Below are 72,089 nucleotides of genomic sequence, written 5' to 3'. Positions count from 1 at the left end.
ATAGGAAATATAGTCAATAATCCTATGTAATAAAAGCCTAATATGCAAATAGACCAAAAGGCAGAATGACCAGTAGATCGACCAGTTGCTATGATGCGCACTGTCCACAGGGGGCAGATGCTCAATGCAGGAGATGCCCCCAGCCCACAGTCTCCAGGCCAGCCAAAACAGGTGCCAAAGGGGGCCCCCTATTGCCCTGCCAGTTGCTCTGCAGAGGGAGGCAACTGGCAGAGGTAGCAGGGGGGGGGGGGGAGCTGACAAGCGGGCTAGTGCCACCCCTTGATCGCCCCACCAGTTGCCTTCAGAGGCAGGCAAGTGGTGGCAGCAGCAGTGGCAAGGTGATTGGGAACGGGGCAGGGTCAGTGAGCAGATGGTGCCATGGCGGCCAAGATGGGTGTCAGCAGGGGCCCCTGATCACTCTACTGGTGGCCCCACAGTTTGACCCTGATCACCAGCCAGGCCTAGGGACCCTACCCATGCACAAATTTTGTGCACCAGGCCCCCTAGTATTGTAATAAGAATGTGTGTTGCCAGGTGGGTACTAGGAATATCAAGGGGAACACTTTGTAAAGCATATGATTGTCTAACCACTGTGATGTACACTTGAAATTAGTACAAAATAATATTGAATGTAAACATTAATTCAAAAAAATTTAATTCACAATTTTAAAATTAAAATAAATAAATAAATAAATAAGCATGTTCAGAAGATAATAATAATTACTGTTGACAGAAATTTTCTTAAACATCTATTGACTCAATAATCTTCACAACAACTCTACAATAGAGATATTACTATCTCAATTTTCAACAAGAGAAAAATCCAGCTTACTCCTTTATAACTTTAGAGAAGAACAGTTACTAGTAAATGAAAGCAATCATCTCATTTGCTTCCTTAGTGATCTTGGTTTGTTTTGTTTAGTGCCTGAATCTGGAAGATGGAATTTAACAGGGTATCACAAATAAACATATATCTGCCCAACAAGCCAAGGTTGATATGAATAATCTAAATCAGCTCCTGTAATGAACAACTTCTGCACTGTTCTACACCCTCAGGATTTGTTGGTGGCCGTGACCGCCTCTATGTATATGATAGCTTAGGGTGGCTAACAACTCACATTGCCCTAATGCATTCTGATCTCTCCTTCTACTAGTAAAACCAGGTGGGGAAGTTTATCTGGCATTGCTTTCACAACATTATGGGGCATCCATCTTTTCTATGAAAGGGGCAGCCTCCAGAGACATAGAAATTCTGCCTGATCCAAACTGATCAGTGGAACTGAAGAGTGAAAGTGACCTGACCCCAAGAGCAACCTTCACTTAACAGCACACCACTGGCACTTAGCAAATACTTTCTTCACTCGCGTTTCAGACAGAAGTTAAGGGTTGGAAGGTTTTTCTTCTACTTCATATCTGATATAGCATTCTTTAATCAAATCTTGATGAAAAGATGCCGAGCATCAGAACATCAACAAGTGCTTTATGCGCAAGCACCAGCCCTCCTCCTTATTCCACTTGTTTACATACTTTCTCTTCCAAATCTTTCTGTATCACTGCTTAGTAAGGTCAAGATTTTAAATAGAGATTGTGGTCCAGATAAGGCTGCAAAAGTCACTAAAGAATTTATTGAAAGTAAATACGGCTGAGAAAACCCAGGGCGCTGGTCCACTCTTTCAAATCTGGATCCTAAATGAGATTTTGAATCCATTCAATGCAAAATGAAGGAAGTACTTTGGAGTCTTGCAACTCTGTCCAAGAGCCAAGATGTTAGATTGCGCATGTGTGTTTTTGCAGGCCCCTGGCTCTCCCTCCTCCCCCTTCCTTTGGCTGCCTCTCACACTATTTTTGGCAAGGTATACTCTGAAGAGGCCTGGAAAAGTCCCCATTCAGTCACTCCCTTTGGTTAATTATTAGCAGCTCTGGTAAAAATTGTTGGTGGGGCTTTTGGAAACAACTATCTGAAAAGTAGTTTTTAGTTTAACCACAGTGTTCATTGGTTTGGGGATTTCGGAAATCCTATCCTCCAAATGCTGAGGTTACATGGACAAAGGTGAAACACAGAACTAAGAAATGATGCCTGTTTCTTTCTCTGAGACTAATTAGCAGAGTGATTCTGGTCAAAGGAGAGAAGGTAACACACAAAGTGACACATTAGAAACTCAAACTGTGCTCTCTCATTTAACCCCCATAACAACCTATACCCTACATGTTATTATCTCCATTTTACAGTTAGAGTCTTGAACCCAAAGACCCTTGACTTGGCATTAAACCATACAGATTCATGCCATATAATTTGCCTAAATTTCAGCATCCTTACTTAAGAAAGCAAGAAGATTGAATGGTTGCTCTTTCTACCTCTGTAAGTCCATGAATTAGTTGGCCTAGCAGGCAATAAACAATTTATTTCTTATGATTTTTACATAGTTTTTCCCTTCTCAGCCTTGATTTACCAGTAAGCTTTGGGACTAAATAAACAACTTTGTATTCTTCCTATAAAGACACTAGAATAACAGTATTCTCATTAGTTGTCAATATAACGTGACTTTTCTGCTGAAGTTATTGCTTCACCCTTGTTTATGCTACTCAGTTCCGTTAGCTCAAAGCCCATTAAAAAGCAGAACTGAATTGTCTGTTTTACGTTGGTGGTGAACTTTGTGCCTCAATTGTATTGCAACTCCAAAGTTTACTCAATCCCACCTGGCAGTTCAGCTCCTTGAGATAAAGTAGGTTTTCTCTGAGGGAAACCAGTAGCAGTTTATCTTTTTGCTCTGCTTCTGACAGATAGCTGGTCAGGCATCAAATAGATACTCATCTGTCAGTGGAGGTAAAAATAAATAAGTAAAATAAGAGGAAAACAAAGGGAGTATTACTAGATAAGAGGAATTAAAATCAATATCTTGTTTAAATAGACTTGTTTAGGATTAAGGTGAGGACATCATTTGGGAGATTGCATTTTGTGTGTGTGTGTGTGTGTGTGTGTGTGTGTGTGTGTGTGTGTGTGTGTGTAGCTGTCTGCATATGCCTGCTTGTGTAGATGTATGCATGGAAAAGGGTTAGGAAACTTTGAGTGAAAAGATCCTGCAAAAATAACTACTGAGGAACCAAAAACAATTCTTATTTTCGACACTCTTAAGTACCATAAAGTGTGGATCAGTTTTTCAGCTTAAAATGAAGAATTTTATTTTGTTTAACTTCTTCAAAACTATATGTAGTCATACTCTTGAAGAAAATTATACAGATAACAAAAATGTAAAAAAAAAAAAAAAAGTATTTATTACAAGAAAACAATACAATATAAGATGTGGAAGACAAAGGCCCTACTATTGGCCGGAGCTGGAAAAGTCCATTGTCTTCCTCTGAATCAAACTGAAAAAATATGGAGGTTTCAGCTCCAGCCAATCATAGGGCTTTGAACTGAATTGTTTTCTTCCAAAATATATTGAAGTTCAAATCTCTAATACCTGTGAGTGTGGCGTTATTTGGAAATAGACTCTTTGCAGATAATCAAGTTAAGGTGAGTCATTAGGGTGGTTCCCAATCCAATATAACTGTGTCCTCATAAAAGGTGGGAAATGTGGCCAAAGAGGCAGACATAGACACAGGGAAAGGCCATGTAAACATGAAGACAGAAATCCAGGTGTTCATCTACAAGCCAAAGAATGCCAAGGATTGCCCATAAATCTTCAGAAACGAGAAAGCCAGAATGGAATACATTCCTCACAACCCTTGGAAGGAACCAGCCCTCCTGACACCTCCATCTTGGACTTCTAGTTTCCAGAACTGTGAGACAGGAAATTTCTGTTGTTTAAGCCAACCACTTTGTCATACTTTGTTATGGCATCCTTAGCTAATGAATACACTTGGGTTCTCCAGATCACTTCCTACAACCATACATCTTTCCTCTCACGACTTTATCTGCATAGCATTTCCAAAGGGCAGAGGAGAAATATGTGAGGAGAGTTAGGTTTTCTCTCCAATATCCTCTCCTTGAATTCTGTCTTTTGTAATTTCTAGAAAAGTACTCGTAAGAAGTTTCCAGCCCTAGCTGGTTTATCTCAGTGGATAGAGTGATGGCCTGTGGACCAAAAGGTCCTGGTTTTGATTTCTGTCAAGGACATGTACTGCAGTTTCAGGCTCCTCCAAGGCCCGGGCCCTGATCAGGGTGAGTGCAGGAGGCAAACAGTGAGTGTTCTTCTCACATCATATTCCTTTTTGTCTTCTCTCTCTCTTCCACTCTCTCTAAAAATCAATGGAAAAACATCCTCAGGTGAGGATTTTTTTTTTTTAAGAAGCTTCTAACATAATACTAAGTGGTTAATTCTACCCAAGGCCCAAATAGAAAGAAAGAAAAAAATGGCTATTGATCTGGAAACTTTTCTTTCAAAAAATCTTGTGCCTGGATAATCCAGTAGAAGGAGGCAAGAGCTGAATAAGGATTTTCTTCTAAATAGTCCTTCAATTTAAATCTGATTTAATAATCTAATTTAATCCAAATATTATGTTTGGGATATCTACTTGAGTACTGTTTTTGAGCAACAGACTTTGGTCATATGTTGGACGGTTTGGTTTTCTTACTTTGTTTTTGGAAGAATCCTAGAGAATAGTGGGTGGATCCTGATACTTGGAATTAAGTTGGAGTTAGTTGTTGCCAAAAGGCTCAGCCAGAGGACTGGCATTTGAAAGATACATTTTAACATTAATTTAGCAAGAAGGGTGAATTCAAGCAACCAAGAGGTGACGAGGAGGCCATGCATGCTGGGAGTTTCTGGCTATGAGTTAGTCACTAACAGGGGTGGTTGAATGAAATGCTTTTGTGTCCAGGTTGTAGGAGGAAAAGGAAGCTACAACTAGACTTGGCAGCATCTTATAGAAAACTTATTAAAAAGGCATGAATTTGATTATAAAAAAAATTACAGTTTATTTTTCATGTCCCCGCTCAATTTCCTCAGAGAATTTTCCTGTAAGAACTGAGCCTCTTAAGTCACAGTTCTAAGTGAATAGGAGGTTGGGATAGGACTATGGGGGTTTCAGCTTCTCCATTTCAATAAGCTTTGAAAAGATGGCAGAAATCTAAGAAAAAATTTGTTCCTTTCTAGCCATGACAAAAATGCCATGGGTTTTAATAAAAGGTTAAATATGATTTTAATAAAAGGTTAGCATCCTGCTCTGTCAGTAAGAAAACCAGAGCCCTTCAACTGTTCTAAAAAGAGGAAGCTGTTGCTCTTTGTGATGGATATTATTCCTTGACCAGTAATGGGCTATGCTTTCTTACTTAGTATGGAGGTCCTGTACCAACTTGGCTGGGTCAGTATGCCAAGATTTGCAATCAAACAATATCCTGGACATTTCTGTGAGGGTGTGTGTTTGCATGAGATGAGCTTTTAAATTGGTAGATTTTTAAGTAAAGCAGTTTGCACTTCATAATATTGATAGGCCTCATCCAATCAGTAAAAAGACTGACTAGAACAAATACATGCCTCCCCTAAGCACAAGGGAATTCTGCCAATGGACCTCCTTTGGACTTGATCTGAGATTTCTGCTATTCCTGGTCCCCAGCCTGCCCCACTCTGTAGATATTAGACTCGGTAACTGCATTAATACATAAGTCATTTCCTTAAAATAAATCTATTTCTATATGTACACACACCCTGTCTTTTCTGTTTTCTCTGGAGAAACCTAACTAACACACTCACTTAGAGACTTATTCCCAGGAGCTGTCTAATAAACCTTCTAGCAGATACTAAAGAGAGCTCAATTTCAGTTTGAATAATGCTAAAGGTCAGTTGCAGCGGACAGTGGAGTAATGACACATGCACATTTCAAATAGCCAAGATGCATTAATGAGGTCTTAACACATCAGTTCTATTTCCAAGAGAAAGATAAATATGTCTACTGATTTTCCCTAGGGCCATCGTGTTGCTGCACCCAAGGAGAAAACTTCCACAATGTCTACCCACTCCACATTTTTCATCCATCTCCATATCCCCAGCAGAATGCCAGGCATGTAGCAGCTAATCAATGAAGGGTATAACTGAATTGATGGACCTTCCTACTTTTCCAATATTTGCCAATCACATTCCCAAAAAAAACAGATCACTGCAGCAGGGGAAAAAAAAAACAAAAAAACACATTTGTTGAGGAATCATTATATGCCAGACCCTGTTAATAATAAAATGTGCAACTTCACTTTTTCCCTAACATAACATGATGTAGTAAGGATGTACTTGTGTTTTCTCCATTTTACAAGTAAGGACACAGAGATACTAATTTGCCCAATATCTTACATATTACAAATTTAGTCACATATCTAATAAAAGATGCAGAACTGGACTTTGAACTCCAACAATGGATCTAGAAAGTTAGCAATAGCCAGAAATTCCTCATCTACTCTGTACCCTGACAGCATTTGGGACTGCTAAGGAGGATTAGTTCCATGCTAGTAAGAAGAATTAGAGAAACCTGGACTCAGCACTTAATGCAGGATCAGGTAATCCTTTGTTGTGGAAGACTGTCCTGTACATTATCAAGTGTCTGGTCTTTACTCACTCACTATTCATTTGCTCCATTGCCCAAGTTGTAACAATCAAAATTGCCCCAGACATTGCCAAATGTCCTCTTTAGGCAAGGGAGGTCATACCAGTTGAGAATCAATGGCTTAATGTACTAAAACTCATCATCTAATCATGCAGCATTTTTACCCAAGCCCAAAGTGATTATGGTATCATTTCTCATAGTTATTTGCAGAAGTTCCTCAAACACTTTATTTAGAATTTCCCTGGGGACTGTGTGTGCAGCTGCTCCTAAGGGTGAAATTTTTCTAAAAGTGAGCAGAGGCTGAGAGGAAGAGTAAGATAGCAAAATGGCAAAAGACGACAGAAGGTGAATTACCATTCTGCTAATGACCCTCTTTGTTCTTAAGTTCAGGCCATGCTACCTCGGTGCCCTGTATTTCCCTAGATTTGAAACACCAAATGACTAGAGGGTCCTGCCCCCTGGTGATGTCAGAACTTCTGCCATGATTCCCAGAAAATCTTTGAGGTTGATGAAGAAAAGATGGAAGACATCTTTGTCTCCCATTGCATTTTTTCATGTTCTGTTTCCTATGCCTACAATGCTCCACCTCACCTCACCTTCATCACTTTCAATCCTAACTCCCACATCTGTTTCCTTGGTAAAACACTACCATTGGTAATCACCATGTTTTTTATTGTCCAAACTACTGAATATCTTTCTTCACTGTTCCCTACCCACAATTGGAATATAAGCTTTATGGAGCAGAAATCCATAACTCTATTACTAATTCCTAGGGGAAAAAATGACCAATGCATAATAGGTGTTTCATATGTAAATTTAAATTAACTAACTAACTTCAGAAGCTAACTTACACTCTTTCAGACTTGTTATTTGTCTTTTTCTGAACCACAAATAATTAATGAGATGATCTTTATCGGGAGTCAAAAGGAAGAGAACCTAAAATGTTGAGTTGATGAATGTCATATTATTATATGACCAGATGATTATATTATAAAAATCCCAGTGACCTCAAAGACTTGCAGATAATTCCTTGCCAGTCTGCTGCTGCTGCTGCTGCTGCTGCTGCTTCTTCTTCTTCTTCTTCTTCTTCTTCTTCTTCTTCTTCTTCTTCTTCTTCTTCTTCTTCTTCTTCTTCTTCTTCTCCTTCTTCTCCTCCTCCTCCTCCCCCTCCTCCTCCTCCTCCTCCTCTTCCTCCTCCTCCTCCTCCTCCTCCTCCTCCTCCTCCTCCTCTTCCTCCTCCTTCTTTTTCTTTTGCTGTTGTTTTTAGTTGTTAATCCTCCATCAAGGATATTTTCCCATTGATTTTTAGAGAGAGGGATAGACAGAGAGAAACATTGATATAAGAGAAACATATCAATTGGTTGCCTCCTAACTAGGGCCGGGGAGGAGCCTAAAACTGAGTGTGTGCCCTTGATCAGACTCAAACCCAGAACTCTTAAGTGGATGCTCTATCCACTGAGCAAAACCAGCCAGGGCTGCCATGCTCTTCTGATTCCAGGGTGGAACACTAACCCCTATGTGACTCAGCCACTATTTGCTCCTGCCATGTGTATGCCCCACCCTTGTTATTCTTCACGTGTGAAGAGTCTTGGGACTTGTTCCAACTGCCTCTGTGCTTAAGACTTTATTGCTTTGTCCTTTCTTCTTTCTCATGCATAAGTTCTCTTGGGCAATATAAATTTTTATGTGAGATGAAGAGAAACACATATGTAATAGAAAAACACAACTGTGAAATGAAAAAAAATGTTTTTAATGAAACTATGAAATGACTATAGGTTGATTCATCAGAGGAAACACATGGAAACTATTACCCACAAATTCAACAGTTATGAAACCTGAAACCTCTTCTATATTTTGTTCAGAATTATGTGTTTGGCCTTCAGGAATTCATGTTAATTGTCTGCTCAAAGACCAAGAAAAACATGTCATTGGTTGGTTAAGAAACATAAATAGATCTTCTGCTTTTTTTTTCTTCTAAATTAATATTGGAGAAACAAGAAACAGAGAATTGAAACAGAGTCTTCAATAGATGCCTCTGCAGCTGGGAAAATTCTAAATCAAGTGTGTTTTGTATACAAGGACTAAAATGAGGTTAACAGGGAAGTAGAAGCAGAGAACAGTTTGCTGTTTTGACTTTGGCCTTTTCAGACTATTCTAAGTATGGCTATCATGATTCAGAAGTTCAGGTCATATCAGGCAGTCAGAGACTAAATGTTACTTCATTGTTTTCTTTCCAGTTTTGATTTCTAGTATGCTAGTTCTCTCTTGGCATAATGACCCTAATAATATTATATGGATGGAGTTGACCTGGTTGACCAGTGATTCTACAAACTATCTTCAAAGGTCACACAATAACCATAACCAAAATCTTTTCACCTTAGTAATACATCAACCGAGCAACAAAATTGCAAGTCTCTTTTAAGCCTCCGTGCAGGAAGGATAAAGGAATACTTGAGTCCTGCAATTTCCTGGTCAGGCAACTAATATACTCATTGCATTCAGTTTCTCTCTGTCTCTCTGCCTCTCTGCCTTTCTGTCTCTCTCTCTCTCTCTCTCTCTCTCTCTCTCTCTCTCTCTCTCTCTCCCCCCACCCCTCTGTTTGGATACCTTTGCCATCATGAGTTCAGGCCTTGGGTTCTCTGCTTCAGTTATTCCACCTGGATATTAAAAAACAAGCCAAGTACCAACTGTCAGTTCATGTTTATAAAGTAAACTAGACTATCTGAAAAAAAGTGATAAAAGCTGTAAACTTAGACAGAACAGGATATACTTGGTAGTTCTGCTATTCCAAATATTTTTGATAATACACTTTAAATTTAGAGATTTTCAGTCAACCAAAAGCCAAAGGTCTTATTAGCTAAGTAAAAATAAGAAAGGATATTGTTAAATTTTAGTGTAATAAACATCATGATACAGGAATCTATCCCAGGGATGAGCTTCAGAGAATTAACTAGGAAAAAGGGATCTAGAAACAAGTTTCTTCAAAGAAGAAAATGGGAAAGACTTAGGGTGTTGAACACACAATATAATATATAGATGATGTATTATAGAATTGTATGACTGAAACCTATATAATTTTATTAACTGATGTCACCCCATTAGATGCATCCAATAAATAAATAAATAAATAAATAAATAAATAAATAAATAAATGAAAGGAAAGGAGAATGTATAGGTGATGGGCGGAAACAAGCATCAAGATACTCTGTTCCACCCTTTCCTACAGCCTTCTACTTCCCCTACCATGATAGTTATCACACTTCATGGTATGATTTGTTGAACTGTCTCCTTTCCATGTTATTCTGAGAGTAGTGAAAAGATCTCCTGTCCCATTCAACATTATAGTCCTGCTGTCCAGCACAACAGCATTGTGTTGTGAATCAGACCTCTTGGGTTCATATCTTGGCTCTACCAGTGACGTAATGTGTGCCTTTGGACAAGTTTCTTACTCTGTCTATGCCTCAGTGTCCTCATTTTTAAAATGGGAGAATGGATCTAGCTAGTGCCCAGCACATAGCAGATGCTTGATAAATGAATCTAACGATCACTACATCTCCCAGGAAAACTTAAATCTTCAGGGAGCACTTTCTTCCATGATTTCACATAGAAGACAATTTATTTAATAAAATGAGCATAAATTTTAGACTCAGATAAATCTGCATTCATTGGAATACTGAGTTCAATATGCTGTAATTACATAAATGGGGATAAGACTCTCTCTTTCAAAAGTTTGTTGAGAATTAAAAGATATAACATACACAAGAGGCCTGACATATAGTAGGTACTCTGCTTATGATTGTTTTTTCACCATCATTACTCACACATATCTATTCTCATATTTATTTGCACTTTATTGTATGACGTTTTAGAAATACTTCTTATATAGCCAGCCATTTAACTTTCCTTAAGGCCCAAACTCTGCCAATCCCAGTAGTGTCAGTTCTTTAGGGGTAAGACTCTTCACTTTATTTCTCAGTGGTTCTCATGATGCCTTGCCCAAGACTATTCCAAGATTAGATGTTCAATATGAATTGAATGAATATTAAATTGAAAAGAGAGAAACCCCTTAAGTCAAGGGTCCAGGATTATAAAGAATAGAGACCTAGGAATGGTTCGTGAAAATCAATATGAATGACTCATGCAAATGAACTGACTGAAATATATTTAGGACTCCCTTAGGGAGGAAAAATCCATTTCCATCCCTAGGAAAGGTATTTATCTGTTTGGAATCCCTTAGATACAGTCCTGCCTGAAGAAAAGGATGACCTCTCAAAATCCTTCCTTGACCTGTTATTCCCTCTCTCTGCTGTATTTTAATCAATTTATCAATAAATTTAGACAGAAAAAGGTGCACCATATTATCTGAATGAGGTTCATATTTTCCCACATGGCACAAATGGTATAAATAACATATTCCAAAATGAAACACAATTACAATTCAAAGTATTACTAAAATAAAACTAGTTATATTTTTATTAGATAAAAGACTCTCACTGAAGATAAACCAATTTGCTATTTTAATCTTAAAATAGAACAACTGTGAATTATGCTGCTTCTAGTGATGATAAAATGCATTGCTAAAATCTTATTACTAAAAAAATAAAAAATAAAATCTTATTACTAAAAGTTTTATTACTTATTACTAAAGAATTATTTGATACCATGATACATCATTTACAGGCTACTATTAGTAATGAGAGTGCTAAGAAATAAGAAATTTAAACAATATAAGGGACTATGGCTCAGCACATGGGGAAAGATGTCCATTTCACAAAATGTCCCCACTAAATTTGAAATCCACCAACAAAAGCACAGATGAAAAAAATCTATAGATCCACTCATCTACTCCTTCTTAAATATTTAAATACAGCAGTAATTCTCACTCTGGACCCAAGGACTTTTGGAGGATCCATAGGCATCTGTTCAGGTGTCATGAATTACATTAAATTTTTTTTTTGCATATTAATGTTAATTACATAGTTTTGATTTATTTATACTTTTAAGAACAGAACTAATACAGTTATATTTCTGCTGTTACAAATGATCACAAACTTACTGGGTTAAAACAACACAAATTTATCATCTTAGAGTTTTTGAGATCAGAAGTCTGGCATGAGCCTCACCTGAATAACATTGAGGTGTCAGCCAGGCTGTGCTTCTGAGGGCTTAATGTGGAAAATTCTTTTTCTTACCTTTTCACCTTTAGGAGGTCATCTGCATTCTTTGGCTTGTTGCCTCCTTCCATCTTCAGAGACGGCGATGTAGCATCTCTCTGATCCTGCTTTCATGATCACATCTTTCTTTGACTATAACCTGGGAAAAACATTTCTCCAAGTATAACAATTTAGGTATTAAATTCATCCCAGCTAGAAAATCTCCATTTTAAGGTTCTCAAACTTAATCACATCTGCGAAACCACTTTGGTCCTATAAGGTAACTAGGATGTAGATGTCTTTGGAGGGAGCAATATTCTGCCTAACATAAAAATGTACGTTTTGTTTGTTTGTTTTTATAATTGGAAATTTTAAAAAAGTTTCAAAATAATATTTTATCTTCATAAACCAGATTATTCAAATTAGGAAGGGTGAGCACACAATTGTGAATATCTCTAATATTTTAAAGATGGTTTCTAATTTTGAGAAACCCATGCATTTAGCTTTTCCATCTAGACCTGCTATCTAATCAGGTATAGATAATAGGGAATAGATTAACTTTGTTCAGTTTCACCAAAGACTCTATCTTATGGGGATGCTATCATGCGAATATGTACTTTAAATTTAAGAGGGTTCATGTTAAGGAGTACAGACAGCATTATATAAAATCTATTACCATTCTTAGGGGGGAAAAACCTGCCAATCATTCTCTACAATTGTGTATCAGTGTCATCATCACCAGGTAGAAGGAAGAGTCCATCAGACACCGCTTCCTGCATAATAAAGGAAAAGACCCTTACTAAGGGATTGTGGGGCAAAGGATCTTACACTGCCTGTGGTTGTCCCTCCACTACCTTCTGATACTAAAGAAACAGCATCTCATTGATCGATCCACATTAGAGCAATTAGCCAAGTTCAAGTGGATGGTGTTCTAAGAGGACAAGAAGCAGTGGGATGGCATTAGAGATGAATGGGAAAAAGCAGTCATAGAGAATGGTGCTTCTATATATATATATATATATATATATATATATAATTTATTTATTTATATTTTACAGAGAGGAAGGAAGAGGGATAGAAAGCTAGAAACATTAATGAGAGAGAAACATCAACCAGCTGCCTCCTGCACACCCTCTACCAGGGATGTGCCTACAACCAATGTACATACCCTTGACTGGAATCGAACCTGAGACCCTTCAATCCTCAGACCGATGCTCTATCCACTGAGCCAAACCAGCTTTGGCAAGAATGCTGCTTCTTAACAGAAGGTCTATCAATGATCTTCAGGGGACCTCAGAACCCCTAATATTCTATATTTGTGAATTTCTCTTAGGAGAAAAGATCCTAGCATACATAGAATTCTCAGAGGTATATGACTCCAGAAAGACTAAAACCACTGTTCTCCCAAAGAATAAAAAATAGTAACCTGAGAATTTTGAGAAATAAGACAACCAAACAGTCAAATAAAAAACTGGAATGAAGGACTGAGGGGAGGAGAGGCCAGGAGGTATTTGTACTTTCATATGAAGACACGAAAAGCTCAATGCACGAAATCTGTGCAAGGGGCTTAGCCCTTATAGCCCAGCTTTATCTGGAAGATCGTCTGGATGGTCATTCTGCTGTTTGGTCTAATTAACATATTAGATCTTTATTATATAGGATATTCATTAAAGGATTATTTCAGAAATGAATATGAGAAGAAATGGGAAGCACACAGAGTTCTTTAAATCACCAACTGTTTTTCTCTTCCTCCTACCACACTGCACAACCCCATCCCCTCCAGACCCCCTCAGTAACATGGCATTTGGCCTTTGCCCTTAGTTCTTGGCACTGTTTAGGATAGTGGTCTCCAATGCTAAGGTACTGCATTTATAAGACCCTAGGAGCTGATGTTCTAAAGTCACATTTACACACACCTACACACACACAAATATGCAAGCACGTGGCCTTTTGTAAATTACTACACAAGAAAGTAATATGAGGCTTACTCACAGCTCCCTCTCTCTCTTTTCTATCATATTAACCCAAAATGGAAAAACAAAGATAATACCACTCTAAGATGTATTTTTTTATAACACATTATTAATGGTGCAGCTTACCACCACCCGCAAAATGAGTAAAATGTATTACCAGTAAAATCTAGTGGGACTCTACCCCAGAAATAGAAGGGGTGTGAAATATTTACTCACATTTACCCATGTTTACAGTATTAAATGCCAAATTCTGCAACTGAGTCAATACACTCTGATCTCTCATTGTGTCTTTTTAATCACTTTCTCTCATATAAATAGTTTAGGTTTCCAAATCTCTGCCATTCCATTATAAATACAGCTCATTCACACATATTTTGTTAAAACACTGCATGTTACTTCTTGGATTCCAATTACCCAACAGAAGGTGCATTGAATTTGCCTGGGAAACAAGGACAATGTCTGTTTGTAAAAATTTATGCATTCCTTCCTCCCCTCAGAGTGTTTTTGACATCTAAGAAAGTCAAACCCTAGGGGAAAATATAAACAAGCTGCTTGGAATACACATACAATTACATATCCTATTTGTAAAAAATACTGCCACCATCTTGCCAAGCAGTGCAAAAAGGAAACATTTATTTCCATGTAGCTCACACAAACATTCTTTTCTTCAACCAAAGCCTAAATGGCTTAAATGATAAATACATAATTTAGCTTAAACAAGCCGTGATTTAAAAAATATATATTTTATTGATTTTTTTACAGAGAGGAGGAGAGAGGGATAGAGAGTTAAAAACATCGATGAGAGAGAATCATCGATCAGCTGCCTCCTGCACACCCCCTACTGGGATGTGCCCACAACCAAGGTACATGCCCTTGACCGGAATCAAACCTGGGACCTTTCAGTCCGCAGGCTGAAGCTCTATCCACTGAGCCAAACCAGTTTCAGTGACAAACCGTCATTGCAAGTGTTAAAATTCCAAGTGCAAAATGGGTGACATTGCATCCTGCTTTTATTGATATGTAAGGTGATAAATACTAGATAATCAATAAGATTCAAAGAACATAAGACCAAACTTCTAAGAATATCAGAGAAAGAGAATATGTATTTTTATTTTTATTATTTATTTATTTATTTATTTATTTTTTATTATTATTATTATTTTTTTTTGCAAGTCACTTACCTCCAAGAGAATATTTTTAAACAATCCTATCTGGTGGTTGGAAAAATGCATATAATACCCTAGAAAACAGGAGACTTTGTCATATATGTGCATATACCCACATACATATATCTCTCATGAGATCTTGCACCTATAAGCACCTTATAGTTAAATAAAATTGATTACATAGTGTGGCCAGAGGAAAGGATTCAGGATGTGGGATCAAACAGACATGGGTTAGAATCCTGTATTTGCTACTCATTAGCTGTTTGATTTGGGACAAATATGTTACCTCTTTGATCCTCCGTTGCTTTCAAGTATAAATGAGGACAATGCCATTCTTGTAAGAATGTTGAGAAGACTGGCTTGTACCTGGTACCTGATGGGTACTGGAGGAATGAAAGCTGTTAGCATTAGTCATTAATTGCTTATTAATTCACCTTCTCTCACCCCTGCATTGTGCCTTCATGGCACATATGTTGATCTTAGTGAACTAAGTACACTTTTCAACTCACATAGTTTCTTCTATTGTACTATTGCTTAATTAAATGTACTGTTTGAACTCTCATTCTCATTCTGCCTATTGCTGCATACTTACACTCAGGAAAATCAAGGTCTTTTCTCCAGCTTTTCTCTGGGATAATAGAAAGGAAAGGTATAGAATTACAGTTTAGTTCAGGACAAAAATAAGTGATTTATTTTAAAATAATGTAATGAATGCTATTATGGGGTGATGATATTTTGAAATATGAACACCATCTCTGCTTTAGAACTCCTTGCTCTTTCCCCATTTTAGCAAAATGGCTGTGTTGCCCAAAAACTATGATAGAAAACAGCAGAGTAAAAGTTTTTGACTTCCATAACCCTAGGCTTGAGGGAAGTCAGGACATGGAGAGGGGCATGATGGAATTAGAACTAGACTTCCCACACATCTCCTCCTAGCCTCCGCTATCTCACCCAGGACTGAAGGATACGTTCTGAGTTGGGAGGAAGGACAGTCAGGAGACCTTGCCGGCAGCTGGGCCTGCAAGAAGGGCCTCTGTGCTGAGGAGAGGGGATGACAGGACCTTCAGATGAAATCAAGAGCCCCGGTAATGGAGGAATTCAGTCTTCGCTCTCCCAGAGAGCACTGGAGAAGCTCTCAGAACCCAGAGAAGAAGCACCAGCACACGACATCAAGCAGGTGTGGGCCTCAGACAGCCGCACTGAGTTAACAGAATGGGTTCATGTTCCTGGGGATGATCGAGACAGGCAGGCTTTGGCTCCCTAAACTTTCTCATGGCCCAACACAGCTTGGGAACATACATTTCTGCCTTCCTAGGAATGGCACCAAAGCCGGGAATTTTGCTAAGTCATTTTGGAAATGAGGGTGATGTTAGAGCCACGTGTCAGGACTGACAACCAAAGGGACAATGAAGACAACGCGCATCAAGTGGTGGCCAGCAAGCATAGGTGATGGCCGAGGACACCTTCCCTAAACCAAATGCTTTCCTTCCATGTGAGCCATGTGCATCACACATGTTTAAACATAACCCAGAGAAAAGATGGGACAAATACCCTGCTTCCCACAAGACTATGTATCCCACAAGAGGCACCATGAAGGTCCCAAATGCAAACTAAATTGATTAATACAAAAAATCATGAGCAGAAGTGTGTGTGTAGTGTACTAAGATCAAGGTATGGCCAGGGTCCCAAGATTCCAAAGAAAAGAGGCCGGAATCAGAATAGGGCAGCTCGACGTTAGGACTGAGGGTGAAAAGGAGTTTCACCTGGATCCGGAGGACTCTGCACACAGGCAGACTAGGCGCGACTGTACAAAGGTGGGGTTGGTGAGCTTGAGGGCAGCAAGTAATTGGATGTGGCATGTCTTCCAGGACAGGCTGGGGAGTGGCCAGAGGCCCAGCTGAAAAGGAAAACCTGGGTCAGACCGTGAAGACTATTATCCTAAATGATCTAGCACTTTAAAAGGAACATTCCGGCAATTACGTATAATGTTACTTGGGAGGGAAGCGTGATGGCCTAAAATTAGAGATTACAAGTTCCAATGAGCTCAGACAGAAAATGAAAAGAAAACAAACTAAAGGAGAAAGCAAAGGGTGAAGCTAATGATGGCACCAAGCACACCTGGGAAGAATATGTATGAAAGACCAAGCAGAAATAGATTTAAATGATGCTTATTTAGTTCACTAGTGGGAATCCTAGCAGTGTTCCATTTAGGTTTTGTTTCTCAAAAAATGATAAAGTCCTAGGATCAGAAACCTTGTTAGAAGTGCTTCTACAAAAGACACCAAATTCCAGAAATGGAAGATCCTGGCCACCAGCATTGCCCTCTTACTCCAGCGTTAGGAGCTTAGGGGAAGAGAGTCCCCAGTGCCGTCTTTAAAGTGATCAGACCTTTAATTGCAGCTGTGTGGTGTAGCAAGGTTGAGCTACATCTGTGTTCCTGGGTAGAGAGCACACTAGCCTCTCTTTGGCATAATGAGGGCTGGGGCCTAAGCCTTGGGAGATCTGTCTTGGATGACAATCCCTTACCTCTCACCCCAACACACCTTCTCCACTTTGTCCATGCTGATGGGGACCCTGAGCTTGGACAGAGGATTTGGCTATGTAGGATACAGGCTGCATTTTCCAGAGTTCCCTGCAGGAGGCCGTAGTCATGAGATTAAATTCCAGACCATGTGTCATAAGCTAAAAGACCACGTGGCAGGTTCCAAGAGCTTGCCTTAGGAGAAGAATGCGTGTGTACTCTCTGCTGTTTCTCTAACTCATTCCCCGGCCTACTTCTGAAACACAAAATTCATTATCTCAGATGATGATGTGGGGTGAAGAAACAAAATATAAAGGGAACGTGTGTCTCTGACATAATGGGACATTATGCCAGCCTGTTCCCCACCATCAATCCAGACTTTTACATGAATTAAAAATACACAACTATCTTGTTTGTGGTTTTTTTTTTTCCATCACAGGCATCCAGATAATTCATATGGGTAAACTTTATCCAGGACAGAGTGTACACTGGCTAATTTTTTACTTAAGCCCAAAAATTCAAGCGAGGGGCTCCTCAGTGAGAGGTTTCTCCCTACAATGGAATCCATTGCATCCAGCTCTCACAACCTTGAGATATTTGCATCATAGACAACAACAAAAAAAAAATTCCCTTAGTCTAACCCCATACTTATCTGACAACTTAATTTTTAATTTGATTTTCTGTAGAACATGTCAGTAATGAGAGCATGTTCTGATGCAGAGAGGAGAGGCCCTGGTGCCCCTGACAGCATAATTGCATATTTGGCAAATTAGTATTCTGGTTTTTACTATAGTCTCCGGGAGCCCATCCCAGACAGGTTAAGCTTCCCATTGGGCTGGCCATATCAGGTTTCTGCAGATGTGAATGGATAGTTCCCATGTGAAGTAAAAGTGCCAAGATTTTGGCAACCTACACAATGTTTTTGGGTAGTCACCCCACCTCTCCTGACACCTCTCCAGACTTGCCTCATGCCTACTTTCCTAAACTTTAACAATTACAATCACAGTGGGACACAACCACCTAAACTGATAGGAGTGTGGGGCACAGTCTGTTATGCTGGCTCTCGTTAGCCAAAAACATATGGTACACTAAGAACATGGGTGGGAAAACATGTATTCACATTGTCCTATAATGGAATTTTATAAACATTTATTTTTAGAAAGTATTTTGAGATAAAATCAGGATGGTAAGCAACCATTAGTCAACTCTGCACAGCTATGACTAAAAGACTGCCCTGGAATCATGCTGTCCTTGAGTTTGATTACTGGCTACACCACCTCGTAGCTGTGCAATAGTGGACAGATGACTCAGTTTCTGTAAGCCTCAGTTTCCTCATCTGTAAAACAGGAGAGATAATGTACTATCTCATTAGGTCCTCATCAGGATATAGTTAGTATATATATATTTAGTCTGAGAATAATGCCTGGCATATACTAAGTGCTACTAACTATTATTCTTTTGAGGATTTAGATTTTTCATTTAAAATACTTAGTGTTCTGTCTGGTACAATCATTATATGTTGGTCATTGTCATAATTATTAGACAAAGTCACTCAATAAACCCTTCTCTAGACCTGTCAGCCAGGGGCAGCGATGGAAGCAGCAGGGGAGCGGACTCTTGCTGCTATAGCAGCTGCCCGGGTAAACACAGCCTCAGCGGCTATTGAGCTGTGTTCCCTGATAAGGCAGGCCTTGATAGTACCCACCTCTGATAAGGGAGGGGAATTATTTCCTATGCGGGCCTTTTGGAAACTCAGTGAGCTTTCCTCTCCACTTTCCATTCTTATTCCTGTTGGAGGAACAAACACAGGTTTGTTCCAGGGCAGACCCTAGAAAGCTTACCTGCTAACTGTAAGGCTCTAAACAAGCTGATACAGCACAGCCGTCATAGAGGCCTTGCATCTGGTTTCTCTCCTCTCTCCTCTATGGAGATGAGTGTTAGTCTCCCCATGATGAGATGATGATGGCCTTCATAACGTCAAAGAGCTTCCACAGGAAGACACCTCAAAAATCCAAACAACTTGCATTTTTAATGGACTTTATTTTTAGAGCACGTTTAGGATCACAACCAAATGAAGCACAAAGTACAGAGATTTCCCATATACCCCCTGTCACCACATAGATAGGCATAGCTTCCTCCACTATCAACACCCCCCATGGAGTGATACATTTGTAGCATCCATGGATCTACTTTGACACATTATTATCGCTCAAAGCCCATAGTTTACATTAGGGTCCACTCCTGGTGGTGTTCATTCTATGGGTTTGAACAAATGTGGAATGACATGTATTGACCATTCTAGTGTTACATGGAATAGTTTCACTGCCCTTAAAATCACTGATGCCCTGCCTAGTCATCTCTCCCTCCCCCCACCTATGATCTTTCTACTATGTTCATGGTTTTACCTTTTCCAGAATGTCAGATAGTTGAAATCATATAGCGTGTAGCCTTTTCAGTATAGCTTCTTTCACTCAATAATATTCATTTTAGATTCCTCCAGGTCTTTTTATGGCTTGATAGCTTATTTCTTTTTAATGATGAATAATATGTTATTGTCTGGACATACTGCAGTTTACTTACCCTTCACCTACTGAAGAACATCTTGGTTGTTTCTAAGCTTTGGCAATTATGAATAAACCTTCTATAAACATCCATGGACAAGTTTTTACGTGGACATAAGTTTTCAGCTCATTTAGGCAAATAAGAAAGAGTGTAATTGCTGTATCTGTAAGAATATGCTTAGTTTTGCAAGCAACTACCAAATTGTCTTCCAAAATAGTTGAACCACTTTGCATTCCCACCAGTAATGAATGAGTGAGTTCCTATTGCTCCTTATCCTCATCAGCATTTGATGCTGTCAGTGTTCCAGATTTTAGCAGTTATAATAGGTAGTGACATATAATGTTGAGCATCCTTTCATATGCTTATTTACCACCTATAAATCATCTTTGATGTAGTGTCTATTTGGCTTTTTCCCCCCTATTTTTTAAATCAGGTTATTTATTTTCTTACTGTTGAGTTTTAAGAGTTATTTGCATATTTTAAGTAATAGTCCTTTATTAAATATGTCTTTTGCAATTTTTTTTCTCCCAGGCTGTGGCTGATCTTCTCTTGTCTCCTCTTGATAAAACTTACATTTTAATATCTTGTAAAAATCTTCCTTTTCTTGCAGAAAGTCTATTGCTGTTGTTTTTGTTGTTGTTGTTGTTGTTGGCCATGACAACAACACAAAAAAATGGCAGAGAAATCACAGTGGGAAAAAATACAACACAAAACGAAATAAAACAAACACTTTGCAGACACACTCAACTCAGGAAGTATAGAATAGTTCTCACTGATCAAATATGTATATAGTATAGCTTGCTGGGTCAGCTTTTACTGGATGAGAGTACTCAGAGTATGGGGACAGTATGTAATCATAATGTACTATAATAGATTATTACATATATTTTATTTTAGGAACATATTTCAAAGACAAATGTCATTCTAATGCGTTGTACACAATAAGAAGAATATTTTGAGTAGGTGAGAAAGGAGTTTCAAGGTATTGCCCTTCCAACCTGAAATAAAGGCTGACTAGAGAAAAGCTAATGGTCTTCATGGGGCCTTGAAGACCCTCTGAGACTGGATAAGGATTTATTTGATTTGGTCAAGGAAGCCAAGGGTGCATAAATCCCTGAATCTGTCATAGAAGAAGGATATTCTGGGTCTGATATGGTCTTTGTGTACTATGCTGAAGAGCATGAAAATTTCCAACACAATAGTCACAAAGGCAGATCTTGGGTTACTGAAGTGCATTGTTTCTGACACATGGAAACTGCACATGAAGGTATTTCAGGTGTTGCCCAAATCACATAGGAAGCTTGATGTAGATACCTGTTTCTCCAATGCAAGGTCATGTACCAGACATACACATTCACTAATTTAATATAAAGTGTACTGTAAAATCCTAAGCTCTGATATTAAATGTAGGCAAAACACTTAAAGAGGTCCCTTGTTGTTGGAAGTATCAGCTATTAGAGTCTAAGGCTCAAGATGCTGCATTTGGAAGGGGCCATTTTCTTCAGCCATTAGGAAGGGCTGTGCAATCCTGAAAGTTCAGGAAATGAATCCCAAGGGTCTTCTATCCTTAGCAGATCCTATGCTCACAGCATCATCATGTCACAGAGACCAACACAGAAGGGTGCAGAGACTCTCTACTCTCAGTCTCACGTACGGAGAGTTGTGTATACTATGCTCCTAGAACTGGCCTTTCAGTGATTCCCCAAACTCCAGGCTGCAAAGGATCCTGATACACTCATGTTCTTTGTCCCTTTCTTCTTACAGCCAGTCAAGTAGAGAAAATAGTAAACTAGCATACAAAGGCATCTAGCATTGATCACAGCAACTCTTAAGAAACTTTCATTTTAGACCTGTTTTCAAGAATTCATGCTGGCCTTTATGCTAAATATCAACAGCCATAATAATGGCTAAATATATTTGTTTACATCCCTCTAATAGATTATATTTATATCATAATGTAATGTTTTTTAATTTAATACTTTAAAAATACTCTTAGTCACAGAGTACAAATTAGAATGTGACCTTAACGTTCATGAATTCAACTTCTTCATTGGCTTCAATAGAGATGACATGACTCTCCACAGCAAGTTTGTGACAGATAAAGCTCTATCAAAGATCTTACTTAAGCTAAAAGACATTTTATAATGGACTCACAGATTCTTCTATCCAAAATCCATTTACCCTTTTCTTGGTTCCCCAATTTTCCTGAGGAGAATGCTGGCCACCACCCCCTGCGCTTCCCCCCCTCCTGCCATCCCCCAAAAAAGAACACATATCTGCTTTCTCAGTCTGGCATTCCCTTAGAGCAAGTGACACAAGCATGAAACCATCTGCCCAAAGCATTTGTCCCAATCACAATAATTGATTCAGAAATAGGTAATGACCCAATCAGAGCAAAGGGACAAAAGTGAGATTTTTCTGATAATATGGAGACAAATGCCTTAATTCTTCCCATAGAATTTAAATACAAGGATATAAGAACCAATGGCATGCATTGAAAAAGGCCAATCTATGAAGAATAAATTCATCATGTAAAGGAGAACAGGAAAAAAGAATATGTTTTTCTAATCCATTTATCAAACCATAGCTGAAGCTAGCCCTGAGTTTTCAGATACACTGAGCCAATAACTTTCCCTTTTAACCTAGTTTCAGAAGTCACCATTAAACTTCATATTCCTCTGCCCAGCACACCCTTCCTCCAGATAACCAATGAGCTCTATCCTTTCCTTCAAATATTTACTTAAATGTCACTTCTTCAATTAAACATTTCTTGACTGCCATATTTAGCATTCAACATCTATAACCCACAGGACCAGCTCAAAACAGTCCCATTCATTTTAATGAGCTACTGAGTTGCTTTTCAAGAAACAACAGATCAAAATGGCAAGTCATGCAGGCAAAGCACGCACAGGGGAGAGAATTCTGACCTCCAGGTGCACCCAAAACCAAAGGACCATTATATACTAGTAATGGAACTTGAATACCAGAACCATTTTAAAAGCAAAGGGCCCATTGTCCAGGAAGAACCTGTGCTGACACCACTTAACAGAATGGCCAAGCTCCAAGTCCTTCAGTTAAAACCTGCCCCACCAACACTTTACCTACCTGTCCCTCCTAGACCCTTAAAAGCCTACCTTGAACGCTGGGTTGGGAAGTTTATGCTTTTGAGCATTAGCTTCCCGTACTTCTGGGTGGGGCCATTCATAATAAAATAGCCAATCTTCCCCCACTGCAGTCTTGGCTTTTAGTGTTTGCTTCTGCTAGCTCTCTCTGTTCCATAACAAATTTTCTATCCTCCTTACCTTTGTTCCCCTCTGTGGCACTTATTCTGCATCTGACACTTCATGGATTTTATTTACTTCCTTTATTGTCTGTCTTTCCGCTACAATGTTAGCTCATTGAGGGTACAGATCTTTGTTATATTTTCCGCCATGTCCTCAGGCTTTTGAGGAACCCCTGGCATAGAGTAAACATTAAATAAAAATTGGTTAAGTTAATTATTAGTTAATTAATTAATTAGTTAATCAAATCTAAGATATTGTCCATAAATTATTTTTACTTTAAGCATTTAGCTATAGTCATGATGGGAACAGGGAACAACCACAATAGCAAACATGACAGTTACAAAAGTCTCAGAACCTGCCAATGAGCTCATTGTCTTTCTTTCTGATTTATGGATTCTGCCTCCCCATGGAGCAGGTTACCTGAAACCCCAAAGACTCAACTTTTTCTTTTAGAGCACTGCAATTTAACTTCTTCTTCTGGCCCTTATCTATCTGGTCCTCTCTTTACTAAAATGAAATGAAATGAAATGGGAAATATACTAGGTACTAAGTTAGCAAAACTGAGTAATTTGTGTCTGTGAACACCCACAGAGATCAGAATAATACCTTTCTGACTCTCAGAAGACTATCTCTTAGGAGTTTTCTCACAATCTTCAAGAGCAACAAAGATAAATGAGTATATTTCTATTAGTAAAACCTACACCCCACTTTTCTAATGGCTAAAATGAGAAAATACCTCTTACGCAACCCTGCAAGATGCCATTAATATCTATCTCCTGCCCTTCCCATGTTCTTTCCTGTGATTTCAAATTAGCACGCAGGCTCCAGAAAATTCTCTAAACCCTCTGCAGTAGTCCAAAGCTAATTGTGCTATCTCACTTTCTGAACACTTTTTCGTGTGTGTGTGTGTGTGTGTGTGTGTTTTAAATATACCATTTTTTATTCCAAATGAAAGATGTGACAAAAACAGGCTGACGAATAACCCATTTTGTTGTGAGTAGAATTAAAAACAATAAACCTGCAGCCTCGTTAAAACTCAAGCACTATCTTCCCTGTATGACAGCTGATTTAAATAGACAAAGGCCACATTTTTCCATGAGGGTTTATGTCCTCAGCTAAGATGCAGTTGACAGGATAAACACAGACTAGTTAACCATTACTTCCTGATTATCATTATCCACCAGAATTTATTAACAGCATTATCAAGTTATGTGTGAAAAAGAAAACCAAATAAAACTGGAAGAAGATATCATTAACTTACCAGCACTGGAGCATGGATTCCTACTAGTGAGTGTGAATCCCCACTAAACTCATCACATATGCCATCCCAGTTTCCCTAATTAACACCTTCACACATTTGAGAATTGACTGGATAAGATTAAGGAATAAGCAAAGACAGTCATTCAGATGGGCTTCTGACCCAAACTTTGGTGTCATTAGAAGCATGATATAATACTCTGGCATTTCAAATTTAACAAATATTTCAACTTATGCAAACCTTTATTACAGTCAAGGAGGAACAAACTTTTTTCTATCCTCAAGGTCTTTCTGGCTTGTTAATAATCAAATAAACAGTAGAAAGGTGGGCAAGAAAAAAATAACCAAATTTAATGCATACATATGTGTGGAAGCCCCACATACATGAGGGTCAGAGACCCCACAAGCAGGAGAGACTCAGAGATAGAAAGGGAGATTGAGATATGTAACACCTGAGCTAGAGATGAGATAATGCACCTTGGGGGCTTTCAGAAGGTCATTGCATAAGAAAAGCAAACATCTAGTAAATAAAAATCTGTCCTTCCCTAAAGCTAGGTCAAAAGAGGTTATCTCTGATAATCTCCAATTATAAGTAAATACAAGTTCTTCTAGTTAGTCAAGGGAGAGGCGGAAGTTTCTGTTGAGTCTACAACTAACATTGCCTTTAGCTCAAAACAATTTGCAAACCCCAGAAGCACCTCTTGGGGTGACTAGTTCTGGAATCCCATACTACTTTTATTTTAAAAAAGCCTTGTGTTAGTGCTCATCCTTAAACACAAACCTGACCATTCTTCTGACCTCCTACATGGTGTATATCTATTGTGTACACCACCGGAGAAGAGGTCTATGTGTTGGGATTAGAGGAAAGAGAAAGATGAATTCAAAATGAGGGGTCTCGGGCAGTTCCTGAGAAGAGATGGGATAAGAATCGTGACCAAGACGTTTACAGATATTGGTGCACTCATTCATTTAGTATGTGTTCCTGGATTTAGTGTGTGTTCCTGGACTGGATACAGGGATACAATGGTGAGCAAGGTATCTCACTCATTCACAGAATTTAAAGTGGGGGAACCGTTCTTCCTCAAATATAATCCCATAAAAACAGTGCATCTTTAATACTGGAGCTATGTATAACAGTGTTGAACCTGACTAGAATAAGGGTGGGAAGCAGGGAAGGTTCTCTGGGAAGGACTTGTGGAAAGTCTCCTGTAAAGTGGTGTTGGAGATCTGGAAAATGAGCGACCAAGTGCAGCTGGCAGACAAGCTGGAGGGTACTGCTGGCAAGGACTGTAGTGGGAGGGGGCAGTCAACCGAAAAGAACTTGAACGGCTGGAGCACAGAGAGATGTGACAAAGATTTCAGCAACAAAAAGATTCTGGGGTTTGTCCAGGGAGTACAGTACACCACCCTGGCTAGAGAAAAATATGCATAATAGGATACAGATCAAACTGAAAATAATCATCGGGGCCCCTTACATCCTGGAAGAATATACAGCACAGGTTAGAGGGGTTGCACTGTATTCTATAGAGACAATGAGAAAGCATTATAGGCACAGAATGATGAGGGCACATGTTTAAGGATGATTGCTCTAGAAGCAGTATTAAAATGAGAGAGTGAGGAAAGTCCCTGGTGGAAGGCATAATAAATGGACAGAGATTGTAGTACCCAAGTGAGAGGGAGCAAAATCTCAAACTAAGGCAGTAGAGCTGAAATAATTGAATGGATGTAGGAACACTGTAAAGTAGCATCAACAAATTTGATGGGTAATTGTATATGGATATGAAGGGAGTTGGAGAGAGAGACAGAATAGAAGAAGCTCGAAATGACTGAAAAGGATTGAGCCTTAATATTATGAGGAGGACACCAATATCAGACAGAGTTTGGGAATAAGCAGAGTCAGAGGTTTGGGGGATGGTGGATTTGTTTCAGATGTGCTATAATGACATGTGGTGCAGACAAGTCACTGATTCTGATAACCTAGCGTTTTTCAAATGAAGGGACACATGTCAACCACTCAACAGTGTTTTCTGGGTGCCTGTATATATCAAACATTATTTTGTACACTGAAGACAGAATTAGAAATTAGACCTAATTTCTGTCTCCATGGCATGTAACTTGCATATAAACAATAGTTTGCAAAAAGAAAAAGAAAAAAAAAAACAACCCACATGAACCTCAAGGTCAGATGATTAACCCCCAAATTATATTATATATATATATATATATATATATATATATATATATATATATATAACCACAGCTCAAGACTTGTCTGTTGTCTGGTATAAAATTCACCAAGTGAGTGTTGAAGCTTTCTTCTTAGGAGAGACATTAGAATGCAAATTCACCAATTATCATTAAAGGAGAGGTAGACTTTAAAGGACCCTGGTGAATTCCATCCAAGAATGTGGAGGACAGAGCCAAGGACAGGATAAATAACAGGTTGTTTGAAAAAGAGAGAGAGAAAAAAAAAAGGATATTGGAAAATCCCACTTAGTAAGGACACTTAAACATCTTGGCTCGTTATCAATACTCAGAGTATATATTAAATTTCAGGAAAGAAACAAATCTTTCCCATGTTTACTCTCAAGGAGATGCCAGAATTATTTCATATTAGAACAGCAGGAGTGCTAAAACTCTCAGACCTTATCATTTTTATAAATAAGTAAATAATGGGCAAAACCTAATGCACTAACTAAAATTATATTCAAAAGAATAAACAGCAAAGACTCATTCAGGGTTCAAATTAAGAAAAAAATAATATAAAGTAAAACAAACTTGATTAATTAAAAAGCTAAAACCCAAGCTTATATCAACAGATATTGTTGTATATGTATATATATGCAGATATATAACTATATAAAGACAATATGAAAGATAGATAGATAAACAGATGATAGATATAGCTAGAGATAGAGATAAATATATAAAATTGAGCCAAGATATTTTTTAAAATTTAAGCAGGAAATTAAAACTAAAATATCTATATCATATAGCTAGTCAACAAGTTATTAAATCTATGTTTTATTTAACTAGTTGATGCTAAGGTTCCTTGGAAGAGCATATGTGAGAAAATGTTGAAAAATAATTCTAATAGGTGGCAGAAGAGGCTTACTCAATTAGTAAGCATTTCTTCACATTGTTATCTATTGCTTTAAGAAAGAGAGATTTACTGTTCCTCTACTTACACATTCACTGCTTGGTTAATTCTCCTATGTGCCCTGATGGGGGACTGAACAAGCAACTTTGACATATTGGGACATGCTCTAATAAAATGAGCTACCCAATCATTTAACTGCTTTAAATCTACAATAATTAAAAACAGTGCAGATTAGGTGAGCAGAACAATGAAATAAAACAGAGGCCAAACATAGGCCCACATATATGACTTCAGTAAACAGAAGGGTTCAATGCAAGTCAGTTATAAAGATTTACTGCTGCCTATATAAATGGCGTCAGAATAAAAAGCAGCTTATTTAGAAAAATAAGGTGTGATCTCCATAGAAAAGGGTCATCTTAATTCCACTGACTTGGCCTGAACAACCAAATCTGGTATTATTAATAAAAACAATTTTTAAAACTTGCTTAGAAACAAATTTTAACCAGCCTTTCTGTTTAACCCCCAAATTAGAAGTCAGACAGGGAGTTTGATTTCCTTACTCATCCTAGATGATCCATAACACCACATCTTTCACATGCTACACTAAGGTGATCTAGAGGCCTAAACATCAGGGTTTCTCACCGTGGAAGGAGGTGGGGAGAAGGTGAGGATTAGGGGCTGATTAATAACAGGTGTAGGTGGGAACGATAGCTAGTCAATGTTCTGTGGAAAACATGTGTGGAACTTGGGCTTTTAAGTCATTTTCAAATATTTTTATCATTACAAGTGTAATTCATCCTCAAAATTAAAAAATTAAAATAATACAACAAGTTTAGCACAAAGTAAAAGTACCCATTCTCTCTGAATCTACTGACAGAGATAATTACTGTTGATAATTCGATGACTATTCCAGGTCTCTTTTTCAGTTTGTTCATCTTTTTACTTAGATGCTGGCCCCAGAAATTACAAGTCCAGGGTTTATTTGAGTTATTTTTTTAATGCAAATAAATACATGCTCAGATACTCTCCATCACTCTCTCAAACATATCATTTTAAAATTTTAAATGAAATCATATTATATAGAGTTGATTTACCTAGTTTTGTGGATTTAAATATTATCTGTATATATCTGGACATACTTCGAGAAGATATAGAAGGAAGGAATTAAGACACTAAAAAATAAAGATTACTGGTACATTGGCAGTTCTAGGACCTTTATAAAATGTTTTTTTTTTCCTTTTTATATAAAATAAATATATCCCTCAGGAAACACAGGAAAGCACAAAGAAAGGAATAGTCACTCATAATCCACCATTGAACCTTTCGATGAAGGAAAACTCCATGTTTAATAGACCCAGAACAGCTGTGGCCAGCAATCTTGCAAAAGCCAGAGTTCAATAACAGGCTCCAGCACCATAAGATAAGGGGGAGTAGATCGGAAGCTATAGACCACATACCCAGTACCCCCTGACAAACAGGATGAGGAGGAAACAAAAACAAGGTCAGTGGCAAAAAGAAAGAGTGGTATGGGGGGGGGGGGCAGAGAGAGAGAGAAAGAGAGAGAGGGAAGAAGAAGGAGGAGGAGGAGGAGGAGGAGGAGGAGGAGGAGGAGGAGGAGGAGGAGGAGGAGGAGGAGAAGGAGAGAGAGAGAGAGAGAGAGAGAGAGAGAGAGAGAGAGAGAGAGAGAGAGAGAGAGAGAAAGAGAGAGAGAGAGAGAAGAAAGAGAGAAAGAGAGGGAGAAAGAGCACACTGTTTGAATTAACAAAGACTGAACTCTGAGCAGAAACACAAGACAGCAGTTGTGGGATGGGCAGATCCATTTCTGTTGGCTCAGATAAGCTTACAGCCTTGAGCTGCAAACCTGCACAACCAACACTGGACTGGCAGAGGGAGTCTGGACAGCGAACATGCCACAATAAGAAGCCTCAGCATCAGATCCCTCCCCCAATGTTCCTCCTTCGGTTTCCACTCAAGCTGAACAGACACCAGTGGGGCATTTCAAACCTGAAGTGTTTGTTTAAAGGCCAGCACAGGCATTGACTGTTGGAGAGACACAACCCAGAAAGGAAGCATTAGCAAGAACGTTAAAAACTGGCTTCATTTTAAGCTAAAAAAGGAAGGAAAGTCTCTCAAATAGCACTGACAACTTTTTCAGATAACGGCAAAGGGAATACTGGAATTGTGGAGAACTTTTCACCCAGCAGAACATGCTCAGGCTTTGGAAATCGTCAGAAACGTGCATTAAGCATCCGCTCTGTAATTCTGCCAAAAACTTCAGGCAGGATCAGGCTTTCTCTATAAAGGACCGGACAGCAAATATTTTAGGCTTTGCAGGCTATCCTGAAGTCTCTGAAGCAACTACTCAAATCCCAGCTGTAGTTTTCTTTTGTTTGTTTGTTTTTTAATATATTTTATTGATTTTACACAGAGAGGAATTGAGAGGGACAGAGAGTTAGAAATGTCGATGAGAGAGATACATCAACCAGCTGCCTCTTGCACACCCCCCACTGGGGATGACCCCGCAACCTAGGTACATGCCCTTGACCAGAATCGAACCTAGGACCCTTCAGTCTGCAGGCCGATGCTCTATCCACTGAGCCAAACTGGCTTCGGCCCCAGTTGTAGTTTTGCACTATAGCCATAGACAATACACAAATGGATGGATGTGGCGATGAAACTCCACTTTCAGACATTGACATTTGAGCTTTATAGAATTATCCTGTGCTGCAGAAAATTATCCTTTTGATTTCTTTCAATTACTAAACAATGAAAAAACTCTCCTTAGCTTTGTTGGCTGTACAAAAGCTGGTACTGGACTGGATCAGGTCCATGCGCTGGCAGGTAGTTTCCTGACCTCGGTCTAAAAGCAGAGTTTCTGTTTCAGGTTTACATTCTAACCACTGAGATAAGAGCAGAGAATCCCGAGGCATTTTCAATGGAGGATTTCTGCTTCTGCGAGGGCCCGGGGAGTGAGAGAATGTTTGGTGGCCATGATTCAGCTGGGATTGGAGCAGGATTGTGGGGACAGAAGGCACAGGGGCACAGGAAGACGTCCAGGAGGGGCTGGTACCCAGGGTGTACCTCCTCGGAGTTGGCCTGTAGCATCAAGGGAGAGAGGGGTGAGAACATGCCTCCTATCCAATTATGCATGCTCTATTTTTCCTGGCAAATCAGGCCAGTGAAAAGATTAGCAAGCAGCAACGTCAAATTTAATTCATAGAACTTTTTTTTTTCTTTTTTGCATAAAGATGAGGCCCTACTTTGTAGACAAACAAAAACTAACAGTTCTCAGGTCTGCATGGGTCGGCTGTCTTTGTTTACCTGTGTGCACAGGCTCTTATGCAAATTCCAGCAGCTGGTAAAAATAAAAAAAAAATAAGCCTGGGCTTGGCCTCGGTGGATTTATTTCTCATTTGTGGCAGGCACAGACCTCTTCTATTGAAGAGAGAAAAATACCAGCTCCTCCACAGCCGCTTGTCCAGGAGTCCGGGCCTGCCTGGCAACTAGCCACTCTGCTCCCTCTCCAGCGTGGGCCTGACATTACCTTGCCATTGAATAGTCTGGTGGAAGAGTTCAGTGCAGGGTTTGCACTTTCCCAGCCATTAGCCAGCTGCCAAGGCATTTCATTATCTTAGAAGTGTTTTGTACATCAAAGAGAGCCCCAAACAGTGTGATCAAGTGGAAGTAACAACGCCTGGTCAACATTATAACCCGCAGCATTTTTTTTTTTTTTTTCATGGATATAATGCCATCTGGCACCCAGGAACAGCGAAGGCCAGTGATGGAAAAACCCTGCCGCCCTGTTTTGCTCACGGGTGTAACAGTTAATCCAGATAAAGGCCAAGGCCTCAGAGCAACTGCCCTGTTGTTATCTTGCATATCTATTGTCTTACACAGGCCAAGCTGCTCTGAACCTGCAAAAGGGAAGGTTCCACATGAGATTGCCTGAGGGGAGAATATCCAGAATTGGGAAAGGGTGCTTTATTTGTCTTTTTGTTTGCTCCAATTACTTAGCAAACACACACACACACACACACACACACACACACACACCACACACACACACACACACACACACACACACACACGGAAGGGACAAGGATTTAAAGGGCTTCTCTTTTTCAAGCTTAATGTTTCTAGGGGAACTTTAAGTAGCTGGCTTTGCAATCCCTGAATGAGGCTCTCTTATATCAGTTTATTATCTTCTGTATCGACTTGCTTTTGATAATTTCAGGGGGGGGGGAATATCTCAGGCCTCTGATTTTCAATCGTAGACCACCAATTTTCCCCCAAATCAGAAACTTCAAAGCTGATTTCTGATACCAAACGTCTCACTGAGTCTTTCAATGTTCTCTTGCAATAAAGAGAAAAACTTTTCTGAAATGGCAGCTAATAGAAAGGCTCTGAAAAAGCTCATCTGTAGTGCTCTCAGAACCCTGCTTTCTGGGTAGCTGATCTTCAATTGGCAAATTAAGGAAGAAAATACCATGAGTGTCTTATTGTTTTTATTTTGACATCAATCTTTGAAACACAGAAGACCAAAACATAAAATGGACTATCTCCTTCTCGGCTGAAATGAGGGCAAATGATGGATTTATGGGTGTTTTTTTCCCCCCACAGTCTCAAATGTGGTTGCCTCAGTGCATTGCAACTGTTTATAAACTCTTGGATGATTTTTCCACTCATTACACAAACACCCCCCACCCCCCTTTTCCTAGCTTCCACAAACATCCCGAATCCCTCCTTCCATCTCTGCAGGAGGAAAAACCTAAAAATTGGAGGACACATTTTGAAATTTCCTTCTCTGAGTTGATTTTGCAATTGCCACACAAGCCATTATGCAAGTTTTTCAAAAGCATGGAAAATTTCTGGGGCAATTGTCACCTATTTGTAAGAATGTAGATGATTTTAAAAACAAGTCGATATTCCCCAATAACCAACTTGTGGTTTGAAAAATCCAACTTGATCAATCTTCTCCAACTGTTTTTCTCTTCACTGTTATAAATTACAGTAGAATTATAACACTAGCTATGGGCTAGCTTGTTTTTTTAGGCTGTCATGAAAATCGAGCTCAGAGAAATGAAGCCCCCAGCTGGGTGAACACACGGTACAATATACAGATGATATATTATGGGATTGACACCTGGAACCTATATAATTTTATTAGCCAATGTTACCCCAATAAAGTCAATAAAAAATTTAAACAAAAAAAAAAAAAAAAGGAAGAACAAAGTTCTCTGACTATCAGTATTCTTAATACAATGACAGTTTTCCTCACTTCTTTTCTTCCTCTAAGAATCAGTGGGGAAAAACAAAATGAGCCAGAAAGGAAAGGAATTGAAATCTTTGGCAAAGTGAGGGGGAGTAGGGGAGGGGACACGATAGTCAGATTTCCCAAACATGGGGTAGTCATATATCAAAATTTGAACTACTTATTCATTATATATGTTTGACACTTCACATTTTATAAAATGCTGTAAATCACTTGCTATAGAAATAAAAGTTTTCTGGAAGAAAATTTTCAAGATCATCTGTTGGTGAAGAAACATTAAATCAACTAACTGTTCAAACTAACTTAATGACAGAGCTTCAATAGAGTTCAGGACCTCTAACTATTGCTTTTGCCACAGCATGCACACATTTATTCATTCACACATTCCACAGCATTGGTTGACTGCCTGTCCTAGACCGGGCATTGTGGCAAATACTGACATACTTTTAACAAGAGTAAAGAAGAGATTCCTATGGTGGAGGAACACACATAGTGGCGAAAGGCATACAAACTAAGAATTGTAACCGAGTGACAGATGCTGACATAGAGGAGACAGCACAATGGTGGCAAAAAGAAAAGTATTGGTCAGAATAACCTAAAAGGTCTCATTATTCTGACTCTATATGTTAAAATAGTGATCTGCTATTGTGTTTAAAAAGTCAAGTAAGCCTTTGTCCGTAAATTATCCTAGAAAGAGAATCAATTGCTTGTGGCATGTCTTAAATTTCACCTTAGGTAAAATGTAATCTGTCTTGTGCTTCCCCTGATTAGTCTGGATTTGTCAGTGCATCTTTTGAAAGCACTGTGGTTTCCCATTCAGATTGCTGGAAAGTGACGTTCACGCCAGGATTTGGCCAACATGCTAAGTAGCTGAAATTTGGAAAGCAGTAGGCAAAAGGAGACTAGCTCAGATGAGAAAATTACACATAATTTCTTTCCTCTCATTTTGTGAAAATCTTAAACCACAGTTGCTAGGGATTAAAAAGAACTTTAACTAAATACTGACTTCTGCAAGGGTTTTTACAAATTTCTGAATCTATGCCCAGGATTTAAATTTCTAAATTGACTATTCCATCACAATTTCCCAGTAGAATTAAGTAATTTTAAGTGGATGTCCATTGACATTTTCCTGATAGTATTGTGAGAGTCCCAAATGTTCATTCTATTTTTCCCACAAACAGGTAAATGTTCCTAAGTTAGTGGCTATCTTGAGTTGGTACTTGATTTGGTGCAAAGGTGGTGAGTGGAAAGGGGAATGATATAATATTGTAGTGCTTACTTTGGTCTGGCTTGCCAGGCAGATACAGAAGACAAAACTCACCCTGTTTGAAACCCAGTATATCTTCTGGAATATCTAGCTCGGCACCTACCAGTCTCAACCTAGTCAAAATCACCAAGTTATAATAATATCCTTATTGATAGAATTGTGTTTATTTTTCACTCTAAGTCAGTTTTACAAAGATAAATAAAATTCAAACTGTAATTAGCCAGGAATAATAATTTTCTAAAGACCTTCCCTGTTTCTTCTCCCTCCATCTATCCTATCTCATAAAACTAGAGAAAAGATGGGCATACAAGGGAAATAAAAGGTTGATGAGGCCTGGTGTACACATTGTAAACCAAAATTAATTTTAGACTGTAATAAAGAATAATAAACATTTATTTCAGCAAATGCAACCCAGGAGACGCAGGTTGGGTTAGCAACCTAAATTACTTCTGCCTACACAAAGGGAAGGGCACTTTTTATAGCTAGAAAGTTCCTGACACAGTTCCTGATTAGGTCCATTTCATGTAAAGAAATATCCAAATCCATACTCTTCTGAACTGCACAGTCCTGGCTGGTCAGGATTATGCATCCTGATTGGTTGTTATGGAGCAGTTCTGATTGGATGGGGCAGGCCTTGGTCCACTGGTGGAAAGGGGATACCAGGAACCCTCTAGAACAGGTGGCTGAGGCAGTGTAAAGGAGTCAAGTATTGCTTAGGAAGCCAAGAGTTCAGTCTGAAGTTCTTCCTGGGATAAACAGAATGTGAGGAGCCCTGTCAGCTGCTAGACTGTCAGTGTTCATAAAATGTGGCTGCTCCATTGATTTCACCTAATTTAAGACAATGGGGAGTCCATCACAGCAGATACATTCTTCCCTGGGGTTTACATCAAATGAATTTTTCTTCTTGGGGTCCACAACATAAAGAAAATAACAACCTACCATTACCATTGGTGTCATGGTTTTACTGGTTTAGAAAAATATTTTCTGAGATCATAGTAATAGTATCTGCCTCAAAGAGGTCTTGTGAGAATTAGATATGCTAATGGGCTAAAGAGTCATAACCGTGTCTGGCACATAAAACACTGTCAATAAATGTTAGATGGTATTATTACTACTTGTGCTTTTATTTTTATCTTGTTTTTATCATCATAGCTTGCACAACCATATATGGTTCAGCAATTACAAGTTGACATTTAGTTGGTCAAAATATAACTTAGTTTAAGAAAGAATAATTCTGTTTCTAAACCTAAATTCTCAATACTTGACTACTTAGGAAACACTCATACTCAAACTCAAAAGTCCAACAAACTCTACCTTAACTATGATGTTATTTGAAGGTTTGCTGTAAAATATTTGCCTTTAAAATAATTCTGAAAAATTCTAAATTTCATGGAAAAGCAGTCACAACCCAGTTCTGGCCTGTTGCTCCAGCCTTTACAAATGCTGATTCCCGTTCTAGCCATCTGATGTCCCCAACACAAAGGGCAATGAGCCATTCCCCAAGCATGCCTTGTGCTTTCACGCCTTTCTGCCTCTGTGTGCATGCTGTTCTTTATGCCTAGACTATCCTCTCCTTCCAAATCCACTATAAAGCCTTCCAATTCTCACCTGGCCAGAAAATACAGTAACCCCTTCTTATCCTCAGCTTTGCTGTCCACAGTTTCAGTTACCCACATTCAACTTCAGTCCAAAAACAAAAATCTCATGCCATCCAATCCAGGATGTGAATCATCCCTTTGTTCTTAGACCAGAGCTTCTCCATGCTATATATGTTCTCCACCACCACCCCCACCCCACCACATCCACCATTAGTCATTTAGTGGCTGTCTGGGTTATCAGATTAACTGTCACAGTATTCCAGTGCTTTTATCCAAGTAACTCTTATTTTAGTTAATGGCCCCAAAGTACATGAATAGTGGTGCTAGCAATTTGGATATCCCAAAGAGAAGACATCAAGTGCTTCCTTTAAGTAAAAGTATGTATAGGGGAGGAAAAAAAAAATATATATATATACATATATATATATATATACACATATATATACACACACACACACACATACTGTATATAGGGTTTGGGACTATCCTCAGTTTTAGGCATCTAATGGTGGTTTTGGAACTTATCTCCTGAGGATAAGAGGGTGAGGAGACTACTGTATCCCTCATCTCTACTTGCAAAGAATATTTTTTCATCCTACTGCTGAGATACATTCTTCTTCCTATTAGCCATATCCCACTGCATGGAAATTCTTTGTTTGCAGGTCTGTAAGTTCTTTCAAGGTAACAGCCTATGTCTATGGACACTGTCCCCAGTGCCAAGCAGAAAGCCTACACATAGGATGGACTTCTTCACTGTTTGCCAGATTTCAGCAAATATATTTCAAGCATGAAAGATGAGACCCATGAGATATGACTAAGTTCCTGATTCAGAGTTGAGGACAGAGCAAGGCTGGAGATAAAGGCTGTTCACTTGGTGTTCTTAGACCTAAGGATAAGCATAAAACAATTTCCCAAGTAAAAGTCATAATTATAACAATAAAAATGACAGTCATTTATTGAGCTCTTACTATGCTCCAGTCTCTATTCTCAGATTTTATGACTATTGACTCATGTAATTCTCAGAACAAGCCTATTAGTTATGTTCTCCTATTATTCCTATTTTACAGATTAAAAACAAAACAGAGGCACAGAGACATTAAGAGTCTTTTCCCATAGTCATTCAGCTAGAAATAATTGGATGCAAAATGTGACAGCAGAATTTGAACTCAGGCAATTCCTGCAGGGCCCAGTTCCCTAATCACCTATTTGAGGTTGGTTAAGGAATTTTTAATACTTTTAGCATGATCTTTTATCGAGCTATGCACTTGAAACATGTGTAATTTTGTGAACTAATGTCACCCCAACAAAAAACAAATAAATAAATAAGTAAATAAATGGAAAGAAAGAACTCAAAAAAGAAAAAAATAACATATAGTAAATAAAAAAACAGACTTATTTCAATAATCTAAAGGTTGTTAGTGGAGTTGATAAGGACAAGTTTTAAATTCTTATTTTTCACAACCATTAAATACGGATATACCAACATTCATTAATTATGGTCATGACTAAATCAATGACATATATTATCCACTGTAAATAAATTACAGGTTTCCTCTAAACATGCCCCATCTTTCCAAACATATATTATCTTTCACTAGTTTTGCAAATCTCCCGTGCTCCACATTAACCAGCCCATTTGCCCCCCCTAAGTAGTGAGGCAGGCTGTTCCACTGCATGGCATAGCACATCTCCACCTCCTCAGGCTGTTCTCCAAACTGTCTCTCAGATTTCTCATCTAGTCCTGGCCGATATCCAAGGACAGGACCCTATGTCTCAGCTCCGGGAGTATCATCTCAGCAGCTCCTATCTCAGCGGTCTGCGAGGAGACCACTGTGATGCTCTCCTCAATCTACTGGGACCAATACTTGTCTAGCTCCTCTGGGTTCTTCCCAGCCAGCTCGTCATCCTGGGCCCATATATCTGCATGATTTTGCTGATGTCCTGAGATTCGGGGGTATCTAACACCACAGTCAATACAGAGTTGGCAGTTTGATTTTACAGACCATTTACTTCCTCCTTGTGATTCTTCATAAAGAGCAGCTGCTCCTTGAGAGCCTCGATCTCTGTCTCCAGCTGTAACTGAGTGACATTGGTGTTATCAGGGACCTTTGGGAGCCCATTGGTGTTGCTCTCTACAGGCTGGTGCATGGCCAGCTCAGTCTCACACTTGACTCTGAAGTCATCAGCAGCAATTGGCCATTGTCAGTCTGTAGAATGATGTGGGCATTGTCCACAGAAGTTGCAAAGATCTGAGCTGTTGGGTCCTCGATGGTCTTGAAATAATGGCCCCAGCCTCTGACCTGGATCCCTCCTTCTTCTTCAGGTGTTCTTGGATTTCACTCTCCAGTCTCTGATTACCAGCCTCTGGGCTTCTCGCCCCCTCCAGGTAGGAAGCCAGGTGGTCTTCAGGCATTGCATAGTCTCCTTCTCACTCTAGATGCTCCCTATTATACCCGTTAGACCCCTGGTCATCCCCCTAGCCAGGCCCCGGACCCCCAGCCACCCCCACACCCCCAGCCACCCCCACACTGGTGGAGTGGGGCTTGGAGATCGGGGAGCCAAAGCGTCCGGCACCTGCATAGACACTGGTTGAGTTGCTGGCCAGCAGGCCCGGTGGCTGGCTATACCGCACAGAGCCCAGGGTCTGGTAGTTTGTGGAGAGGCTGGAGGGGATGCTGAAGCTCAAGTTCTTCAGGGAGGAAGGTGAGAAGCACAGACTCAGGTTAAAGCAGCGGTGAGTGCCAGGCCCTTGACTCAAGTTACTAGTATATCTTTTCTTTGGTTGGTTTAGTTATTTTGTATAATTCCATTTCCTCCTGCTATTAACTTGGTAGCTATACATTCTCTTATTGTTATTTCTTACCCTAAAGATCACAATATGCAAAGATGACTTCTTGTAGTCTAAGACAAATAAATATAGCCTCTTCTCAGACAATGTAAAAACCTTAGAACCCTTTAACTGCTTTTATCCTTTTTTAATTTCATTTTATCTTTCCATTAATGTATCCCCTTAACTCATTTGTAATATGTTAGCCCCACAACATAACATTATAGGTTTATATCAAAATTGAATAATTACTTTATTTGGTATTTTTAAACCTGTCCTGTGCCTTTGAATTTCCATGTAGGATAATTTTCTCCCATGGTCATACAGATGGAAAGTATTTTCTCCTGTACGGGTATGTGGGTGCAAAACTTTCCTGCATTTACTGGAGAATACCTTTTTTCAAGCTCATTTTTGAAAAATAATTATTCAGCTTATAGAAACCTTTTGCAGGTGTTTTCCCAGCATTTTTAATATATTATTTCTTTGTCTTCAGGCTTTTTCTTTTTTCTTTTTTTTTCCTGCAGAGAAGTCAGCTAAATTTCCTTGTTGCTGCTTTGATGGTCTAAGTTTTCTCTTTTTCTCTAGCTGGTTACATAATGCTTTCTCTGACAGTGTGTCTTTATAATATTTATTTCTTTTTAAAAATATATATTTTATTGATTTTTTTACAGAGAAGAAGAGAGAGGGACAGAGTTAGAAATATTGATGAAAGAGAATCATCGATCAGCTGCCTCTTGCACACCCCCCCACTGGGGATGTGCCCACAACCAAGGTACATGCCCTTGACTGGAATCAAACCTGGGACCTTTCAGTCTGCAGGCCTGACGATCTATTCACTGAGCCAAACCAGTTTCAGCTTTTTATTTCTTTATAATATTTATATTCCTTTGTGTGGTTTTCTTTGTATTTATCCTGCTTGTGTTCACAGATTTTTTTTTTAAAGAAAATATCATTTATTGTAACTTCAAATATCATTTCTCTTCTTTTTGGGGGGACTCTATTAATATACCAGTTTAGAGCTTCTCAATTATTCCCTGTCTCTCACATTGTTTCCTCTGCATATGTTTCAATCTTTTCATCTTTTTGTGCTTCATTCTGTATATATTATTTTTATATTTACCTTCCAGTCACTAATTCTCTCTTCAAAGTTTCTAGCCTCATGATAAATCTGTCCACTGGGTTCCTGATTTTAGTCATATACTTATTTGTTCTAGAATGTCCATTTTATATCTTTTTATGGTATACTGTTATCTGTTAAAGTTGTCTTATCTCAGCTACATTTTTCATATGTAATTTGAAGTCCATCCATGTGTCAAAAACTTCATTTTTAAGATACCTGATGAGTTCCTTATACTGTTTGCTTTTTTTTTTTTTTTTAATTTTCCAATAAACTCTTGATTTCTTGCGAGGTTCAAAAATGTAGGGACACAGGTGTGGGAGGCAATGTGAGGAGGCCTCGCACCCCACTTCCCAGGGGCAGTGCCTCAGTTTCCCAGCACAGCAGCAGAAACACAGGGAGAGATCAGGGAAAACAGCCCCTAACCCTCCCAGGCTGCGGCTCATCTCTCAGCACCAGCGGGGCCTTCACCTGCTGGGCACCTCCTTGCAGCTCTGCGCTCCACAATCACAGGGCGAACCAGAAGCTGGTCCCGGCCGCCAGTCCTGAGATCAGGCCATCCTTCTCCACGCGATTCTCTGAGTAGCTTCACGATTTCATTCATCATTTTTTCTTTAGCCAGTGAGTGTTTTGGTTCCCAAAGCTATTTCATGACCAACAGAACCGTGGAACCTGCACAAGTGTTCAGGACGAGGCGCTTCCTGCCAGGTGCTCCTTCAGGATGGCCTTCGCAGCAGCAGACTGGCATGGATGCTGGGCAGATTACCTCCCGGCAGAGCCACTGCATCATAAGGTCCCTCTTTTCTGCATCTTCCAGGCTGCCATCCGGAACTGGGATAATCCAGGATTGCGGCTGTCCTGAGCCACCTGTCAGAAGCAAACAAAAATCCTCTTTGAAGGAAGGTTACATTCTAGTCTCAAATGATAGCTTACCACTTCTCATGCACAGTACCTGACACTGAGTGAAAGATAACCAGACATATAAGAAGTCAAGACTGCTCGCTTGCAAGTGTCCCAGGTGCTGAGTCCAGTTTAGCCCTTACTGGTTCAGTTATGCGGGTGCAGAGGTGCTGCGGCCCGGGAGGCGGATGACAACATCCCGGCTGCACTGTACAGGTCCTTTCCAGCCAAACCCGAAACCGTGACCTTAATTCCAGCTCATCTCATGGCATCTACAGGGATAACAGGCTCTAGCTCTTCTGCTCCTTTAGCCAGGATGACCAGAGCTCTTTCTGAAGCCATGTTTATGCTGTATTTTAAAAGACTGAACCTCGCCTCCCCTCCTGCAGTCATGTCTCCGCCTCCCGGGCCGCAGCACCTCTGCACCCGCATAACTGAACCAGTCGGGGCTAACTAAACTGGACTCACGCACCTGGGACACTTGCAAGCGAGCAGTCTTGACTTCTTATATGTCTGGTTATCTTTCACTCAGTGTCAGGTATTGTGCATGAGAAGTGGTAAGCTATCATTTGAGACTAGAATGTAACCTTCCTTCAAAGAGGATTTTTGTTTGCTTCTGACAGGTGGCTCAGGACAGCCGCAATCCTGGATTATCCCAGTTCAATGATTAAATGTTATGATCGGTAACTGGGCTTCAGTCCCTTTGGGGAAGATCTATTTTAGTACCACACTTACTTATGGAGCATCCTATATAATAAAGAACTAATATGCTAATTAGACTGAGCAGCAGAAGGACCCATCTATGGACCTTGTGGAGGAAGCAGCAGGGGGCTGCAAGGGCCCAGCCTCTTACAAGAATTTCATGCCTTGGGCCTCTAAATGGCCTTACAGTTTGGAATCCCAACCTAAAACTTGTGAACAAATGCCCCCAGGGGAAAAGCAGTCCCAAATGCAAAGCTCTGTTCTCTGGATTTCCTTCTTTTTTTGAATCTTGGCTCTGTAGGGACTTCAGTGGTGAAATTTTACCCAGATTTTGTCATTTTCTTAACAGAATGAAAATGATTGTTTACTAATATGTTTTCACATACATAAATTTAAAATGTTTATTTAGTTACAGTTCTTGATTGTTTTTTCCCCCCCCATCATTCATAAAAAGGCCTGCTCTACTTCAACTTATACTACTACCCTGTTTCCCAGAAAATAAGACAGTGTCTTATATTAATTTTTTCTCCCAAAGTTGCACTAGGTCTTATTTTCAGGGGATGTCTTATCTTTCCATGCGCTAGGTCTTATTTTCGGAGGATGTCTTATTTTTGGAGAAACATGGTAGTAGCTGGTATTAATTTTTGTATGAACTATGAGATAAGGATTTGGCTCTATATTTTCCCCCCAAATAACTAATTATTGACTAGCTATATGTTGAATAATTTATTTATTCTCTTGGATTTTATAAACATAGACACTTTCCATTAAAGTGCAAAGTCACCAGTATATTATTTTGCTCTTTTTCTGTATTTTCTATTCTGTTTTACTATTTTTTTTCTTATTTTTGCACTAATGCCCATTTTCTTAAATTTACTGTAACTTTATGTTATGTTTCTATAACTGGCGAGAAAAGGCTTTCTTCTTCCATACAGGCCCATTGTACCAACTTTTTTGTTATTATTTCCTGGGTAATATAGCAAAATTAATCTTCTGAGATGGACTTTAAAATCCTTTGTCTCAAATGAGAATACCTCCTTTCCCCAATATTTCCCCAGAAAAGAAATCTCTGTATGACTTTGATTAAGATCACATAAATGTTGGAGAGTATTTTAAAGCAAATAGACAATGTTACAATATTGAGTTTCTTTAGCTAGAGGCATCTTAATATTGTAACTGTAACCTTACTTATTATTTCTGGTATGTTTTATCAGTTGATCCACTTAGCTTTTAAAGATAAAGAACTATATTATTTTTCTATAATGAGAATTGTGCTAATTTCTTCATAATATCTATATTCCTTACTCATTATTGTTATCTTAAATAATGGTACATTAGCTTGGGTGGGAATGAATTTCAAACTTCACTTTTAGGTCTGAACCTTAATTCATTCAAACTCACCATTTAGCATAATACCAATCTCACCAAAGCAATTGGTTCAAGAATGAATAAGACAGGCCCTGATGGGTAGGGCACACCACTTGGTCACAGTTATTTTTATTTATTTATTTTTTTTTAGAGTTTGCAGGTGATTAAAGAATTTTCAAGGTTTTCAGAAGAGGCACTCTTTCTTTTCCTGGACTGTAAAGTATAAACAATAGGCCGGCCTTGATCCTCTGTGGCCATTTTGCTTCCCTGAGAGAAGCAACTCAACACAGAAAGGAACACAGAACTGAAAAAACTGAGAGAAACCAAACAGCAGCACTGAAAACAGCTATGCAAATCAGCTATTGAAACTAAACCTATCCTGCAAATGCATTCCCCTTTATTTTTGAAGCCTGTGCACATTATTTCCAACCCCAGTTAATCTAGCAGATATATCATCCCAGTGCTATAGTCAGGTAACACACCTAAAGCAGAATGACAAAGGAGGTTTGAAAACACAGGCATGTGGAGAATTATACCAGGCAAATGTGTGCAAACAGAAAGCAGAAATGGCAGAATCAAAATCAGATAACAATTCAAAATCAAGACCATTAAGCAGGGGAAAGAGGTATATTATGAGATCTACAAGTATAATTAATGAAAGTCCATACACCAAAACTGATAGCAGTAAAAGCTATAAAGGCAAAACTCTGACAAAGATAGATATAATGACGATCAAAATCACAAGTCATTGTGGGGAATTTTGTATTACAATAGAATTTGATGGATCAAACACGTACAAATAAGGATATATAGAATGCAAAAATAAAAATAAAAAAAGACAATGTAAAAACAATAATATTCTTCCCCTCTTCTTCACCAAAGAAGGAACTAATGTATCATGAAGGACCTGTCATTAGAAAGGGCCTAGGCCCAATCAGTTTTACCACAAAGTTTAAACTTCAAAATAACAAATCAAAGTTCAGGGAGTATTTCTCACTATCTCAACTCTCAGTATACAGTTTAGGAATTGAATATAATCAGAACGTTTTAACAGATCCTTTGGTTGTGAAACTCTAACTACTCAGCATCCAAACTTTAACAACCAAATATGATCAGATACTTTGGTATCTCTATCTGAATTTTTGCTTTCTGAACTCAGGCTCAAATAGATTAAATGTTAAAGGTATATTTGTTAATTCCTATTTTATCTATCTTTTTCAAAGTATACCTGACCCCCCCAAAATGATTAAAATCTACCAAGATGGTCTACTAAACTAGCACAAGAATACCCCAACTACATTTTAAAAAATCCTATCTAATAAAAGAATAATATGCAAATTGACCATCATTCTAATACAAGATGGCTGTCCCCATGTGGACACAAGATGGCCACCATAAGATGGCCAGCAGAGGAGGGCAGTTGGGAGGGACCAGGCCTGCAAGGTAGGGCAGTTGAGGTGATCAAGCCTGCAGGGGAGGGCAGTTATGGGTGACCAGGCTGGCAGAGGAGGGAAGTTAGGGGTGACCAGGCCTTCAGGGAAGGGCAGTTGTGGGAAGGGAACACAAGTCTGCAGGGGAGAGCAGTTGGGGGAGACCAGCCCTGCAGGGTAGGGCAGTTGCAGGGGACCAGGCCTGCAGGTGAGGGCAGTTTGGAGAGACGAGCCCTGAAATGGGGGGGGGGGGAGCAGTTAGGGGTGACCAGGCCTGCAGGGGAGCAGTTAGACATCAATCAGGCTGTCAGGGAAGTGGTTAGGAGGTGATCAGGCTTGTAGGCAGAAGTGGTTAGGGGCAGTTAGGAAGGCAGGCATGCAAGCAGTTGGGAGCCAGAAGTCCTGGATTGTAAGATGGTTGTCCAACTGGCTTAAACTGGCAGTCAGACATCCCTTGAGGGGTCCCAGATAGGAGAGGGTGCAGGCTGGACTGAGGGACACTCCTCCTCCCGATGCACAAATTTCATGCATGGGGCCTCCAGTTCACTTATAAAAGTAAATGTTCTCAATAAAATATTAGCATATTAAATACATCTAGGCATTTAAGGAATAATATAACATGATCATATAGATACATTTCTAAAACTGTAATTATTATAGCAACAATTCAAGGGGAAATATTATATCTATAAATTTTTAAATAATAAAATTCTGATTAAAACTAATGGGAAAATTTGGAAAGGCATCAAAATATAAGAAAACTATAGACAAACTAATAGGTTTTTTTTTGTATATATGTTTTTATTGATTTCAGAGAGGAAGGGATAGAGAGAGAGGGAGAGAGAAACATCAATGATGAGAGAGAATTATTGATTGGCTGCATCCTGCATGCCCTACACCTGGTGGATTGAGCCCACAACCTGGGCATATGCCCTGACTGGAAATCTAATCATGACCTCCTAGTTCATAAGTCAACACTCAATCACTGGGCCAGGCCAGTTGGGCTTAATAGTTTTCTTTACTAGTATATTAATATTATGGAGTTATAAATGAACTGATATAATTATCCTATATACAGTAGATATACAGAGTATAAGTGATCTAGAAATATATTTCACATGAAAAGAACATGCAAAAAATATATTAAAAAGATGTAAATGAATGTAAAGACATAATTTTCCTAGATAGACAGTCTTAATGTCATTAAAATGTTAATCTGTCCAAATAAGAACATAAAATTAATATAGCTACAATTAGAATTTTAAAAATTTATTTTTGACCTTGTTGTGTGTATTAAATATTTTATAATACAAAATTTTAGGACATAATAGAAAAACAAATTCCTGAGTTAAGGAATTCCTTAATATGAATTTTAAAAATGCCCACTAAAATGTCTAATTACTATGTTGTACACTTAAAACTAATATAATATTGTATGTTAGCTGTAACAGAAAAGTAAAGTTTAAAAAATGTTCACTAAACTATATAAATAACTTAATAGAACACTCACTCTCATCTATTAGGTATGAGAAGGCCTATTCTCCCACACCCTCACCAGCACAAAACATAGAGCTCTAAATAATAATGAAAACCCACAAAGTTACCTAAAAAAATAAAATAAAATAAAAATAAACATAATCAACATAATTGAAGCTCACTGTGTATGCATTTTAGATTCCATTCCCCAATGGTAGTCAGTCTCTTTAATTAGGTGTTTATCATTCTCATCCATTGCTTTATATTTTCACATTATACATACATATAGAAATGCTTGTTTTTTAAGCTTTACATAAATATTAAAAATCTTCATGCATTCCTCTTCTATTGCTTTGTTTTGAAAAACAGCATCTTTTTAAGATGTTGATGCATTTTTTACCCCCAGCTCATTCTAGTTTTTCATCTTACAGTACACAATTCATCCCTTGTTGGGTCTCCATATCCATGACCTCCTTGTTAATTTATTTCATTGCCTTGTATTTTTCCCCTTCCTTCTGGGTGGTTTCTTCACATGCCTGCTCTTCATATCTGTATGGTTTTTTTGGTGTTTTTTTTTTCAATGTTGATTCTGTTTCCTCTCAGCTTCTCAAGCAGTTTTCATTTCAAAACTGATCACATTTTCCCTTTTAATTTATTTCTTAAGCTGCTCAACTTTTCATTCACAAAGATGGTAATTCCTTTGAGAGGACAGAGAAATTTTAGTCTATTTTATTTCCTGAAGTAATTATTATTCTAAAGTGTTTTATGTGCCATCTTGCTTTTACATGTCACATTCCTTTTCCATTATTTTTTAATGATTTCTATGGAAGCTCCTTTTTCCTGCTTCTTATTCAACTTTTATGAGGCACAATTTCATCTGGTTCAGATATTTGTCCAACAGCATTCATGGATTACCATCATGTCCCTTTGAATTGTTGCTTGGGACTCAGGCTGGCATTCTGGACATTTAAGAAACTGAGGAGGATAGAATGTAAAGAAAGTGGACATAGGTTGTGAATAGCTAAAGGTGTGGTTATGCTGTCTATAGATAGACACTCAACAAATATATTGATCCTCATCCCACCCAATCCCATTAAGAAAAATACCTCTTACATTTTTGTCATTTGCCACCAAGCCAGTGTGGCTCAGTGGTAGAGCATTGACCTATGAGCCAGGAAGTCACAGTTCAATTCAATTTCTGGTCAGAGCATATGCAAGAAACAGCCAACCAATGATTCTCTCTCATCAATGATGTTTCTATCTCTCTCTCTCTCTGAAATCAATTTATACACACACACACACACTGAGTGGCCAGATTATTATGATCTCTGAATGCACAATAATCTGGCCACTCGGTGTATATCCTGTATAATAAAAGGCTAATATGAAAATTGTCCCCTTGACCAGGAGTTCAACCAGCAGGCAGGCCAGCCAACCACCCATATCCCGTCCCCCTGGTCAGGCTGGCTGGACCTCACTCATCCCACTCATGCACGAATTCATGCACCAGGTCTCTAATTATATAATATATATTATTATTATTATTACACACATACATACACACACACACACACTGAGTGGCCATTTTATTATGCGTTCAGAGATCATAATAATCTGGCCACTCAGTGTGTGTTTGTGTGTAATATATATATATATATATATATTTACCTAATAAAAGAGTAACATGCTAATTGACCGTACCTTCGCGACACCCACCAGTCAATCAGGATTATGCAAATTAACCCAACAAAGATGGTGGATTCATTTGCATACACAGGCACCTAGCAGCCAGGGGCAGGGCGGGATGATTGCATCATTGCCATAGTGACAATGCAGGCATTCTGCACCATCCCAGCTGCTCTAAACCTCTAGGCAGCATGGGAAGGCGGAAAGGTGGCTCTGGGCCGGAGTGAAAAGGCGGGTTTGGTCAGTGAAGGTGCTGCCGGCAGCCAGGGGAAGGAAGGCCTATTCTTGTATGAATCTTCGCGCATTGAGCCTCTAGTATATAAATAAATTTTTTAAATTGTCATTTACCTTTACAAGGTGAAGTTAACTCCATAGAAAATCAGGTCAGTGTGAGCTCTTGGCTCAAAGGCCTTTTGTTAGTGGTTAGTTCTTCCCTCTGTTTAGTCAACTTTTTTCAGCAGATGTTTGATTCTCAGACACTCCTCTCCCCATGTTTCCCTTGATTTTCTTAATCTTTTGTAAAAACGGATTAAAGAATACTGCCCCTGGTTAGAAGGCCTCTTCCCCTCCAGCTCCCCTATTTCTCTGCAGTGTATATTAAGTAGGCATCCATCACTCCAGTTCTTATTTCTCTAAAAATTATTAGTTAGGTCTTAAAAACCCTAGAATGTATTTCCTCATTAGAAATGGGGCTAGATCTATGTTAACTCTGTGTCTTTGCTGAAATTGTTATAGTTAACTGGCAGATCTTCAAAGTCTATGGAACAAGGAGGTAGGTGGCTATTCCCCAGTTGATAAACCAGTGATATGAACATGCCTTCATGAGGAATAAGGGAATTGTATGCTCTAATTCGTATTTGAATAACTCAGAGATCTTGTTAAAATTGCAGAAGCTTGCATGGCCTGAGAATCTGCGTTCTCAATCAGCTCCCAGATGATGCCAGTGTTGCTGACTACAAACCACACTTTGATGAGAAAGATTGTGCATTCACGAAAGTTCTCCAGAAAAACGGAGCCAATAGGATATATTACAAAGATATTTACTATGAGGAATTGGCTCATGCCCTTATGAAGGCTGAGAAATCCCATGATGGGCTGTTTGCAAGCTGGAGATCCAAGAAAGCCTCTGTGTAGCTGGAAGACCTGAGAGCCAAGGAGACCCTGGTGTAGATTCCAGTCCAAGTGTGATGGTCTGAGAACCAGGCACGCCGAAAGCAGAAGAGATTGATGTCTCAGCTCTAACAGAACAAGAATCCAAACTTCCTCAGCCTTTTTGTTCTACTTTAGGTTCTCAATGGACTGGATGATGCCCATCCACAGTGGAAAAGGCTCTCTGCTTTATTCAGTTCATTTATTCAAATGCCAATCTCCTCCAGAATCACCCTCATGGTCATGTCCAGAAATAATGTTTAACCAGCTATCTGGGCATCCTGTGGTCATCTAAATTTGTTAATTTTGAAACATAAAATTAACCATCACAGGCTGTAATCATGAGGCCTAGAAAAAAAGTACTAGTTGACTGGCTAAAAATTTTACAGTAATAGCTAATATTTATCAAAATGTGACTACATTCTAACCACAGCACTAAATTCTCCGCGTGGATTATCTCACTTAATTCTCATAATGATCATGTGAGGTAGGTATTATATTTCCATGTAATAAGGGAGGAAATTGAGGCACAGAATGATTGAACAATTTGAGATTAAATATTGAGCGATCTGACTTCAATTTGAAACACCATCTCCTAGGGCCCTGGGTTACTCTACTATCGTACAGAAATCAAGGGTCTGGCCATGCTTTTATAACAAGTAGGGTTTTGTTTAATGAAACTGGTGGGATACTGGGGAAGCTGGCCTGGGAGTGTACTCCGAAATGTAAAACAGTACTGGTGCTTCCTACAAGAACCACGCTGAGAGAGAAGTGAATGTAGCTTTACTAAGGAAAGAAAAGTGATAAATACCAGTAAGAATAATAAGAGGAAAAACTAAGAGAAATTGGTGATAAAAAAAAAAGAGAAGTTGTAATTCTTACACTTTCAATTTAGAGAACAGAGAATCATGACGTAAAATTTCTTTAGAAAGTCCCAGAGAAGTTGTGTGTTCGTATAAGTCAGAAGCATAAGGGGAACTCATGTTTCCATGGGCAAAATACTACTATTGAAATACTACTATTTCAAGAGTCTGACCCCAATGAAACTTTATAATAAAACCCCTACCACCACCACAGCTAAGGTTTCTTTTATGTTCCAATGACTTTTGTGCATAACTCAAAATGCAAAATGTACTTATTCACTCTTTTATTTACATTTCCCCCGGGCTGTGATTTTTTTCTTTTTTAGTACAAGGTCTTATTTTATAGACATATCCTGAGGTCTGGGTACACTGGAATACTCTATTCACTGAACTTCAGCTCTACAATCCTGACATCATTTCTTTTTCACTATTAGTGTCCCTCAACCCACCACATTTCATTTAAATGCCACTGTTCTTATGAAGCTTTCCCTAAATTAAGCATTTCACTCTGCACCATTATCATGACACAAAATATTGTCTTATTGGTACATTTTGTGAAGCTCTTTTGTGCATTAAATTATAGACTCCTAGTGGTTATGACTATCTTCATGACCTTTGAATTCTCATTAGAGCTGAGCATCAGTTGACGCTCAAAGAATAAGATAATGAATACATAGTTTAAAAGAAAGAAAAGGAACAGAAATTTAGACAAAATGTACCTGGATTTGCTAAAATTGACTCAACAGCAGCTTAAGACAAAGTTTAAACAACCCAAGAGAGTTTCCAGGTCCTTCCATATATAGTATCTTTCCAGATCCTAACTTTTTGTAAAATTTTATTTTATTGTTTAAAGTATTACACATACTGAACACATCACCAAAGAATGAGCCATTTTCTCCGTATTCTTTGGAAAGTCATCATGCAGGTGTTAGAAATGCAGAAAGAGATTTCAGAAACAAAAACAGGTTACATTTTATTTTGTTTGAGGGGAAGATCAGAGGATGCCTGCTGTGGTGCCTTACCTGGAGACCGAACAAATGCAAAGCTTGTGATGGCAATTACTTACTGATTTACTCTCAAGTGGATTCCATGGGCTGTGCGCCCTTAGAGAAGGGCAAGAAAAAAGTGAGAGCTTTAGTGATTTTCTTTTTTCCTAATGTCAATGGTGTTTTAATTTTCTAGAAATTCTTTATTTCTGTCTTGAGACAATACGATTGTACGTGTGTGTGTGTGTGTGTGTGTGTGTGTGTGTGTGTAGGGGGGGGGGGGGGGAGGTGTGCACTACACAGAGCCCAGAAAGCCAGGACAACTAAAGAGGAAAAATATGGATTCTGGAAAAGAAACGAAAACATAACAATTGTGCTTAAGACAAATTTATTTCTTTGGCTTCTAAAATAACTGTCAGCCAGAAATGAATCTTAGCTGAGTTTACAAAGTAAACATAAAATGTTATTAAAATGGTGGGGTCTCCGTGTCCTGTTGGCATCTCCTTTTCACTCAGAGTGATTTATTTAGTTCACTATCATGGTCTTTTTAAACCAAGACAACAAAACTTTAACTCTTATCTTAGGTTCTGAGAAGCCAAAATTTTAACAGCAAAACCAAACAACAAAATCAAAACAAAAAATACTTCTTACAACTTAAAGTATTTTATGTAGTACAGACTCAGAAAATAGCCTCATTCAGCAGCCAGTTTGGGAAACCGGCAGTCAGACAAAATGAACCCACAACTTTCTACCAGTTGTTTTGCATTTGCTTTTGTTTTTTGCTGAACATCAAGATATCTTACAATAGAAGAGTATTTTGATGATCTTATCATCGTGGAACATTGGTTTTTAATTCTTCATTTCAGTCACTCAAGTTCTTCTAGCCTAGACCCAGGTATTCTTTTGGATATCCAACCTCCTAAGTTTATGTGCAGGAGAACAATTTTACTTTTCTCCGTTAGTAAGGCCTTACAATGGAGAAAACACCAAACAAAATACCATTCTGCCCCCAAATTACCTTATATATACAGCCTAAATCTTACATTGTATGTGTTTATTTTCCATTTTTCCCACTAAGTTGTCCCCTTTGAGAAGTTCTTAGCACTAGGCTCCCGAGAGCTTTACCGAATTACTGTTTCACATTTAGCATCTTTTGGCCATTCACCACTCAGAAAGGTTCGACAGTTTGCCAGTAATCAGCTCTCTGGTTCCCTGTGATCAGGGGAAAAGAATGTGTAAGTGCTTGGGACTGGAAAGGAAGAAAAGAGGGAAGAAAGTAGTGGAAGAAAAAGAAAATACTATTTTTCCTCAGATAAAAAATGGAGTTAGAGGACATCTAGAAGGCATCTAAAAAAAAAAGGAAACAAGTCAACACTCAAAATAGATATGAACAGCATATGAAACAAAATGATTGCAAAGTGCACAGTCTTAGGTACTTCCTAACATCAAGCCCGAAACCATGGTTAGTACCAAACCCTGTATGTATTGTTTTCTCCTATACATACATACATACATACATACCTATGACGAAGTTTAATTTATAAATTCGGCTCAGTAAGAGATTAACAGAACTAATAGATCATAACAATGTGCTGCAGTAAAAGTTATGTAAATGTTGTCTCCCTCTTTCAAAATACTTATTGTACTTTACTCATCTTTCCACTTAAAAGAAGCAGTTTGCAGCTTCTCTGGGGTACATCTGAATTGCCAGCATCACTACCTTTGCACTTTGGGGCCATTAGTCATTAAAACAAGGATTAGTGGGATGTAGCACTGTGTTGTGGCCACAGGAAGTGACTAAGGCAGGAACTTATACAGCGTGGAGATGTAGGACTAAGAGATGATTCAAGACATTGATGGGACTGAGCAGGACACCTGAAATTTCATTGCTCCTGAGAACGGCAAATAATTTAAAACTTATGCATTTTTTTTATTGTTGTACTTTTCCATTTAATATTTTCAGATCCCATTTGACCGCGGGTAACTGAAACTGAAGAAAACAAAATTGTGGATTAAGAGGGAGGACTACTGTACATGTAAGCACTCATTCAACAACCCAGTGAGATAGTAAAGGCAGCCAACTTCTACTGAGTGAGCATTCCTGTCCCGGGTCTTGTTAGCCCCTCATAATCATCCCTGTAGGATCCCAAATGCCCTCTGAAGTGGAAACCTTATCCCAAACCCACAAGGCCCCTCATATTTCTACAATTCAGCGTTTTTCAGATTTTAATAAGTCATTAAAGAGCACGTGCCATCTAGTATGAATTCCTTTCGACATTCCTGCAGTAAGATGTGTGGCAGATACAGGAGTAGGAAGATGACTTCTCTCCAGGTCAGGTCAGGTTTGATTGTCCAAAGTGTTTTTGCAAAACCTAGATGTAAAAACACACCTGTGTTCAGAGGTTGAATTTCAGAGCTGAAGATTGGATGTATTTCCAAAGTCATTTTACAGGCAAAGAATAGGGCACTCAGAGGATAAAGTGCCTGCCTCCTGTGACCTGCAGCAGGTTTGGGGCTGGAATCAACCAGGAAATCTCAAACTCTAGAGGTTGGGCCTAAAACCCTTCTATCCTGCCTCTCAGGCCTTCTCTGTGGGTCTAAGTAAATGCAGACATGTCTGAAGTCTTTCTGTCTGCTAGTCCTGAAGTCTTCGACTGTCTTTTCTGCTCCTCATTACCTTTCTCCGTAACTGCACCTAGAAAATAATTGTGAAGCAGCAGGGTGGGGGTTGGGGGGGGGGGTTTGAGGGTGTTCCTTCAGTGACAGCAGAAAGAGAAAGCATTACCCTGGACTCCCTTAGGAATTGGAGTTTTGCACCTGAGAAACAAAGCTGAGAAGGGAAGGGAGAGGGGAAGAAAGTGGAGAAAAGAAGGTGGGGGGCGGGAAGGGGGGGGGGGCAGGAAGGGAAAAGAAGAAAAGAGAAAGGACCTGAATCCTGGGATCCAGAAATGACCAAAGCATTTAAAAGATCCTAATAATGCAAATGCAAAATGTCTATGCTGCTGCAGTGTTAGTCTCTTCCTCTTCTCCACCTTTGCTAAAATCTGCTTTCTAGGAGTGAATATTTGCCAAAATGAGGACAGGGCAAAGCTTCACATCTGGTCAGTGTGCACACAGGACAGCCCGCACCGGCTGATGAAAGGGTCACCAAATTGATCTACCCCGGCAGAGGCAATGGTTCAAGAGCAGAATTCAGAGGAGAGGATGTGCTACTGAGGGATGTGGGAACTTGAGAATGACATTGGACTTGATCAGGTCAGAAGAATGGTTTGCTCAATCTACAGGGTGACCCTGGCAAAAACCAGGTTGCATCAGGCACCTGTGTTTGTGGGCGGTGACTTTTCTGCATGCAACGGAGCATCTCCAGCAGTTGCTCTTGCCCTCTTACATCCTAACATGCTTTCTCCCGGGAGAGAAAGGAGTGTGCCTGAAATTACATATAACCCTGAAATGGCCCAGGAGCATGTTTGGGGAATGTTTTTTGCCTTGCCTGTTAAAGCAAGAAAAGGATTGAGATGTATTGTTTGTGTTTTTAATTTAAGATCCTAATGGGTAAATTTGAAGTTAAGGCCAAACTAGGGTCAGAAAAAAAATCAAGCCCTCAGGAATGAGTCTTGCACAGAAGCTTCAGGACCTCTTTCCCATCTTCAAACCGCCACACCCGCACCCAACCAGTGATTTAACTGGGGTTCACGCATATTGTGGGGCTCCATTTGCTGCTGCTTCTTTTTCTTTTTTCTTTCTTTCTTTTTTTAATGTTGTAGCCTTTGGTACTTCACCACCAGCATGTGGCTAGGGCGTGTCAATGTGCCAGCTTATATATTCCCATTTCCGACGTGAAGTAGAACTCAATTCCAATGCACTAATTTAAGAAGGGCATTCAGATGGGACACTCAAATGGATGCAGAGATTTTCCTTTGTATCATTTCTTAAAATTTACTCTCCTCTTTTCAATGCTAACCTTCTCCTCCCCTAGTCTCCCAGCAAACGCGTATGTAATACACATACATACGTGTCTGTGTTTTGTTCCCCTGAAATATATTTCTAGTGAAATAACAGTTTTTACAGGAAAAAAAAAAATATACTATATTAAGCCAGAGAGTTGAATTCAAGATAGTGAAATCTATTTTTATTCTAATAACACCCTAAAACCTTTAAGTTATTAGATAGTCAACGAAAAGCTCCAATTCAGTAAGTCTTATTGGAACTTTAATTATTGCCTAACACAAAATGTTACACCAAATGACTCAGATTAAAAATGTTTGTCCAACCATACATTTAGATGTTTTTATTTTGTTCTATATAGTACAGTGTTTTCCTAGCTAAATGGACAAGTTCAATATGAATAAGTGGAAGGAAGAAAAACAAAGGGACGTTCATTAGGAAATGAAGGCAGACTTTTCTTATGAAAAACGAAGGGCAAAAGCACACCTTTCAAAGCCAGAGAGGCATTGCCAGCTTTATGATAAACAGAATGAACTTTAATCTGCACAGATGAATCTGAGAAATCTTCCTGGAGAGATGCCATAAATTATAATAATAAATATTATTAGCAAAAACACAAGGCTATAATCACTACCTGGATCCATGATATTGAGTTTCAGATTAACATGTTTATTTTACTTGTGTCTCCAAATGTAACATTAGGGAATTTTGGTTGTGGTACTATCATCATTAGACAAATTATATATATACACAAAAGCCTAAGTGACCGTAACGACCAAATAACCAGAACAACTGGTCAACCAGTCGGTATGACACACACTGTCCACCAGGGGGCAGACACTTAACGCAGGAGCTGCCCCTGGTAGTCAGTGCGCTCCCACCGCCAACCTCCCACAGCCCCTCCTTCCCCACCCTGCTGGTGGCCAACCTCCCACAGCCCTCCCCGCCACCCCCCCCCCCCGACTGTCCAGCCCCCCAATAGGCCTCAATCACTGGCCAGGCTGAGGGACTCCATCCTTGCATGAATTTGTGCACTAGACATAATATGCAAATCTATTAGAAAGCAGAACGACCGTTCACTATGAGGCACACTGACCACTAGAGGGCAGACACTCAATGCAGGAGCTGCCCCCAGCTTGCAGGCCCTGATTGCCGGTGGGAAACAGGGAACTGGGGATGGGTGGCAGCAATTGTGGGCGGCATCAGACCAAGACAGGTGTGAGTGGAGCCCCAACTGCCCTGCCAGTTGCCCCCCACACACAGATGGTGACCAACAGTGGTGGAGGGGGTGGAACCAGCTGCAGGCAGCTGGGGAAGATCAGTCCTGATCACAGGCCAGTCCAAGGGACCCTACCTGTGTGTGAATTTTGTGTGCCAGGCTTCTAGTATATATATGTAAATTCTGAAATATTCTGAAAATGTAGATTAATCAGCATTTACAAGAGCAATTGGCGGTTTTAAGTCTACTTAAAAGATCTCCAGGAAAGGTCCCATAACTCCTTTGGTAAATATTTGCTTTGGATGAAAGTTCTAGTTCTGCATAAAATCCTAAGTAACATCACTATTGCTTTTCAAAGTATATTTTCTATTTTTCATTCATTCTCTTCCTCTTTCCCCACCATTATTAGTTGAATGGCCAGAATTATCTGGTTCATGTTTAGGAGTTTTTAAAGAGATCCTTTATAAATCTAGAAGCCTGGATTTCTACTGCCTTTTTAGCTTTGCTTGGACTTTCAGATGAGGGAGAATCATATCTGATATGGACTTAATCTTAAAATGTTAAAAGTACTCATTCAATTTTTATATAGTCAAAGAAAGACAATTAGACTGGATGGCTACATCAAGTTTCAAACTGTTCAGAAGAAGATTCTTATTCTTTCAGTTCAGAACATGGCTGGGACAGAATTTATGGTGAAATATAGTTGAGAAAGTACATTTTCAATCATCACTGACAAGGCAAGCAGGGAAATATCCACTTTTATATCTTAACATCAGGGACTTTCTGTAACTCAAGAATAGGTCAGATACCTGCTAGCACCTTAAATAGAGTAAGTATTCCATAATCTTTGAGTGGCTGCATGATGAAGGTAATGCACCTTTGCTTTTATCTTGTCTCATTCATGAATGGCAGGTGCTCTAAATGATAACAGCCTCTGAACTTTAATCTCAGATTGTGTGAGGGACAGGCATTTTGGATAACTGAATTTTCCAGTCATCTAAATGTCAGCAAGAAAACCTTTTGTTTTCAATGCTTGTCTGTTAGCTTGCCTATCTATACATCATAACAAAATATTGAGCATTTTGCTGAGACTATATCATTTTATTGAATATCAATTCTCATTCCATATGTATTATAAAGTTTTAAAAAGCCAGGCTTATTTATTTTTTGTTAATCTTCACCAGAGTATATTTTTTCCATTGATTTTAAGAGAAGGTGGAAGGGAGGGGGCTGGAGGAAAGAAAGAGTGGAGAGAGATCAATGTAAGATAGACACTGATTGGTTGCCTCCAACATACACCTCAACTGGGGTTGAGGATCAAAACTGCAACCCAGGTACATGCCTTTGATTGGGAATGGAAACTGGGACCCCCTTCTGGTCCATGGGCCGATGTTCTAACCACTGAGGCCACTAGCCAGGGCTAGACTTTTTTTGTGTGTGTGTGTGTGTGACAATTGTCTTCTTCTCAGCCTGCTTATTATGATCTGTAATTCTTTCTAAAATGGAGAGGATTAATACAAAAATCCAACTGGGTATTCCAATTATCAAAGTTGTGCTGATTCCTATAGCATACAATGACCAACAAACTAAGTAAAAAGTGGTCAGGAAACAACTGTCCTAAACCAGATAGTTTGACATTACTCAAAGAGCATCCAACAATACCAAATTGCAACTAAGTATTTGGGGAGGAAGGAGCCTGGCAGGATTTTGGCATTCACTCAATCTTTTGAATGGAATGTTCTCTTTCCAGATATCTCTGGTCTCCAAGTTTCTGCTCAAATATCACCTCCTTGACTATTTTACTTAAGATAGCAACCTTCCTCTTGCTCCCACCCGAAGGTGCTGTGGATGCTGCAGGCTTCCCAGGTCTCCTACAGCACCCACAGATTGCCCTGTCCCTGAGCACCGCCGCCATCTCATGCATCATACATGCCACTGACTTGTCTTCTTCCCTCTCCGAGGGGGAAGGATGTCTGGTTTGCTGCTATATTTCTTAATGCCTAGAATAGCCACTTTCAACATTTTTCATCTCATGGCACACATAAACTACTAAAATTCTGTGGCACCCAAAACAAAACAAAACAAACAAAACAAAACAAAACAAAACAAAAACAAAAAAAAACACCAACAAATATTTTTGGCTTATCTACCAAAAAAAAAAAAAAAAAAAAAAAAAAGATATATGTATAATTTTGATTCAGAGAGATATTGTTCTAAGGAAAAAGAGATCAGTATCCCTGACTAAGTAGTCAGGCATTACATATTTTAAAAATTCTTTCAGGATACTGGCTGAAAAATCACTGGCCTAGAAGAATTCTGGACACATAGTAGCTGTTCAACTAATATTTATGAATGAGTAAGATTAATTAATTATTAGCATTTTCTAAAGCTCTGTTCTGAGGTCCTGATTTCAAGTTCTTCTTGTCTAAAAGGGAAAATCAGACATGGGTGCAAACAAATACAAATACAATGGGGTCAGAAAGCAGTGCACTGGGATGTGATATTGGTTAGGAGCTGGATTCTAGCCTCCAATCACCCCATAGTTCTCTGCACTTCAGTATACCAAATCAGAGATGACTGATAGGCTTGTGAGAGGCATTAGTGAAGGGGTGTGCTAGGTGTTTAGCACAGTCCTGGCACTCAGGATGTCTACAGGAAGTGCCTGCAACATCAGGTCAGATTCTTACAGAAGTGGAGAGCACAGCACGGGGTCTAAAGTGGTCTGGTGCTCCTGGGAAGGCGTGCCAGGAAGAGGACAGGGCAGAGGGGGGAAATAGAGGGAAGTTGTCCTCAGCATGCAAACAAAGGAACACCACTTAAATTTTCCTGTGCTTAATATGCATGAAACTTCTTTTTAAAAATAAGTAATATTAATATGTAATTAGAGTAGGACTTTCCATTGACAAGTCTCTATCTCTCTACTAACCAAACCTGGCTGCCACCTTCCATACACCTTCACTTAGCTGCCATTCTTTCGCAATTTGAATGCGGGGAGGGGATGAGGGGATGGGGGGGGGGGGGGTGTGTTCAACTAGTAGTAAAACATTAGATGTTATTGCAGGAAATACTGAAACCACTCACCACCACAGCCCACCACAGCCCACCGCACCTCGCCATTGTTTTGGCAGTAGAGGCTTTGCTAAGCAGAACACATTGTTCTTCTCAGGAAAAAAATATTAATTCAAGATCGGGTTCCAGTTCTTGTTCCTAATCAGAACACTAAATCTACAGGGGAAATAAAGGAGTTAAACCCCTTTTCAATCACTGGTGAATTATCTCCTTTCCTAGCCCTCAGTAAATCCCACTCATTAATTACCAGTCTCTTTAGGACAAGTCTTCCCATCTCTGCACTCAAGAATCTTTAAAGACAGTGACACACAGCTCTTGAATTCAATCAATTTCACAACTAATTGTGCTGTAACTTAAGTCTATGATCTAGCTGCTCTTTGGCAACTGGAGCTGAGAATTTTGAGATGGAAAGAAGTCCTTAAGGCTAGGACTCAGATATATACAGTTTTAACACTTGGCTCCTTTTACCTGAAAAATCTGCTAAAGAGTGACATGGTCAGACTAAAAGAAAAAGGGGGGTGTTATGTAAATTTGGCATTATCACCATCTTTTTCAATTGATCATGATTCTAAAGTTTCGGCCTAATAATAAACGCCAGGCAATCCTTAGTAAGCTTGTGAGTCAGTGATAGGGATATGACTCAAATTTCACTACTCATTTTAAAAGGCTAAAAAGCCAAACTAAATTGAGCAGGGACGTACTCTTCTGATGACAATTTGCTTCATGTTTAAAGAAACCATTACCGCATAATTAGGAAACAAAAATAAAGGTAGAAAAAGGAGAGGGAAACAACTCATTTTTTATTGAGTCCAGACTCTATAACCATATTATTTAACCAAATTTTAAATGCCCCAAAAGGGAGTTTTCTGGGGAAGGAAGAAATGTTCTATCTCTTGATTGGGGTGTGGATCACATGGGTATGCAAATTCTACCGAACTCTGCTCATTTAACTGTATACAATTTTCACATTGATTTAAAGAGAAGGGGGGAAAAAATGTGACACACACCTTGAAAGAATGGCCAGGTGGTACTGACACTCAAAATGTTAAGCCTAGAAGGAAACCATTTTTAAAAAGATGATATTCAAATAAATACTCATTGCAAAAATGACAAGTGCTGTAACAAAAAAAAAAATGTGGAAAATGCTCAAGATATGGTTAAATTGTGCTGTTTTGTACATCATGAAAGTGCCTCTAATCTAGCAGCTCACACTAAAACCCAACCTTCCATGCTGAACCCTTACAACATGAAAGTAACTAATGTCTGTACCAGAACAAATCATAACAACCTAGCTGTTCCAGAAAACACTGAGTTCTGTTTGGGTTCCTCCTGGACTAGATAAGGTGTTCTTACTCCTTGGTGCGTGCACTGGAAAGCAGATGCAGTGCTGGTTGCCGAGTCCTTATTCAGAGATTAGACTCTTAACGTAGGAAAGTGAGGTGATAATCTGTTCTGGCTTATAACCTGGGTTTAATTATTAACAGCACCCTGTTTTCACTCTCAAGAGTTACAGTTTGGTTGATAAACTTATCGAACAAATTATAAGGTCAGTCTACCTATAAAGCCCCACAGCAGCTGGCCTCACTTCCTTAATTCCTCTCCACCCCGGTCCCTGGTCTGCTTCGGCCTCTCCCATTCACTGCACACTCCAGCCAGGTCTGTGCACTGTTACCCCTGCCCTGCTTCCTTCACAGAAGCCCTTCCTCAGCCTCCAGGTCTCACTCCTGCCCCTCCTCTGGGAAGTCTCTCCATGGAGGTCACTCGATTATAGCTGTCAGGACACCACTTTACTACTTTCCTTTCCTTAGTTATGTCTCGGGTCCGATTTTTACTTTTGTTGGTGACTTTCTGTCACTAGGCTCTTAGTCCCTTTAGGGATGACTAGTTTTGCAACCTCAGTGCTGAGTGCAGTACTGGGCACACTGAGGAACTCAGTGAGTATCTGTTAAGTGAATGTGCTGAACAGGACAAAGCACCAATCACATTTTAACCATAGAAAGCACCCCAGAAGACTGAGAAAGGACAGTGTAATGTGGAAAAAGCAAGAATAATCTGGGAGTTAGAGGGGTAGCTGGTATCTAACGTTTCAATATTACATTAGCATTCCATCTCTAAACTCTGTACCATAACTCCTGCCTCAAGGAATAACTGTTCTGAGAAAACTGGCCACCTAACCCTTGCTTTAATTAATTCAAAACTCTTATTCTTACCTCACAATTTTAAACATAGGAACACACTGACTAATGTCTAAGGCTTCACAGGGCCTGAACCACACAGGGCTTTAAGATGCAATACTTCTGGAAGGGTCAAAGGAATCTTGCCTGCAAGTCTCTTGAGGTTCTTTTAAGAATGGGGCCCTTTGTTTCCTATACTATTGCAAAATAAATTAGCAAGAAGCTCTGCTGGCTAAGTACCTCCTTCATTGAGGTATACAGTAATGCTATACAACCCAGCAGCGAGTTATTCGATGAAGATACAGTCACATAGAAAAAGGGAATTGAGTTTAAACTAAAAAGAACTCATGGTCAATGATTCATTTATGACTGACTAAAAGAAATCAATTACAGTATTAGTGGTTCAAGCAGAGGTTGCATCAGGTTACATCACAAGAAGAAACTCAAGCCCAAACTGATAACTTATAAAAAGGCTGCTTTTCTTTGCAGTAAAGGAAGTACTCACACCACTCTAGATTAAGATGCGATTGAGAACCACTGAGTCCTGTTTAAAAACCAGCTTGAAAATATCTTGCAAAAGCACGGCCAAGTACAAATAGCTCGAAGGCTGCAAACCCTGGGAAAAGTCAACTTACTTTATACAGCAAAGAGTTCTTGTGGGGATTACACAAGATAATGAATGCAAACGTGCATTGTACAGGGCAGCAATGCTATACCCACCTGGGTACAGCACTCCTCTCAAGGTGTCTTCAATATAGACAAAAAGACCTCAGAAGATTCCTTTTTTTTTTTTTTTTTTTTTTTTTACTGAAAACATAGCTATGAAAACCCAATATTAAGGACACAGTCCAGGGAGGTCTGTAAAATAAATATGCCAAGCCTGGTTTATCTATTTCTACCCTTAAAAAAAGGGAAAAGGAGTTCGTTTCCTTCCTATATTATTTCAAAAACACAAGTATATTTCTTGCAGCTATTGGCTAAAGCAAACTTTCAAATAACTCTAAAGACAATCACGGAAACATCAAATTTTCAAGAAAACAATCTGCTATATTCAATTTGCCTCCATGATATAGAATTTGTAACTTCCAAGAATCCAACCATTATCGCTAATTTTCATGCTTGACCTTGACAACAGACTTATTTTTATCCACAGTTTTACATAAGGAGTAATGGACTTAGATAGGCAAAGCAACATGTCCAAAGTCACAGCTGGTACCTGGGACAGGCTTGGATTCCAACTCATCCTTATGAGTCCATTCTTTATACTACATCCCAACTGCCTCCTAAAGAAAGCCCACGACAACTGTAAGCCTAGTGGACATTGAGAGTGGAAGGGTTTAAATAATAAAAATGGACCAAAGATGGCCAATAGCAAGGAGAAGTTAAAACACACATGTTCCAACAATGGAAAACAAAACAAATAAGTCATACTTCCCTATATAACAAGAGTTAAGAGCTTGGATTCTGGGGATAGAAATAGACTGAGTTCAAATGATGAATTAGCTCTTTATTAGCTGTTTAGTATTGGAGCAAATTAAACACTGTAAACCTCAGTTTCCTATTCATAAAATAAAAATTAAAAAATACTGACCTACTTATTTGCCAACCTCACCCAGTTGTTGAGAAGTCAAATAAGAATATATATTGGTAACTCCAAGGCTCACAAATGCAATTAATAGGAAATACAACTCCATTTAGTTTATTTACTCAAGGGGACAAAATTGCCATAAATTAAGACTGAAAAATGCATTCTATCTTGTTTATAGTATAACTGTAGAATCTTTAGGTGTAGGCCCACCAATAGAACCTTCTCAAATAAAGTTTGTTAGCCATTTTTCCTTCCTAAAAATTTAGGGATTGCTCTGAACAAGAGAAAGAAAAGAAAAAAAAAAATACAGGGGACTTCTGGTTAAACCATAATTGCTAAAACAAATTTAATTACTGATGTAAAACTACATTAACTTAGTTATTTTGCAACCATGAAAATAAATGTTACAAAAGCCGTAACATTTAAAAAGGAAATTTCTAAAAACATAAAATAGGAATTTCAACACATAGCAATACATAGTTTAATATACAGGAGCACATGGACTTTGAATTGGTGTAACACTTAATTTTGGTATCTGTTGGCTATAAAAGATGCCTTCATTTTACAAATAAGGACTAAGCAGATCAGCTAAAATTAGAAAACACAACCCTCTTTGGATTGCCACAACAGCTTTTCATTTTAAGACTTATCACTTCAAGAATACAACAATCACAAATTATTCTTGGGAGAGCAAGCACTCATCTACTTTGGTGATAACTAGAGAAACAGTTTCTAAACATTTTTGATCATGCACCCCTATCAAAGAAATTTTAGCATATCCCCCAAATATGCATATATGTTTATAAAGGTACCATGTGCTTTTGCATACACACATGAAACACATGTGGAAATATTTTAAGAGAATGACATAACTTTGGAAATGGCCTATCCAGAGAATTATTAAACATGTCTTCTATGAATGTTACAATCTGAAGAAATATGCTCTAAATACAGGAGTGCCGCTAATTGCACTATTTTCTTGCCTGGTGGTCCCTATTGTGATGCTAGGTGTCTGGCCTATACTTAATCATCCTTCTAGCATCAGGAACGGGGTCACAAATGGCCTTCACCACTTAAAGGTACAAGGAGAGAGGCTACAATTATTAAGTGGTTTATAACAGACAGCTTAACAAAGATGTTCCCTTCATAAAATTCTGAGACAAAGGCATAGCACTGTATTTGAATTTCTTCAAAAACACCTTTAGGGGTATGTTTTACTCATGTTCCCATCCACTCCTCCCCCAAACCCAGTTTCTACTTAGTATGGGCCATAAACCTTACTAGCACTTTGACCTGCATGTTCACAAATGAGAGCAGACTTTGTCCCAGATTCACGAATTACAGAATCCCTACAGTAGCATTCCCCAAACTTCCTGCCAAGACTGTGCTGCAGGACAGTTTCTTGATAAACATCTATGACCCCAGCAAATGCATTTTTATTACCAAACTTTTAAATCCCTCCATCTCCTGTTTTTGTTTTCATTTCTCTCATCCTTTCCCTTTTTATCTAGCCCCAGGACTCAAGTCACTTCACCTTTCAGCATTATTACTCTTTATAATTGTACAAAACTCCCAAAAGACCACTGCCATCTTCAACTCCAAGATGGTAAATATCATGAAAAAGCTCATATGAAAATCAGAAATTGAAGACCAAAATACTCATTGTAAGACTTATTCAACTATGAGATGATAGAAAAGTATTAAAAATTTTTTTGAGAATCCTATGACTTGCGTGAAAGTCTTATCATTTAACTATTCCTGTTTGACACACTGAATGATGCCAAAAGTAAATGGTAACCCAAATTAAAATTGCAGTAAAAAAGAACTTGTGTCAATTACACTACAAATTGTTCAGGAAATTGTGTCAATCTTTACTATTAATACTCTCTATCTAAGTCTTACTTGTATAGGAACATCTCAAAAATACAAAATTTAATACCTTGCTTAACATTATGCCATTATTAGGGGAAAAAAACCCATAAAGATACATAGAAATAACCAGAAATTATAACTCATAGAAATTCCTCTGGCCTTTCTGTATTGAATGACTTAAAGACTCAGGAGCTCAGTTTGATTAGTAGTACAAACTTAAAAAAAAAAAAAAAAAAAAAATTTCATACTATTATTATGCTCCAAATATGAAAAATAAAACATTATGTTTTGGTAGCAGCCATATACAAAAGTTCAATTGCCAAGACTAAAATGGATGCTAAACTATTTGCAGTCTATATACCTTCAAATATATAAGAAATCTATTGTTTCAGAAAATCCAAAATACACTTTTTGAAGTCTCTTGTGTAAGTCTATTGTGTATAGCTAGAACTACTGACAAACAAACTCTCCCCACACAGTTGATCAATAGCATCTTATCACATCATCTGAAATAGGAGTGCAAATGGGGGAGACAACATCCTTAAATTTCAATAAACAAAATACTATTTCTCTTCTGCAAAGAGGAAGGGCAGTATCAGAAATGTCTAACAGCAGATAGTATTTATTCCTAAGATTAGTGGAAGCCTGAAAACCTTGAAACACTAGACTAGTCAGGAATAGTGCTTCCTTTTAACTCATGTGATTCCCATTCCAGATTGCTGGGAAAAAGAGTCATATTATCCTGCATAAACAATTTGCCATCCACAACCCATTATAAGCCTTCCTTCATCATTAGAGAAAAACAATACTTACAATTGGAGGAAATAATTTTACAACTACCCGTTAAAACTCAGAAAGTAACATTCCTAAACTTATTGCCAATAACTGAATTCCTGGTGTCATTGACAACTAATGGTTTTGAAAGCAGACACCCTTTCCTAAAATGATTTCTAAATCATTTCCTAAAATGATTTCATGAAAGAACTATCTTTAACTCAGGCTGTGTAAAAGCCTTTTAAATTTTTCACTACTAAACTAAAAGTACACAACTGGTATAAACGACTACATGTACAGGCTTGGTACACACCTACATGTGCACGCAACAGACACTCAAATGTTTTCATCAAAATAGCTAGGTAAACATTCCCCAGAAGCAGTGAACAAGAACCATCAGTTACTGTACTAGACAACTGTCTGGGGACTGCAGGGTTAAAGTCACAGGAAACAGCTGGCTGCTAAGCCTCAGTGATGCTTGCCTTTTAAAGAGGAACTTAACAGCTCCTTTCTTGCCAGACATCACCTGAATTCAAAAATAAAATGTTTTATTAAGTTCTCTTCCTACCAAATTTATTTTAAAGTACTGAAAAGTCTGATGTGAAGATCTTCAAAACCAGTTCTCCATCTGAGAAGTCTCCTCACTTCGCCTTAGGTCCCAGGTTATGTAAAGCTTTATCAGTTATCTAGCTTCAAAGGAGTTAGTTGCCATAGGAAATGCAGTTGGTATACACTAGTCTTCAACACTGGTGTGAGACCTGTGTCAAGACTGGAGTACCATTTGTTTTATTGTACATTCAAGTTTGAAAGACTGAGAGGGGAGGAGGGTTTTCAAAAAATGAACAGAAAAATAAAACCGTTATTAGCAAGGGTAGTCTTATGTGTTGTGGTTATATTTCAAACTCCCAATATAGCCTGCTAATCAAGTACACATTATCTGTATTCCAAAAACCTGCAGGCTTAGCTGTGCATTCCTGTATAATCTACAAAGTCATAATTTAACCCTACAGATAAAAATAAATTTTCATATTGGGATTACTAATTTCAAGTAGACTTTCCAGTGTGAACATGTTTAATTTATGCAAAAAAAAGTTACTATATGGCAAGTTACTTGTGTAGAGAAAAACCACGTTATCCTTTACAAACAAAAATTTACTAAGTCTCTATCGTAAGGGCAGTGTACGAGTAATCTTCACTCCAACAATGTTCATGTGTTTCATTTAGGTTGTTAGGCTTTAACTGAAATAAGTCTGAAAATGAGAAATCAAAAGCTCAGCATTACAACTTTTGAGAATAAAAATGTATAAACATACCTTTTGTTGAATTCCAGATTAAGTGATTTTTTTTAATGTAAATCTTGCAGCTGATGAAAAGCAAAAGCAACCAATCTCTCTGTAGAGATTAGCCTGTTCTTTTAAGACTATGGGTCATCTGCCCCAGGATTTCTTTACTGAACAAGGAATCCATAAGGGCAAAATAATTGTTTCTCAAAGGTGGGCCAGAATGGAACATTTGTATCTTCACTTCAACTGGGAAGCAATGAAATGTAATCCTTTGAGTATCATTTTTGGTAGATGTTACCTTTTGTTTCATCCTCATTTCATGCATTTGGCCTGGGAATATGTCCATGTTTTGACTTCTGAGATTTTTTAAAAAAAACAACCCTGTGTTTCCTCTATAGCATCTAAATATGTATACATAGACCTTCGCTCGTTATCAAATAAATGTCCTTATTAGCATGACCAGTGTGCAACTGACATTCACATAGCTTATAGAAACTAAGTCTTCTGAGAAATATATTTTTAGCTGACCGTCTATAATCATGACAAGAGATTAATTAAAATGCCAAGATAAGAAACAATTTATTATAGAGAGAAGAAAAATTTCTCATCCAAAATATAGAAATCTGTACAACTTTGCCACAATCAATATACATGAACTGTACAAATTTACACCAGTTCATAATTTACCAAATAAAAGATGACTAACAAAGTTCACAAAATAGATGGTGGTTTGTGGAAAAGACTTTTACCCAATTAAGTACAAGGAAAGTTACAAACCAGACCTCCACTTTCTAAAAATAAGAAGTTTACTCAGTCTTAGAAAACTACAAGCTAGCAAATGTACAGAGCTGGCTGGTGCTAACACCACAGTTGAGACAGTGTCTTTTTAAGGGTCTTAAATTTTAAAGCCTGTTGCCAAGGCCGATTCTGGTCACTTGCTACTTTCAAGGCCAAAAACACAATACAAGGTCTGACCATTTCCCCAGGTCATGCCTACTAAGTTTGTTTTATGTACATTTATACATATTTAAGTGCTAGGTAAAAGTCTTGTCATAAAACTTCCAGTACTACCTTGTTTAAAATGTTGAGCTTTCTATTCAGCTGCCAAAAAGTTAACAATTTTCAAGTGTAATAGTGCAAATTTCATCTGCAAGATCTACTGCAGAGATCAGTTCTTTGAGATACAGACTTGCATTTAAAGGGACTGATGTAAAAATTTAGGTACAGCGTCTGGGAGAAACTGAAACCACCCTAGGACTTCACTCCCTAGCATATAAAGTGATCATTTACTTGGACTCACAGGCTATTAAGTTATTGAAAGGTACTGTCCAAACTATGGCACTGTCACTTAAAAAAAATTTTTTTTTTACCACTCTATCTTGTGCCAGATCTTCACAGCTGTGACATGATTTAAATTCCATAATCCATCCATCCCCAAGAGGAGCCCACCCAAAGCAAAAATCAAATTTATCCATCCATTATAAGATGATCCATCCACAGACTATATCTTAACCTGATACAGTCATCATATTGTAGTTTTTGGAAGGGCTTGTTCTGCCCAAGAGAAGTTCCTCCTTACAGCTGATTCTGCTGTCTACCATTTGCACGCTGGAGCTGCTCTGAGTGCTACCTCCTGCCGGCGAGGCTTCGTACAACACACAGATGGAGCCGTCCTCTCCAATTCTGTAGGACACTTCGTAGGGATCAACCCAGAGTGTGAGTTCACTTGGGAGAAGCCTGAACAGCTCCTGACTGCTCAGTCCAATCCGCTGTGCCGCCTGTCCAATCAGAGGATCCATTTTATGGTTGATGCGAATACAACGGTAACCTGATCCCTTGCACGGCTTTTCTGGGAACCAGTGATGTTTATAATGTTCTACAGGAGAGAAGAACAGAGAAAAAACAATGCTTAGACGGTTACCTGCAGCTACCGCTGGTCGTTTTCCCTTCCCCCAATGGCTCCTTTGAGGGGTGAAAATGAAAACGATCAACTTTTTGTAAGTGCCCAGCATTGCATTCACTGCTACGCGTGTGCGGGGAGTGAGCGGGCCGGATGTTGGAAACAATACAGTAGTTCGGGACCAAAAAAAAAAAAAATGTCCAGGAACCCACCGGCGGAGCCGCCAAAACCAGGAACCAGGCGCGCAGCCTGGGCCAGCGAGATAGCAGGGCGGCCGGGCGGGAAGCCGCACTCTCTTCACCCGAAGCCGCGCACAATGGGGTTTATAGGGCTTTGGAGGAGAGAAGCGCACCCGGACTGCGCACCCCGAAAGGGAAGAAAAACAAGCGACTCTAGACCAAGCTCTGGGCAGAGCGCAATCGTCCCGGTGACAAGCCCGGTGATTAATGGGCGGGAGGAGGCGGCCAGGGCAGGCGGCACGTCCGTCCCAGGCTGGCTCCGGGGCAGCGGCGCGGGCCCCCCCGGGCCGGCCGCCCCGCACCGGACGGTTAGGGGGCGGGGGTGAGAGTGGGGGCGCAGACCCCCACCCCCCAGCCCCGTCGCTCCTTTGTCCCCAGCTACGCGGACGGAAGGTCCGAGGACCGCGGCTCCCGCCTCAGTGGGCTTTACTTTCTTTGTTGTGCGTCCCGTTTTCTTCTCCCCTCCCCTGGCCGCCGTGGGGAGAGGGGGCGCCCTCGGCCCAGCCCCCAACCCCCTAACCCTCGCCGGATCCCGCCGTTACTGGGCGTCCAGCGCGCCCGTCCCGGTCGGTCCCGCGGCGGCGGCGGCCGGAGGCGCAGCCAGGCTCCCGCGGCCCGAGCCCGCCCGCCCGCCCGCCCGCCCGGGGCTGGGGGGCCCGCACCCCTCGGGCACCCCCCTCCTCGCCTTCGCACCGAGGCCCCCTCACCTGCCAGCAGCTCCTGCAGGCTCTGGCTGAAGGTCTGCAGCTGTCGCTCACTCGTGAGCCCCTTGGTGCGGAGGAACTTGGAGATGAAGGACACGGCGGCGGCGATCTCGCCTATCATGGTGGCAGCCCGGGTGTAGAAGGGATGCATGGGGGCGGCGGGGCTCGGCGGCGCGGCCCCGACGGCGGAGCGGCACCCCGGGCTCCCTCTCAGGTCAGAGGGCTAAGAGGAAGAGAAGGGCGTGAGGGGCGGGCGGCTACTTTTTTTTTTTTTCCTTTTCTCTTTTTTCTTTATAGTAAAAAAAAAAAAAAAAAAGTTATTTGAGAGACAGGAGGCGGCAGGAGAGAGGAGGTAGCGAGCGATGGCGGCCTGGTCACATCGCTCGGACCTCCCCAGCCGCCTCCGCCTCCAGCTAAGCAGCCTCCGAAGCTCCCAGCAGTTGCATTTCCAGCTCTGGGCGGCGAAGAGATGCGGGCTCCGGGCGGCACTTTTTATAGCGCCGCGGAAAGGAAGTGCGTAGCCGGAGCGTGACGGCCTGATCCAGCCAATCCCGAGATCGCACCATTGTGACGCAAGCAGGTTCGGAGCCGGAGGGGGCGGGAAAAGCGGCCAGGGGGCGGGCCCGGAGGCGCGCGGAAGAGAGGGCGGAGCTGACGTAATCCGCTTGTAAACAAATAAACCCGGAGTGGCGGCCGGAGAGAGGGAGAGCGGGGGCGGCGGACTCGGGAAGCTGTTGGGTGCGTGTGAAAGCCCCGCCCCTGGGCCTGGCCCCGCCCCCGGGCCTGGCCCCGCCCTCCGGCCGCTGCGGCCCCAGGCCCAGGGCCGGTGCATCCGTGCGGGAGTGCGGCCCTTGGGCTCTCCGGCCAGAGGCTGCGTGCGGGGCGGGTGAGGGCCGCTCTGCCCGGCTGTGTGCGCACTCCCGCTGCTCCGGCCGCCGCGCGTCCTCGGCGCTCACACGCCATCCCGCTCCAAGTGGACCTGGCCGGCGGCGCCCCCGGCAGGAGGAGCGGGTGTGCAGCGGGGTGTGGGTGCCCGCGCTGAAGGCGCTTGGGGGGCGCGCAGCGGGGGTGCAAGAAGAAAGTTGGGGGTGGGGGGCGCGCGGACGGGCTCTCGCTGGGCCCGCTGCAGTCTGTGGGAGCCCAGGTCTCCTCGCGGAAGTGCAGCCTACGCCACGGAGCTGTTTCTGCTACACCCCCCTGGGGGCGGGGGGAGAGGGAGGAGTCGGGGATGTCTTTGTAAAAGTTTAATTGCGAAATAAATAAATAACAGGTTGGTTAGCCTTTCCTGGTTGCTGTTGCAGTAACCTCAGGAGCTAAGGGAGAGGAGAGTGGGCACTTTCCTGCCTCCAACTTAAGGTTGCTAAGGAAAGCCTGTTATCAGAATACAGAGTAACGTGGATCTTGTACATTTTATTATGTATTGGGGGGGGGGGTATACTGTATTATACACTGTTTATATGCAAAACCAAAAATTGCTGTGTTCTGGTCCAAATAACTGCCTGAACCTTGAGTTCTGGTGCTCTTTATGAAAACAGAAGAAAAAAAGAAAATTTGAAGCTTGTGAAAGTATTAGGCATAGACATTTAAATTTACTGGAAACCCTACTTGCAAACTTAGAAGGAAAAAAAGACTGTCACAAAGGCGTGAGCCTGCTGAAACAAGTAGGCCCTGAAAAGGGTTAATCTGTACTCCATTAAGGAAGAGGAGAAAAAAAAAAAAAAAAAAGATGGTGAGGGAGCAGATGGAGAAGGCAAACAAGAGGCAGAAGTTGAACTCTACCAGATGGAAATAAATATCCTGAGCTTAGTTGGTCATCAATATTGCAAAATACAGCACTTTGAGTGTTTTCTCTTTTAATACGGAGCCAAAGGGCATAGAAATGAAGCAAAAGCAGGACTTGTTATAAAGCAGGAGGAGAAAAAGTTTTATTGTTTACATGAAATATGTAAAACTGTCTGAAAGAATAACTTCTAGGTTATTTTTTACTCATGCAATCGCTAGGTACCTACATAACCTTGTTAAACTCACTGACTAGTGAAAATATTAATTTTCTTTGGATAAATTTATTAAAAAATAATGATAAATAAAGTACATTTGTTTCCTTCTAGAACTTTTCAGATAGACCAGTACTTTAAAAATAATCATCATGATTGTTCTGGGGACCAGAAACCTTTTTAACTTCTCAGAAAGGAGACAGGAGACAAAAGTAAATCCTTAAAATCACCCTAGCCTAGAACAAGGTCTATCTCTCTGATATCTCTCCTACCATTGCCCACCCTTAAACATCTGATCTGTTAATTTTCCTTACATTACCAGTCTTTTGAGCATTATTAGATTGGAAATCAGGTGCAAGTTTTTCTCCTCTAAGTCTGGTCTCCAACTAGAACTCCCAGTAATTCTGAGTTTAAATTTGTTTTGTCACCTACAAAACAAATAAGCTTACAAAATGCTAGGATTTGAACTCACTGTTGTCTTCCAAGTCCATATTCTCTCCACTACTTTTAGCCACCTTTCCAGGCAGCAGCTAGACCCTTCTCCAAAGCTTCTTAAAGTGAGTTGAATAGGGTTAACAGAAAGCTTACATATTTCTGAAGGGTTTGACCTGCCTCTACTTTTCTTTTTTGTATGTGTGTTTTCCCCCTTAATTCATTCTTTAAGAGACAAATGGATTTAAGAAATTACTGTTTTTCCTGGAGAATTTTGGGTGCACTTAGAAAATAAGTATATAGATATAGAGATAGAGATATATGTAGATCCTAAATGCAAGCTTTAGATAGTACACAATGTTAATTGTTAATAGTTTTCAATTCTGAACAAGAAACAAAAAACAAGCTGGTATATCTGCACAGCTTTGGATTATAAAGACACTTTTTCATGCTGTAACAATAAACTACAGGCAATCTCAATCATTTACTAACTCAACTTTTGGCTTGGTGTCCTCATGTAAATTACTTAACCTCTCTATATAGTAATCTAAAAAACATAAAGGCTGGTATGAGGTTTAAATGTAATAACTACAGAAACTATTTTAGCACTGTCTTCAGCATTCAAATGTGTGTGTGTGTGTACACATTTCATACACACACACATATATATATATGTGTGTGTGTGTGTATATATATATATATATA

The 72,089-nt window shown here is 39.6% G+C and overlaps 1 protein-coding gene, 2 long non-coding RNA genes and 2 pseudogenes across 5 annotated transcripts; 2 read left to right on the top strand and 3 right to left on the bottom strand.

The window, feature by feature from the left end:
* Positions 1-37,191: 37,191 nt before the first annotated feature.
* Positions 37,192-38,923, bottom strand: LOC311619697 (keratin, type I cytoskeletal 18-like; annotated as a pseudogene). Its single transcript has 2 exons — positions 38,908-38,923; positions 37,192-38,229 (listed from the first exon to the last, which is right to left on the bottom strand). The product of its transcript is annotated as a keratin, type I cytoskeletal 18-like (transcript).
* A 947-nt stretch (positions 38,924-39,870) lies between these two features.
* Positions 39,871-40,905, bottom strand: LOC311620522 (Parkinson disease protein 7 homolog; annotated as a pseudogene). The gene is made up of 2 exons: positions 40,709-40,905; positions 39,871-40,462 (listed from the first exon to the last, which is right to left on the bottom strand). The product of its transcript is annotated as a Parkinson disease protein 7 homolog (transcript).
* Positions 40,906-50,359: 9,454 nt separating this feature from the next.
* On the top strand, positions 50,360-51,599 carry LOC311620524. The gene is made up of 2 exons (XR_014794706.1): positions 50,360-50,421; positions 50,464-51,599. It is a non-coding gene; the product is annotated as an uncharacterized lncRNA (long non-coding RNA).
* Positions 51,600-52,587: 988 nt separating this feature from the next.
* On the top strand, positions 52,588-66,919 carry LOC311620525. Its single transcript, XR_014794707.1, has 2 exons — positions 52,588-55,424; positions 55,471-66,919. It is a non-coding gene; the product is annotated as an uncharacterized lncRNA (long non-coding RNA).
* Positions 66,670-69,527, bottom strand: BTG1 (BTG anti-proliferation factor 1). The gene is made up of 2 exons (XM_084879980.1): positions 68,962-69,527; positions 66,670-67,991 (listed from the first exon to the last, which is right to left on the bottom strand). The coding sequence occupies exons 1-2, from the start codon at positions 69,107-69,109 to the stop codon at positions 67,624-67,626; spliced, it is 516 nt and encodes a 171-aa protein (XP_084736106.1). The 5' UTR covers positions 69,110-69,527; the 3' UTR covers positions 66,670-67,623.
* Positions 69,528-72,089: the final 2,562 nt, after the last annotated feature.

This window comes from Pipistrellus hanaki, assembly GCF_964339955.1.
Source record: "Pipistrellus hanaki genome assembly, chromosome: 3".
In the NCBI taxonomy this organism is placed as follows: domain Eukaryota; kingdom Metazoa; phylum Chordata; class Mammalia; order Chiroptera; family Vespertilionidae; genus Pipistrellus; species Pipistrellus hanaki.
The sequence above is the reverse complement of the archived record's forward strand: the minus strand, read 5'-3'. Positions and strand labels throughout refer to the sequence as shown.

Excerpts from the sequence above, each read along its gene's own strand:
- BTG1 (XM_084879980.1), bottom strand. The coding sequence starts at position 69,109 with ATGCATCCCTTCTACACCCGGGCTGCCACCATGATAGGCGAGATCGCC. Across the intron at positions 67,992-68,961 it reads CCTGCAGGAGCTGCTGGCAG|AACATTATAAACATCACTGG; the intron begins GTGAGGGGGCCT and ends TCTCTCCTGTAG.